Here is a 72,089-nt window from a genome sequence, read left to right as displayed (position 1 = left end):
GGCACACAAAAACATTTATCACTCCTTGTGAGATGGTAAAGAATGGAAATCTGGGGGAGGGGGGGATATTCCTAAATTGGGGGATGGGTGAACAAGTTATGATATATAAATATGATAGAATTATTTTTTGTTAAATTCTTATTAGTGTAATAATGAACTAGATTCCACCAGACTAATACTGAAAATATGCCACCCACCTGCTGATAAAGGATGAAGACTTAAAATATAGATTTTTTTTTTAAAAGCAAAATACTTTTTTGGATATGACCAATATGGAAATGTGTTTTGATTGACTTTACAATGTGCATGGTAGGTTTGGGATATGGTAGAAGAGTGAGAAGGTGAATTTTACCTAATTAAAGCATGTACACATAGATATACACATATGTGTATGTACATAAATATGTGTGTATATATATATGCATGTGCATATATACATATATATGTAATAGCATAATAGCAACAACAGCAATGTACATTTCTATCAGACTTGGAGGATTATAAAATATTTTGCCCCAAAACAACCTCAGGGAATGAATAGTACAAGTATTATCAATCTCAATTTAAAGATAAGGAAACTAAAGCTCAGAACTTTTAAGTGACTTGTCTGTGATCATAGTTAGGAGTTAGAAAGAGGGTTTGAACTTGTCACTCAATTTCAAATCCACTCTTTTTATTAAACTACACTGCCTCACAAGATTAGGAAATGAATATGTGATTAAGAAGTGGCCACATTGGGAATAAATCCACAACTGTCTAGAGAAGGATAGAAGTGAAAGGAAGTAGAAATCTGGAGTAGAAGATAAAGTATGAAATAGAAGATGAAATATATAGAAAGGTAGTAGGAGATTCAATTTGTTCAACAAATTCATTATGTTTATAGAACAGTGTCTGGATCCAAGACCACCTCTCTGTTTTAATCCTCTCTCTTTACTATTGGAGACACTCTCTTGCCCAAAGCTAAGGTCCAGCAAGCAAGCTGTGTCCTGAGCTTGGCAAAATAATAATCCTTTGAACTCACTCCCTGGATGAATTCTGTTACAACTAAATCACAGAACTGATGATCATTGAGCTTGGGCAAGCATCAGCAGGCCCAGAGATGAAGTCCTACAATTAATGGACTTTGTCACTAGACAACCTTGTCTCACTGCCACTATTGTGCTTCCCACTGTTGCTACACTACACTGTTTGATTCTCTCAGAATATTTTGGAGATACCCAGAGCAGCAAGCAAAGTCTAGCAAGCAGGTTATACCCCAAGTTTGGCATAACAATAATCCTTTTCAATCTGGAATGATTTCACTCTTAGCAAAGTGTCACTAAGGAATTTAGCTCCCCTTATTTCCCAGGGCTGTCCATAACATAATTCTCTGCTCACTCCGGCTCCTATCACAGAACTTTGATTCTGTACCCCAAAGGGTGGCCACCACTTGCAACTAAGATTTGGGACTGTTACCAAGGGATCCAAGAACACCAAGAAATGCTAACAATCTCAAAATCTAAGAATGATTGTGTTGTGAGTCAACCCCTTTCATGTATATAAGTGATTCCAGCATCAGCAATGTTAAGCCTTCCTTCTTGGGGATGGATGGATGGAACTTCTGTTTGCTAATGTCATTTTTGTCACTCTGAAATCAATTAAATTTCTGTTTGTATCCTGGTTCTCCAGTCTCTAGCCTGTTTTATATGGCTCCAGCCACTCACAGGCCAATTCCATTCTAATTGAAAATTCTTTATCTAATCACAAATATATAAAATAAAGTTTAGTCCCATTGCTTTGGGTCTCCTATTAGAAGAAGTTCCCCAACATGTGTCCAATTTCTCTTCCCCAGTGGAATAAAAGAAGTTCTTTGCTTTTAAATTGTGTGAACTCTTTGGTATTCTGAGAGTTGATGGTAATTACAAAACTTCTATGACTCTTGGGTCATTTGTTATCAGAGTTGACAAAAGTAATGTGAAAAAAGGTTGGAATCATATTGCAGAGGGCCTTAAATACCTGGCTAAGAAATTTTTAATTTGTCCTAGGAGCAATTGTTGTTGTTGCTGTTTATCCTTCTTTCTAGAAGTGAACCAATGACATTGTGAGAATGATGTCTTGACTTGTGTATGAACTGGATTTAAGTAAGGTAGAGCTACATAATAAAGAACTACTGAATATTTTTGAGCAGGAAAGTCATATCGTCAGCTTTAGAAAATGATTGTGTGGAGGATGCATTGTGAGAAGAAAGATAGGAAATAAAGCAGTAAATGAGGTTATTACAATAGTCTGGGTTGGTAGCAAGGAAAGCTTCAGCTATTTTATGTAGGTGGAGTACAGAGGAGACAGACTCAAATGATAATTGTGGAGGTAGAATCAAAGGGTTGTCCGCTTTATTTAGTATAGGAAAGACCAGAGCATATTTGTAAGGAGAAATAAGCTAGTCTAAAGTGATATTTTATATAACAGTCTATATGAAAACCGCCTAAACTGAGGAAGGACTCTAAATTCTGAGACACTTTTCAATCAATAGTCAATTAATCAGCAAATATTTATTAATTGCCTACTATATGTCAAGCTTTGTGCTAAATACTAGGGATTTAAAAAAGAGGCAAAAACCAGTACTTGCTTTCAAAAAGATTATAATCTTCATTAATAGTATAGTACTCTCACTAGACAGGATTGGATAACAAGGAAAAAATGTCTAAACCTCATTTCTTGCCCTAGTTTTAATAAATATTTCTAGAAAATATCAGAATATGTGAATTTCTTCAGTTAACTGGGAATTCTAAATTTAATCCTGGGAATAGCGGTTAGTGTGTAGTGTAAACTGCCAATTAACCTATGTTGAGAGTTAAGGGTAAGAGTTATTTTATATGATTATATTAATAGTGAAAGTCTGTGTTCTGTAGAAGTTTATTATTAACCTCCTTTTTAGTTCAACTGAAAATATTAAGAAAATAATATTTCTCTGGTCTAAAAGCCTTTTCTAGATTTGGGTGAAGAGGAAGAATTTGACTTAAAAATAAGGGCAGCTTCTTCTTTGTAGTAGCCAAAAACTGGAAACCGAGTGGATGCCTATCAATTGGAGAATGGCTAAATAAACTGTGGTATATGAATATTATGGGATATTATTGTTCAGTAAGAAATGACTGACAGGATGATTTCAGAAAGGCCTGGAGAGACTTACATGAACTGATGCTGAGTGAAATGAGCAGGACCAGGAGATCATTATATACTTCAACAACAATACTATATGATGATCAATTCTGATGGACGTGGCCATCTTCAGCAATGAGATGAATCAAATCAGTTCCAATGGAGTAGTAATGAATTGAACCAGCTACACCCAGTGAAAGAACTCTGGGAGATGACTAAGAACCACTACATAGAATTCCCAATCCCTATATTTTTGTCTGTCTGCATTTTTTATTTCAATCACAGGCTAATTGTACACTATTTCAAACTCTGATTCTTTTTGTACAGCAAAATAACTGTTTGGACATGTATACTTATTTTGTATTTAATTTATACTTTAACATATTTAATATGATCCCCCTGCCATCTGGGGGAGGGGGTAGAGGGAAGGAGGGGAAAAATTGGAACAAAAGGTCTGGCAATTGTCAATGGTGTAAAATTACCCATGCATAAAACTTGTAAATAAAAAGCGATAATAAAAAAATCCCAGAAAAAAATTAAATTAAATTAAAAAAAAATAAGGGCAGCTTAGGTAATCAGGAAGACTCATTTGCCTGAGTTCAAATCTGGAATCAGACACTTATTAGCTATGTGACCCTGAGCAAGTCACTTACTGTTGCTTGTTTCCTTATCTGTAAAATGAGCCACAGAAGGAAATGTCAAACCACTCCAGTTTCATTGCCAAGAAAACCCCAAATGGGATAGTGAAGAATTTGATATGACTAAAAAGTATTGAACAACAACAATAACAGAAACTGAAGCTTTAAAAAAGAAGACCTCTTGATTTCAGATTTTTGCCTTCTCCATACTTTAAACACATTGGGCTATGACTCTTTTTCTTTCAAACAGAATTGTCAAAACAGATCTTAATCCTTATGGAGAATGACCTAGAAAGGCGCCAAATATTGACATCAGGGGTTTTGGAATGTAAACCCCAAACTACATTTTAACATATGTTCTTTTCCTTGTTCAGTATTCCTATAAATGTTACCTCAAATCTTGAGTATAGTAAAACTATGCCAGTTTGGATATCTCTCTAAGTAAGAAAAGGTTTGGACAGATTTAATAATGTTAAAATTAGTTGAATTATTTCTGGAAGAATTGTGCTTAAAATGTAAAGTACATATTAATTTTTTTTCTTAGATAGTGGTTTCCTTTTTTTAGATTTGGATAGTCATGGCTTTTCTCTGCTTTCCTTTTTGTTTAAGAGTTGTGCACAATCAAACTGAGACCCATTAAAGACCTTAGCTTAAAAAGGTCAAAGTCTCCCATTGCATCTAGGGCCATCATCAATCCTCCTAATATGTATCTGGCCACCTTGGACCAAGGTGGCTCTAAAAGGGAAAGTGAGGCAGGTGACCCAGCCCTTCCTCACTTAAATCTAATTCACTTGCATACCATAACATCACCTCCTTCATATCATGGTCCATTTCAAACAGCAATAACAGGACTTGTTCTTTCCATTTTCTTTTTCCATTCCACACTACCTTACAGCAATAACTTTGCCCAAGTAGACACATAGGAGTGCCAAAGTTTTGGTCAATGATCATTCTGGTATTTCCTCTATTTTTCAGTTTTCCAAAAGGTTTTGAAATATGAGGAGATTCCTTCAGCAAGGAGAGTGGCTTACACCCAGTAACCATGGCATTGCAAGAATAAATATCGGTCTGCGAGAAAGAAAGGGCCATCGTGCAGGTGGCACTGCCATGTGTTCTCTTTCGAGTCTCTCTAAGCATTTTGCTTTGTTGCTATGGTAGCTCTGTGGCAGTGCTCTCATTTGCTGACTGAAAAGTGAGCATGCTCTGTATGCTCTGGGTGCAGAGAAAGGCACTTGTTTTTCTGTTAAAAGAATCAGCTAGTATGACAGAAACTTGAGCACTAGCTCTTGAAGTTTTCATAAGAAGGAACAGCTAGCTATCTGTTCTTCTTGCATTTCCCCAGGTTGTTGAAATCCACTGCAGCCCAAGCCATGGAAGATGCCAAGATATTCTGTCCAGACACAGGAATGGAAGTAATTGTCCTATTTAGGATGTTAAATTACCTAAAACACTTTAATTTTAATTAATTATAATAATTATCATTTAATGTTAATTAAAAGATAGTATAAAAACATTGGATATTTAAAGCCTCCAAAGCTATTTTGCTATCTTTACTGGTAAACAGTCCTGTGGCTAACACAGACTTTATAAGGTTCCTGATAGTCAATCATTTCCTATTCCTTGGAAGGTGGGGGATGGGGAAGAAGGTGGTGTAGAATACTGTTCCAAAGAAAGGAAATGGATCTCTGAAAGATGACATGAGAGACATAGGAGGAAAATTCACACTTCAGACTTTGCTTGTCAGCCCTAAACTATCAGTTTTGGGTATCAGTCCAGTATGATGAAATATCCTACATTCTTTTAATAAGAGAATGTTGCCCTTCAGATAATGGCAGACCTCATTTTTGAAGGATAGACTAAGAAGAACAGCTCCCTGAAAAGTCAATTTTCCTTCTGGACTAAAGAATTCCATTTAATACTGTTGCAGTTGAAATGAGGTTAGGTCATTTTTGTATAGAGGATAATGGGGAAGCAGCTAATGGTTTCAATAAGGAGAAACATGGATATCACTTACTTTATAGTCTCTGATCAATAGGAATAGAGCTAAGAAGCACAAAGGAGCTAACAAGCACAAAATGAAGACAACCAAACAGAATTGCTATTCAATTTATGTGGAAAGAAGAGAAAAAATTTTTAAATTTGAATCAAGATAATTCTCCTGTGTTTCTACAATGACTCCAACTATATTCACCTAGGAAGTACATTTAGCACCCAATGAATTGCACAGTAGAAAATATAATGTTTTAAAATTTTTCTGTTTTATATACAAAATGAGCCACATCTTTTCCTTCCCCCTCCCCCTTCCTCTATAAAAACAATGAACAGTAAAGCAACCAGGAAATTGTAACTGAATTCAAGGGCTCAGTTTCCTTGTCCTTTAATGTAATGAAAGCACCTATCAAGTTCAGCAGGATTTTTCCTCTTTATTATAAATTTAGAAGGTGAATCTGAAACACAATATTCTATATCAAATCAATGGAGTTAGCACTTTCTCTAAACTACTGGAAAATATATTCCTGGCTGTTTAGTACAAAAACAGTCTCATTCTTTGTCCCTTTCATGGTAGGGAGGAGGGGAGGAAGGTGGGGGAGAAAGAGACAGAGAGAGAAAGAGAGAGAGAGAGAAAGAGAGAGAGAGAGAAAAAGAGAGAGAGAGAGAGAGAGAGGAGAATGGAGAGGAAGAGGAAGAGAGGAAGGGAGGGAGAGAGAGGTATGTCTTACATGGGGAGAGGGAGTGTGTGAAACAGATCAGATTGGCACAGTGAATGGAGATCTGGTCTTGATGTTAGGAAGACATGGTTTCAAATTCTGTCTCTGATACATCCTGGCTAGGTGACTGTGGACAAGTCACTTAATAATATTTCAATATCCCAAGTAACTTAAATTATAAATTATAGGTGAGTTAGCAAGATCAACATGATATTCTTAGTAGAGAGAGTTCCAAAAAATAAAGTTTCCTACATCAGGGCCATCACAGGTCTATACTAAACTCAACTCATACACACACACACACACACACACACACACACACACACACACAAATACTCAACTACTCCAACACAAACTGACACAATCACATGTACATATACATATTACAATCACATTTATATTCATACACTTAAATATTCCTTCATACACAAAAACATATATTCATTCATAAATACATGCACATCTCTCTCCCATTATATAATTTAATAAAGATTATATGGCTAAACAAAAGAATAGACAGTATTTTATTTTTCTGGAAAAGCATGCTACCTTAATACTTAATTTTCTGCCTCTCTTCCAATGAAGTCTTTCCTGAAATTCAGTACCAAACATGGAGAAACAGAACCTCAGTACTAAATTTTGAAAATTATAGGGAGGAAAAATTAAAATAAAGAAAATCATTGGTGGCATAAAAGAAAAAGCACAGGAAAGAATATTGAGGAGACATTTTCCTTTTCTTTATCAACTTTTATTCAATTAAAGCTGAGGTTCTAGTATGGAATTCATTTTTATCATCTAGCAAAACAGAAAGATAACTTGCCACTAAGGTAGTTTTTTTGGTTTTGATTTGTTTTTGTTTTTGCATTTAATATTTTTAAATTTTTTAAAAAAATAATAGGTTTTTATTTTCAAAATATATGCAAAGATAGTTTTCAGCATTCACCCTTTCAAAACCTTGTATTACAAAATTTTCTCCTTTCCTTCCCTCACCCCTCCCCTAGACAGCAAGTAATCCAAAATATGTTAAACACATGCAATTCTTCTATACATATTTCTACATTTATTATGCTACATAAGAAAAATCAGGTCAACAAGGGAAAAATGAGAAAGAAAACAAAAAGCAAACAACAAAAAATGATGAAAATACTATGTTATGATTCACAATCAGTTCCCACAGTCCTCTTTCTAGTTGCAGATGCTCCATCACAAGTCTATTGGAATTGGCCTGAATCACCTCATTGTTAAAAAGAACCACTTCCATCAGAATTGATCATCACATAATCCTGCTGTTGCTGTGTACAATGTTCTCCTGATTCTACTCACTTCACTTAGCATTAGATCATGAAAATCTCTCCAGGTATCTTTGAAATCATTATGCTGATCTTTTCTTATATATTACATAAAATATATATTATATTACATTCATATACCATAACTTATTCAGCCATTTCCCAACTGACAAGCATTCACTTAATTTTCCATCCCTTTCCACTACACAAAGGGCTGCCACAAACATTTCTGCACACATAGGTCCCTTTCTCTCCTTTGTGATTTCTTTGGGATACAGGGCCAGTAGAGACACTGATGCATCAAAGGGTTTGTGTTAGAATCCTTACAAAGTGATGTCATTTGCCTAATTTAGCATGGTACTTAGCAAATTCTCTAGCTCACTAATGTATTTAAGTACTCATTGGAGTTCACACTTTTGGGAGATTCACAAGTCAGTATTCAATATGAGATTCAGAAGTCAGAAACCCACAATCCCACTCTATCCAAGGAGGAGTCAACCTTTTACAGAGCATAAAAAGAGCTTCAGTGAGTCACTCAGACTTCAGAAGAAGCCCACTCTCGGAGGTGGAACCAGATTCATTCATCCCCTCTCACACCACCGTGATGGCTGGCTCTCTTCCTTTGCTTCTTCACTGAAGATTCAGAGTGGAGGAACGTCAGTTTGAAAGATTGCCAAGAGTTGGAGTTGAGCAAGAGGCAAAAGACTAGCAACGAGATCTCTCTGAACCAAGGAAAGCTGAGGCCTCTGAGAAAGCTACCTGGGCCCAAGGAAGGAGAAAATAAATGCTTGGATTTTATTAGCTGGCTGTATTTGAGGTGATTATTACTTTGAACAGAAACTAAGGCTGCTTCCAGAAAACCTCCCCAAGAAACTTGCTCCGACAGAGAACCATTATATATTAAAGAAGAGAACATCACAGGTATGCACAGTTTGATAGCCCTTTGGGCATAGCCACTAAGTTTTTTGATACTTTCAAAGAACTGTGATGTCTTCAGTGTCACTAGAACTTCTCTGATTGTAACTCCTACAAGTATTCATAACTTACAATTTTTCTCCATGTTAATTTAATCTAATCTTTCCATTAGAAAGTTGTACTAAGTATTATTTCCCCTCCCCTCAATTTAATTATTAGATTTTATTATATAGAAAAAATCTGATATTTATCCTTCATTTTATAGCATTAAAATTCATAATAATTGGAATTTTTCACAAAAGGTAGCTTTATTTATGAAGAACAAGTAACAGAAAAAAATGAAGAGGCAAAATAGACAACAGGGAATGACAAATATGAAATAGATTTGGGAGAGCATATAGTTAGCAAGGAAAGGGACTTTAACAATTAACAATGGAGAAGACAAGTTCCCTAGTGGAACTCACAATTAATAGGGAGAGTGGGAGTATGCCATTGACTGACAGGCTAAATCCATAGAGGAGTCCAAAAATAAAATTTTGGGTTAACAGTCAAAAGAAGAGAATAATTATATATATAGTTTAAATTACAGTTTTGATTTATATTTAAGTAAAGTAGCACTAAAATGCTATTTTCCTGAATTGACAATTAGTGAAGTAGCAGCAAATGAAATCTCCTAATCAAATAATTTACAAAAAAGAGGGAGTTTGAGGAGTCTCCTGGGGAGTGGCCCCCCAAAGGAATCTCCTTCAACTCTTAAGAGTAGTTATACTCCACCTCCACCACCTTTACCATTGGGACAGTTATCCCCAAAATCCAAATAATTTACAAAAAAGAGGGAGTTTGAGGAGTCTCCTGGGGAGTGGCCCCCCAAAGGAATCTCCTTCAACTCTTAAGAGTAGTTATACTCCACCTCCACTACCTTTACCATTGGGACAGTTATCCCCAAAATCCAAATTAGCACTTAATCTAAAGACAGATATGTTGGGCAGTTGGGTGGTATAGCAGATAGATCACTGGGCCTGGAGTCAGGTGTCAGACACTAGCTGTGTCAACCTGGGCAAGACAAATCAATCTGTTTGCCTCAGGTTCTTCATCTGTAAAATGAGCTGGATAAGGAAATGACAAATCACTCCAGTATCGTTGCCAAGAAAATCCCCAAAGGGGTTTAGTCAGGGTGACTTAAAATGACTGAATAGAAACAAAATACAGGTTAAGTTAGGGAGAGTAGTTCATCAGAGATGTTACATATATTCAATTAAATAGAAATTTATTAAGTATCTATAATATACCAAACTCTATGCTAGATACAAGTAAGCAAAAGAAACATTCCCTGATCTTAAAGAGCTTACAATCTAATGGGGGAACAATAACAGGAATCTGAAAAGGGGGATGGAGTGGTTATCATGGAATATGTGGACTAGATGCCAAGTAGAGTTGCTAATGGAAAATAGAGTTATCTGGAAGGTTGTGAGCTCTCTATAAAAGAAGACTTTGGGAGGAGTTTAGTACTCCATCTTCCAATCCTCCAATCAGAGAATAGAGGCAACTAAAGGTGAATTGAAATGTTGAATATTAAAATCAAGTCAATCTGCATGGTGATAAGATTTCAGATGATCAGTTTATATTGGAGTAGGGCATGATTTCTGGAGTAATTCCAAATAGAATTGCTAGTAGAAAATATAATGTTATGATAAAAGAAGAGTTTTAAAAATCATCTCCTAAACTAAAATAGTAGTTAATTTTTATTAATAAATAAAGATGGTATTTACATTTTTTTTCTGAAGTGAATTCCTAAATGTGATATTCTGGAAAGCATTCAGAGGAAGGCAAGTAGTATGGTGAAACCTCTCAAGATAATGCCATACAAGAATCAGAAGAAACAATCAATTAAAAAATAGAAAAACGCAGGTGAGGGGAGCACTAACCTCCCTCCCCAAATCATACATTTAGTAAGCACCTACTATGTGCTTACTGATATATAAACAGTATATATACACATATATCTCCACACATGCATGAATATATACAGATATAAAACTCAGTGGGATTCAAATCATGCTACTTGACCAAGGCTCTGCCTTCTGCAAATTGAGAAACAATATGTTGTTATTGTTACAATTATTATAACAGTATTACAGTTATAAGCAAGGCTTATTTGATCATTGTGTAATCATAGTGTGGTATTTGCTCAAAGTGTAAATAGCAATTGTTTCTACTTTGGTGAGAAATCCTGAGGGTCTTCCCTTCCCAGACTAATTTTTTTTTTAACTAAGTAAAAGAGGTCATTCTCTGTCTCATTCCTTACCTAGCCTTAATCATTGATTGGGTATTTCCTCAGTCAAGCTGAAAAGACAAAAGTATCCCACTGCATCCAGGGCTATCTCCAGCTCTTCTAGTGGTTCTGTAGGAAAGAGGGAGGCTGGTGACTTTGTACACCCCAGCCTCACTTAAATCCAATTCACTTGCAAGTCAAGACATCATCTCCCTGAAGTCATGATCCTCTTCAAGAAAATAGGATAAACAACAACATGTACATGCATATACAAAATAAATGCAAAGTCATTATGGGAACTGGATGGAAGTAACAATTGTAAAGGCTCTGGTAGGGCTGAGCCTTAATGAGAGCCAAGTGTTCCAAGATGTGGACTTTGAAATCAGCTGATTTCCTCCCTTATCAGGAAGGAGCCCATCTGGCTATTATCAGCCATAACCAAGTCCCATATAGGAGTTTGTATACAGTGATGTAAAGAAGGAACTCTTTATCAATCTCCAAACTTTGAGCATCTTTAAACAATCTTTGAGATCTTGAGTAGCATGTCTTTAGACAGATCTGGGAAGTCAGCTAAGTGGATTCCTTCTGGTTCCTTCTTGATCTCTCCCTTTGAGCTACTAAACTCCTCCCTGGTTTCTCTCCTTACTACATAGATCCTGCCTCCACTTCCCTGAGACTTTAAAAACTGTGTACTCTGAAATGTAAACTGCTTGTTCATTTATGACTCTTCATTGTAATAGCTTGAGCCTATGAAGCTATTTTCACATAAATAAAATAGCACCCCTTTGTAATCTGTGATAGATGCCTGGCTTGATTTCTTCAAACTGAACCAAATTTCTAGTGTATTATTTTTATAATTGCTCTCACAAATCTATTACATATCACCAGTCCTTATGTTTATTTTACCTCATAAGAAGTGAGGAGGGAGAACCTTCCTTATGTGAGATTAGCTTGTACAAAGGCATGGAGATGAAATCGAAAGGGCTAGGACATCAGAGTACATGAGATGGAATTATATGTAATCACTCTAGAAATATAAATTGCAGACAAACTGTGAAAAATCCTTAAGAACAAACAAGAACTTTTATTTTATCCTAGAGATACTAAGATCAAAAAGTTTATGAACTGTTTTTAAAGTAAATATCAGTTTGGTGTACAGAGTGGAACAGTATAAGACTAGATACAAAAGGGTAGACTATCAAGGCATTATAGTAGTCCAGACCAGGGATGGTGAGGGTTTGAAACAGAACAATTGTGGTGGAAGAGGAAAGAAAAGAGATTTTTATAGAGTACATATAGTTCTTGCTTTACATAAATTTGCATTACACAAATTCAATTCTTGGTAAAGAATTATGAAAGAAATCTGTATACCAAAAAAAAAAAAAATGCCTATGTTAACTTTATTGTACAGTAGTGTGCTCTCTATCTCTCTGCTCCCGCCTCTGTTTTCCTATCTCTCTACCAAACCTCCCCTTCCCCTCAAAAAATCCTTCAAAATGAAAGCAAAAGAATAGATATTTGCTGCTGGATAGGAACCTGTCTCAAAACCTCTAATGCAGAAAAAGGAGGCTGTTTATATGTACAGCCCTTGTGTCTGTCTTCCCTCCATCAGTGGCTCGTACCTGATGTCTGTCCCCATGATTCATGTGCCCTTCTCCTGTCTGAGGCTGTGTCAAGCTTTCTCTTTGTGACCTCTCTCTTTTTTTTCCCCCACTTTATTTTATTTATTTATTTATTTTTAATAACTTTTTATTGATAGAACGCATGCCAGGGTAATTTTTTACAGCATTATCCCTTGCATTCACTTCTGTTCCGATTTTTCCCCTCCCTCCCTCCACCCCTTCCCCCAGATGGCAAGCAGTCCTTTACATGTTGAATGGGTTATAGTATATCCTAGATACAATATATGTGTGCAGAACTGAACAGTTTTCTGGTTGCACAGGGAGAATTGAATTCAAAAGGTATAAATAACCCGGGAAGAAAAACAAAAATGCAAGCAGTTTATATTCATTTCCCAGTGTTCTTCTGGGTGTAGCTGCTTCTGTCCATCTTTAATCAATTAAAGCTCTCTTTATCGAAGAGATCCACTTCCATCAGAATACGTCCTCAAACAGTATCGTTGAGGTATATAATGACCTCCTGGTTATGCTTTGTGACCTCTCTTGCTCTTCCTCTCCTTTGACTAGCTCCTATATGACTGTCCCTGCACTGGGCCTTCCTCCTTCCCTCCTTCCCTTCAGATGAGGATAAATCTGAATTATATAAATTTGATTTTTAATTATATAAAAACCTAGAATCTACCTAGAAGCCTGTGGAAGGGTCCACTTACACAAATTAAGAATTATCTCTATTGTGTCCATTTCTAGAAGTAACCTAAATGATATAGGAAAGCCAAAAGGAACACAAAGTAAAACTGATGAGGTTAGTGAGTTAGCAGTCAGAAAGTTGTTAAAATCCCCTTTTGGTCAACACAGGTTCTTCATGAAAGAATTCATGAAATCTGAAATATTAATTGGCAAAAATGAAAGTTTATTGTTGAACAGGAAGCCAGTTTTGCTAAGAGACTGACTTTATAAGAGGCAAAGTCCTATTAGGGAAATGGAGGCTGATGCTGAGAAGAGTATGCCTTCTCAGCCAGCAGGGTCCTAGAAAGCTGCTCTGGACCTTCTGCAAAGAAATGAGTTCAGAAACTGCCCGTTAAAAGAGTCTTGAGGCTTCAGATTTCAGATTGAAAGAAAGCCAAAGTTTCCAGGCCTAGATGCTTATTGGTATCTGGCCTAGTGCTCCATTTGGAATTCAAAGAGTCTGGCATCCTCAAAAGATCAATGAGGTGCTTTAACTTATCTGAGGGGATATGTTTTACCTAGGAGGGCTTGAGATCAAAAGGGAACTCTGTTTCTCTCCCCCTTCAAAACCATGGAGATAACTAGAAAGAAATACTAACAGATTTGAGATTAAATGATCTAGAGAAAATCAACATGTGGGAATGATTTCACAAGGAATCTCTAATAAAATTACAGGAATTAGTGGGATTAATCTGAAGTGGGATGAATTTATGTTAAATTTAAAACTGAATTTCAAGATAACACAAAATATTCTATCCAAAATGACTAATTGTCCCTGGAAGGGTTCTTTCATCCAAGAAATCAGAGATATTTAGCCTGGAAAAGGAAAAACTTAGAGGGAACAAAAAACTGTTTCCGAGTATTTAAAGGGCTGTCACTTGAAAAAGGAATTACATTTCTTCACTTTAACCCCAGAGAAGAAGGGCAAAAGTAGCAAAGACTAGTTTAGGTTTGATGGAAGAAAAGGCTTTCAAGCAATCAGATGTATTCAAAACTAGAATGAGTTGCCTTGGAAGACAATAGTTTCTCTTTCATAGAAAGCATTAAAAAAAAAAAAAAAAAAAAAAAAACCTTGGAAGACCATTTGTTGCATATTCATTAGAATGATTCTTTTTAATGCAATGGTCACTAAATTCTTCCAAGTATTTAAATACATTAGATATTGCTTCACTTCTCTCTTGCTAGATAAGCTAGACTTGTTCTCCTCTAGTACAGGATCCTGAGAAAAGCGGGTTTCTGGAATATTTATTTAAATCTTCTAAGTGTCAGTCATTCCTTGTTGCTAAATTATATATTAAGGGAGGCAATTCACTTTTTTCTGCCAGTGAATGGGGATAGAAGTGGCCAATACATTGATTACAATAATATCTAGAAGCCTGAAATAGTACTTTTGCCTTTCTAAACAGCTTGAGGAAACGGAATGTTATCAATAAAAGCTCAATAGTATTTTGCAATTATAGATTCTTATGAGCATCTATCTCTCTTATGAAGCAGTAAGCAGCATCCTTCCTATTTTAAACATGGAATTAATGTGGCAAACACAAGAGTCAGAGGTAATATTAAACAACCAGTAGCAGCTTTTGTATTTTCCTTAGCCATACGTGAACCCATATTAGCCAAGGTTGAAATCCACAATGACATCTGACTAAGGATGAAACCCTGCATACCTGTTCAAGCCATGTGGGTAGATGGCTGAAAGGCTAGATTCTTGTAGATTGTTTTCAGTCCCAGTAAGATTAGCAAAGTAGAAATGGAGGTAGGTGTTGGAAGAGGGTTGTTGACAATGTTACATAGGAACCAGAGGTCCCATGCTCGAGGTTTTCTCCCCAGCCCCACATCGGAATCTCCTTTGGCGCTCTCGTCATTTCTTCAAAATACGTTTTCCCTGGTGTCTCCAAAATAGTACAGGGGTGCTGCGCCGGCAGTCAGTGAATGCCTTCATTCTGTGAATCTGCACGCCACCTTCCCTCTTAGTTTCCTCGTTACCCCACTGCCATCCAACCTGCTTTCTTCTGCATGGTGCCTTCATTTCCCCCAGTCCCAGCCCGCCTCTCACTCAGCTCCCCCGCCCCCTCTCCCTGCGCTCCTCCGGGCGAAGGGGAGGAAGGGGCGGGCAGGAGCTGCTGCTGCATCCACTGCCGCGCCTGGCAAGCAGGCAGGCATTTCTCCTCCCACAGCCAGCGCCGAGAGCGCGGAGCTCGGGCCGTGGCACCTTGGCGGGCTTCATTCTCCTGCACCGAGGGAAGCTAGAACCGAGGCGCCTGGAAGAAGCACGGAGCCCAGGCGGGACGCCCCGGCCCCCACGGTCAGGATAGCCCCCGCCCGCTGCTGCAAGCATCCTCCCGGGGTGCTAGCCACGATGCTGCCCGCGCCTGCGGTGGGAGCAGCCCCAGCCGAGCAGGGCTAACTTGCTTCCCCTGGCCGATCCACCTTATCTCCCTTCCCCTCCAGGGGCCGCCCTGCAGCCCCACTGACCCTAGCCATGGCGAAGCAGTACGATGTGCTTTTCCGACTGCTTCTGATCGGGGATTCCGGGGTCGGCAAGACCTGTCTCCTGTGCCGCTTCACGGACAACGAGTTCCATTCCTCCCACATCTCCACCATCGGTAAGGGGCGGTGGCTGCGGGAGAGCGAGCAAGAGTGGGAGCGTATGGCAAGGGCAGCAGTGCCCCAACTGGGGGAGACGGCCCCCCAGGAGGGGCGATAAGGGGGCTGCTCCCTCTGCCGGGTAGCCCGGGAAGCGCTTCATCCGAATGAATGGATGGAAATCTGGGTAGGCTCTTCCTCTTCTCCCCCCCCCCCTCCCCGTGGTCAGCTGTGATCAAACCCTTCTAAGAGTGGAAGGCTGGAGGTTGGGGAAGTAAAAACCTCAATAATGGAAATTAGGGGCTGGTGAATCTGACTGCCTTCCCTAGCTGGGCTCCTTTTGAGAAGCAAGCGATGATGCAATGAACCCAAGAGAATAGAAGAGAGTCATTATATAGCTTCCCTTTCCCTACAGATGGCCTGCAATTTATAAGGCCGTGAACTTTATATCCCCCGTTGTGGCATTCTCAGTGTAGAGAGCATATTTTTCTGGAGACCGGACCAAGGGAACAAAAGATGCTGCTGCTCGGTTTGAGACTTTGGGTCTTTGGGAGGGGGTGGGATTTTCAGGGCTCTGGCTTTTACTGAGAATCAATCAACAAGCATTACTTAAATGTCTACTGTGTATCAATGCACTTGAAAGGGAGGCCCTAGGTATATAAAGGAAAACAAAACAAAACAAAACAGTTCTGCCCTAAAGGAATTCTTATTCCATCACAGGGAAACAACCTGTACACATACAAAATATATGGAAAATAAATGCAAAGTAGTGGAGGGAATGTTAACTGTTGGGGTGAGTTTTGAAGAAAACCAGGGATTCTAGGAGGTGAGGAAGAGTGCATTTCAGGCATTGAGGATAGCCTATGCAGAGCAGGAAAACGAGAAATGGAGTATTGTTTATGAGGAATAGCAAGTAGGCCAGTTTGGTTGGAACAGACCTTAGATGAATGGGGGAGTAATGAGTAATAAGTCTGGAGCCAGATTGTTTAGGGCTCTAAATGCCAAACCGAGGCATTTATATTTTAGCCTAGAGGCAATAGGGAACTACAGAAGCTTGTCTGAACTGGAGAATGACTTGGTCAGACCTGTGCCTTCAGAATATCACTTTGGCAGCTTTGTGGAGGATGAATTGAAGAAGGAAGGAATGAAACACCCATTAATTAAGCACCTACTATGTCATAGGTGCCTTTATAAATATTATTTCATTTGATCTTTAAAACAACCCTAGGATTTAGGTGATATTATTGCTCCCACTTTACAGGTGAGGAACTGAGGCAGACCAAGACTAAATCTCTTGCCCAAGGGTCCATTAGTATATGAGGCTGGATTTGAATTCATGTCTTCCTAACTCCAGACCCACTAGATCTAGAAGCTTGAAACAGAGACACCATTAGTATGGGCAAAAGGTGATAATGACTTGAAGTAGAATATAGGCATTTGAGAAGGGGTTAAATTTAAGATATATTGTAGAGATAAAATTGATATTTTACAAGTATTTGAAGGTTGAACAGAGTGAAGGAATGTGAAAAAGCAAAAATACCATGACTTTCAAATCTGGCGGCTTGAAGGACTGTGGTACTCTCAACAGAAACAATAAAGTTAGAAAGAGGTGTGTGTTTGGGGAAAACATGAGTTGTTTTGCACATGTTCAGTTTGAGATATTTCCAGGACATTTTATACCATCTAATTGATGTAGGATTGGAGAGCAAGAGAAAGATTAGTGTTAAATATACAAATCTGGGAGTCATCTGCATAGAGATGATTTCTAAATCCTTAGGAGCTGATGAAATCACTGAGAAAGTATCTAAGAAGAAAAGAGTCCCAAATAGAACTTTGGGAGACATTCACAGTTATGAAATGAGATACTGTTGATACAACCAGCAAAGAAGACTGAACATGAGCCGCCAAATAGGCAAGAGATGAACCAAGAGAGAATAATGTTATGACAATGCAGAAAAGAGAATATTCAATAAGTAATGGTAATCAATTGAGTCAGATAAAGTGGAATAAGGACTGAAAAATGGTGGCATTTAAGAAAGATATCATTGGTAATTTGGGAGAGCCCATTGATCTGGAACAAGAAGTTGAGGAACAATTGGGAAGAAAAGTAAAGACAATGAGTGGTAGATGGCTTTTTCCAATCTGCTGGCTATTTGAGGAAAAGGAGAGATTTATTTTATAGCACAATCGCTTGAGGGAATGGTAGAGTCAACTCAAGGATTGAATTGGAAGATTTGGAAAGTAGTGATGGAAGGTAGAGCTAGGAAGAAACAAGGAAGAGGGTTTGAATTCCCAGGGCGTACATGTTATAAAATCTTTTTTATTTTTCTTTATTTTTAACTTGACAAACACCAATGTTTACGTTGAAGAACAGAAAGAGGACTGTCTATGAAACCTCAAATCTCTAAATAGTTTTAAAGGGAAAGAAAGAATATTAAACAACTCAATATATAGAGACAAAGTTATCTCTTTGTCTTTCCTGAACTACCTTCTCTTCTCTTCTGTGAAGTTCTTTAAAAATATGTTTCATTGCTCTTTTTTCTCTCCCTCTCCTTCTCTCTCTCTCTCTCTCTCTCTCTCTCTCTCTCTCTCTCTCTCTCTCTCTTTCTCTCTCTCTATTTCTTCTCTCTCTTCTCTCTCTCTCTCTCTCTCTCTCTCTCTCTCTCTCTCTCTCTCTCTCTCTCTCTATTTCTTCTCTCTCTTCTCTCTCTTCTCTCTCTCTCTCTCTCTCTCTCTCTCTCTCTCTCTCCCTTTCTCTCTCTCTCTCTCTCTCTCTCTCTCTCTCTCTCTTCCTCTCTCTCTCTCTTCTCTCTCTCTCCCTCTCTCTCTCTCTCTTCCTCTCTCTCTCTCTTCTCTCTCTCTCTCTCTCCTTCTCTCTCTTCTCTCTCTCTCTCTCTCTCTTCTCTCTCTCTCTCTTTCTTCTCTCTCTCTCTCTCTCTCTCTCTCTCTCTCTCTCTCTCTCTCTCTCTCTCTCTCTCCTTTCTCTGCCCCCTCTTTTCTTTTACATTCAGATGAAGCATGGTATTTGAATACTGGATAGAGAGCAGGCCAAGAAGTTAGGAAACCCAAGTTTAAGTTCTGTCTCTCACATATTGACTCCCTAGGCAAGTCACTTAAAGCTCATAGTAATAATCTAAGTATCTTTCTAAGGCAGCTTCAGGGAAGCTACTGGCCTGCATTGGTATAAGGAGTTTCCTCAATTAGGAGTTCCCTAAATGAAATCACAGGTTTCTAGGCTTACCCTCCTCTCACCTCAGTTCTTTGACTCATTCCCTCTGATATTTTCTTACAGCACCATAATATGCCCATTACATTCATATGCTATAATCTATTCAACCATTCCCCAGTTAATGGACATCTTCAAGGTTTTTTTTAATAACAAAAATTGTTGCTATAAACAGTTTTGTACATGAATCCTTTGCCTCTGACATTGATTTGTTGGGAGGGTATATGCCTAGTAGTGATAGGGCTGAGTCAAAGTTTAGGGATAGTTTATTGACTTTTTGGATATAGTTCTGAATTACTTTCCAGAATGACTGGATCAATTCACAGCTCCATCAATAGTGCATCAGTGTGCCTGTCCTCCCACACCCTTTCCAACAATTGACATTTTCTTTTTTTTGTTGTCTTTGCCAATCTGGTGGGTGGGAGGTAGAATCCTCAGAGCTGTTTTAAATTTGCATTTCATTTATTGGTGATTCAGAACATTTTTCATATGGCTGTCAATAGCTTGGATTTCTTCTTTTGATAAGTTAACAAGCATTTATTAAGCTCCTACTATTTATCAAGGAAAATTTAAGTACTAGGGATGTAAAGAAAGTTAAAAAAAATTTCTAAAAAAACAGCCCCTTGATTTCAGAGTTCACAGCCTATTGGTGGAGAGAACTTGCAAAGACTTGCAAGATATATACAGAATAGTAATTCTATAGTAATACAGAATTGTAAATTCATCTGATTCTAGGTTTTTTCCCTTGACAGTTCATTTATTTCTTATTCAGTTTCTTATTTTTTAAATATTTTTAATTTTAATTTTTAATTATTTTTTAAATTTAATTTTAATATTTATTCTCTATTTGTCCTAATAATCTGAGTTGTTTGCTTTTTTGTTTTCTTTTTTATAATAATTATCCATTTCATTTAAATTGTCAGTTTTGTTGGCATAACATTCAGCAAAATAGCTGGGCACAGTGTTCCATGCCTATAATCTCTGCTGCTGGAGAGACTGAGGCTGGTGAATTGGTTGAACTTTGGGGTTCTGAGCTTCATTAAACTAAAACTAGTCAGGTGTCTATACCATATGGTTTGCTGCTGGCAAACTATTCCTGCTCAAAAATAGCAGGCCTATGAGTGGTCTTTACAATTTCATCTTGGGCAAGATAGAGATACCCAAAATACCTCCCCCCCTTCCTCCCATCCCTCCAAATTCAGCAAAATAATTCTTAATAATATTCTTTATTCCTTCTTTTGTTTTGAATCTTTTTTTGAAACTGACATTACGATTTTACTCTTTTAAAATCAGAGGACCTATTCATTTAACTCTTCTATTCCATTTTTTCCCCTCTAAAAATCAGCTTCTCATTTTACTTATAAGTTCAGTGGGACTTTTTGCTTTTGGTTTTGTTCATTTCACATTTATTTTTCAGAATTTCTATTTTGCTATTTTAAAAGTTGTTGGTTTTATGGTTTTTAAAATTTTCATATCTAATTCATTGATTTGTGTTCTGTCTCTCCCTCCTTTTCTCCTCATGTGTGCATATATATATATACGTGCATATACATATAGACACACAAAAACATACTTATATGCATATATATGTCCTTGATGAAAGTGTGTAAGTGTATAAATTTTCTCCTCAGAATTATTTTGGCTTCATGCTAGAAGTTTTGGTATGTTGTCTCATAGTTGTCATTTGATGATATTTTCTATTTCTATATTCTCTTTCTTCCTTGATCCATGAATTCTTTAAGATCACATTATTTAATGTCCAGTAATTTTAATTCATTTTTAAAAGCCCATTATTGAATATAATTTTTATAATATAGTGGTTAGTAAATTTAATATTTCTGCTTTTCTGTATTTCTTTGTGAGACTTTTTTATATCCACACACACACACACACACACACACACACACACACACACACATTCCTTTTTCAGTAATTGCCAGAGATTCATCATATTTAACTTCAAAAATTCCATTCAAAGTCCATAGATTTTTTTTCCTGTTTATCTTTTTGTATAGATTTGTCTAAATTGGAAAAAAAAGATATAATGAAGTTCACATCTATCATAGCTTTCTTGTCCATTTCTCCCTAAGTCTTTTTCCTTTAAGCTTTTAATTTATAAAATTTCACTTACATAATCTTTTTGTAGTTTGAATGATATGATATTGAACAAGTAAATTAATCTGTGTAACATTGTCATTTTATATATATATATATAAAACATGTATATATATATATATATATATATATATATATATATACACCAAACCATGAATCTCTTCAACATTGTGTTCATAATTTACCAAAGCACATCTGAAACATAAAGATTCACTGAGTGTTAAAATTATGTCCTGGCGAAGTATTTATTATATTTCAAGTGAATTTTTAAAAGCAGAGATAATAATTATGATCCCAGATAAGGTAACAATATTAACAGATATGATTAAAACAAATAAAGAAGCTATATTTTTCTTAAAAATCTAATGAAATTAAAAATAAATTATCTTGTCTGAGATTGAGATTGGTACCCCTGCTTTTTTAAATGTGTGGGGTTTTTGTTTTGTTTTGTTTTGTTTTGTTTTTGTAAATAACATAACGTTGGATTATTCACAGTTTGGCTAGACCAATATAAGATGATAATACTATATTAGATTAATTTACTTATTCAATGCCATTCTAAACTACTAAAAAATTACTTTAGAGAGTTAGAAAATAAACAAAATGCATCTGGAGAAACAAAGGATCAATTTTGTGTGTGTGTGTGTGTGTGTGTGAAGATAATGAAAAAGTTAGGAAGGATAGAGGCCTAGAAGTACCAGATCTCAAACTATATTACAAAGTAGTAATCATTAAAATTGATACTGGACAAAAAAATCTGAAAAGTCAATCAGTAGAATAGAATGGATACCAAATTAACAAAATAACAGTGGATTAAATAAATCCCCAAAACCTAATTACTAGTATAAGCATTAAATTTTTGATAAAAACTGCTGGGAAACCTGGAAATCATAAGCTAGATAGAAAAGATCTTCTTGTAAACAAATTTTGGGAGCAAGGAGGAATATTAGCTTTCATTATTATAGCTAGGGAAAAAATTTAGACTGATAATAGAGAGGAATGTAGAAAATAAAATGGAAAATTAAAATTACATGAAATTGAAAAGATTTTCCATGTATGAAAATCAATGTTTACCTGAGTTTGTGATAACTTTTCTGTCAGGATTGCTTTTCTAATGCCCATAGGATTCTGGCTATCCTCTTGTCCATTCCTGGGCTGAATGAAGATGCTTATGATTTGTTTCCCTCTTTTTAAAAAATCATTATTTGATCTGGTTGGTAACCATTGTAGGTTCTTGATGGACTATGTATGGGAGTGCAGAGAAAAATCGGAAAGGGCGCCTTTATTACCCATAGTGGAACCATTTTGGCTGAAAATCCTCAGGGCACATAATAATATTAGCTAACATTTAGCTAATAACATTAAGTAATTATGGTGCTTTAAGTTTTGCAGAGCACATTATATTTAATATCACATTTGATCCTCAAAAAAGTCCTAAACGGTCTGTGAGATAACTGAGACTGACAGAGGTTAAAGTGATTTGCTAGTAAATGCCTGAGGAAGGATTCTGGTCTTTTTCATTCCAAATCCAAGACCTGTATCTCCTATGCTGCCTAGCTGCTTACAAATACCCAAAGATATGCCATGAGTAGGGAGATAGGCAGCAAAACACAAACACACAGGGTGAGACTCTAAAAGAGAGTTATGAATGTGAAGGTGAAAGTGACACAGTAATAGCTTGCCTTAGTATTTGGCAAAAGACTGAAGCAAGTTATTTTGAAGGAGGATAAGGAGAATGGAAGAGTCTCAAGAATATTTATTTGATTCCGACAATGTAGATAAGAAAGATCCATTCCTGAGAATTCATTTAAGGAAAAAAAAATCATTGTTGAGACATACTTCTTGGGCAGAATCAAGATGGGAAAGTAAAGATAGAAACTTGCCCAATCTCTCCCCAAATCGCTACAGATTCCTTTAAGTAAGAAAGCTAAATAAAATTTTAAAGCATCAGAATACCTCAAAGATACCCCAATAGTGGAACACTTTCTAGCTGAAGACCACTTAGAAGATCAACAAGGTGATAGTCCAGTGTCACAAGCTCCAGCCCCAGCCCAAATATCACTAAAGTAGGAACGGGTCTAGGGACCTCTGAATCAGTGTCAGTCCTAACAGTTTCTAGATCTGTCAGCCAGAGACACCAAAGATGATTTGAAAGGTCTACTCATCAAAAAAAAAAAAAAAAAAAAAAAAAAAGAACCTGCACATCATCTTTTAAGAAATTATCAGTGAAAACTAATATTCTAGAACCAGAGGATAAAATAGAAATTGAAGGAATCTACTGATCACCTTCTGAAAGAGATCCCAAAATGAAAACTCCCAGGAATATTATAATCAAATTCTGGAACTTCTAGGTCAAGGAGAAAATATTGCAAGCATTCAAAAAGAAACAATTCTAGTGGAGCCACAGTCAGGATAATACAAGATTTAGGAGCTTTTACTTAAAGGCCAAGAGGGATTGGAATATGATGTTCTGTAGAACAATAGAGTAGGATTACTACCAGGAATCGCCTGTCCAACAAAACTGAGTATAATTCTTCAGGGAAAAGGGTGGTAATTCAACGAAATAAAAGATTTTTCAAGCATTCATGAAGAAAAAACCAAAACTGAATGGAATATTTGATTTTCAAATACAGGACTCAGAAGTATTGGGAAGTAATCAGGAAAGGGATATCACAAGGGACTGAATAAGATATATTTTCACATTCTTACATGGGAGGATGATCCTACATGAGAGGAGGAGAACTCACTAGAACTTTCTCATTATTATGGCAGTTAGAAGGAGTACATATAGACAGAGAACACAGAAAGTTGAATGTGAAGGGATAATATCTTTACAAAGATTATGAAATTAAAGGATGAGAGAGGGATATACTAGGAGAAAGGGAAAGGGAGAAGTAGAATGGTGTAAATCATCTGCCATTAAAAAAAGGGGCAAGAAAAAACTTATAGTGGAAGGGAAGAGGAGGAAAAGATGAAATTTCTCCTCAGAATTGACTAAGATGAAAATAACATACACACACACTCAATATGGGTCTAGAAATCTATCTTACCCTGTAGGAAAATAGGAGGGGAATGAATTCAAGAAGCGGGGGAGGATGATAAAAATCAAGTGCTTATTAGGGAAGGGAGTGATCAGCAGCAAAAAAAGTGAGTGATCAGCAGGAGAGACAGGATGAAAGGAGACAGAGAATAGAATAGGGGGAAATAGTTTACAATAGTAATTGTAAAAATAATTCTGAAGCAAGTTTCTCTGGTAAGGCCTCATTTCTCAAACAGAAAAGGAAATGAATCAAATTTATATAAAATAAGAGCCAAGCCCTAATTGATATATAATCAAAAGATATGACCTAAAGAGTTATAAATTCATGTATAATCTTTGACCTAACAATATCACTACTAGCCATGAATACCAAAAGAGATTTTTTTTTTAAAGGAAAAGGACTTATGTGTACAAAAAGTATTTATAGCAGCTCTCTTCTCAGGACAAAAAGTTGGAAATTGAGGGGATACCCAGCAATTGAGGAATGACTGAATAAATTGTAGTATGTGATTGTGATGGAATATTACTGTTTTATGAGAAATGACAAGAGATATTATCTAAGACAAAAATACCTGGAAAGTGGAATGTACTGTATACAAGGTAATAGCAATGTTTTAGGATGACCAGCTGTAAATGACTTTGCTATTCTCAGCAGTACAATGACTCACGACTACGCTGAAAAATTTATGATGAAAAATTCTGTCTATACCCAGAGAAAGAACTGATTGTATCTGAATACAGATTGAAAAATTCTCTTTCTCTCTCTCTTTTTAACTTTATTTTTCTTGAGGTTTTTTTTTTTTTATTATGGTGGGACATCTATATTTTCTTTCACAACACGACTTTTATGGAAATTTTTACATAAATTCACATATGGTTTCTTAATGGGGGCTGGGAGTGGGGATAAGAGAGAATCTGGAACTAAAAAGTTTCTTTAAAATTTCTAAAAATTGTTTTAAATATAACTGGGAAAAATATTAAATATATATATATATATAGATAGATATAGATTATTAAATATATATATATAGAGAGAGACATAGCTCTCTAAATAGACCATAGAAAGGGGGGATAAACTGCTTGGTAGTAATAATAGAATAGGGCTATTCTATCATTACTGTAGTAAGGGTAGAACATTTTCTTCTGTCTCTGTCCTCACAACTCCCCCCATAAAAGTCCTTTGGTCTCTCTCTCTTAAATCCTGTGGATATAGAAGGTGAAGAATATTCCTACTGTTCTTGAGTCTATAGTTTTGCCTACTGCCTTCTTTCTCTCAAATCTTAACATGCATGGCACATAGTAAGTGCTTCATAAATGTTTATCATTGTTAAATTATATATCAGTTTATTGAATAAGCTTATCTTCTGGCTTTGGAAAATAGAACGATTTTCTCACATCGCCCTTATTCAGAATACTTATTTGCATCCTCCCCCTTTGCTTGGCTTGGTGTTGAGGAGAAGAAATTTGTCAGACTTTTCTTTGGCTAGAAGGAAATCTCCTTGAATATAATGAGCCAAACAATGTTGGAGTAGGTCATTGCTTAGGTGATGATATATTGCCTTAAAGACTTTAAGATGCAATCTGGAGTCAGAGGTATTTTTAGGCCATAATTGCTATTCTTCTTTTTTAAAAAATATTTTTATTTTGTCAAATTTTTTCTAATTACATTAAAAATTTTAATTAATCTTTTGAAATTTTGAGTTCCAAATTTTCTTCCTTTCTTCTGCCCCTCCACCATCTGTTGTGAAAGGTAAGCAATATGACATCTATTATATACGTGAAGTCATGCAAAACATTTCTATACTAGATATGTTACCAAAAAAAAAAAATAAACATACCCACGAAACAAGAAAAATAAGGTGAAAAAAGAATTTATCAGTTTTTTCTCTGAAAGTATATAATATTTTTCATCATGGGTCCTTTGGACTTGTTCTGAGCTAAAGTGGTTAAGTCATCACAAGACTGCTGTTACTATGTACAGTGTTGTTCTAGCTCACTTCAGTTTGCACCAGTTCAAATGATTTCTCAGGTTTTTCTGAAAGTATTACCTTCTCCATTTTTAAGACTGCCATTTCTCTTGGGGCTATGCTCAAGGAACAAAATAAGGGTCTGGAAAAGGATCTCATGGTTTCCTAGGCCCACTTTCTCTCTTGGAAGGTAGAGTGTAAAGGACAGGACACAGACTTGCAACAATGTACTAAAACTTAGGACTTAAGTAATCTTGAAGCTACTGTTCTCTTAGGCCTGACCTTTATGCATCAGCCTCATGTCAAATGCGTGAGCCATTTACTTTCTAGGGAAAACTAAGTCCTGCTAAAGATAGAATTTGAATTGTCTTGGAAAAAGACAGAGAAGGCAGAAGAGGGAGGTAAAGAGGGAAAGAATCCCAAGCATGGCTGGCAGCCCACAGAGGCACTGGCTCAGGAGATGGAGTCATTTATGAAGAGCATTCGGTACTCAAATGCAGAAGGATCATAAAGTGTGTGAATGAGAGTAAAACATAAGAAAAGATAGGGAGGGAGGGATCAAGTGCAAAAGTTTTAAATGTCAAATAGAGGGTTTTTACATTGGATCCTAAAGGGAAGGGAGAGACATTAGAATTTAGTGAGTAGAGAACGACATGGTCAGATCTCTGCTTTAAGAAAATCAGTTTGGCAGCTGAGTGAAGGATGGAGTAGAGGGGAAAGGCCTTGAGACAGGGGATCCAGCCAGAAGGTTATTAAGAAGAATTCCAGAGTGAGATGATAAGAGCTTTTATCATAGTGGTGGCTGTATGAGTAGAGAGAAGGGGTCAAGCGATGTTTTTAAGGTAGAAACAATGAGATTTGTTATTATCGGGGTGGATGCAAGAAAGAAGTTAAAGTTTATACTAAGTTTATGAGCTGGGAAAGTTGGGGAAAGGAAAAATGTATTGATGGAGAAGATAATGAGTTCTATTTTGGATGCACTGAGTTTGATTTGCCAAAGGACATTCAGTTTGAGACTTCCAAAAGGCAGTTGACAGTGTGGAACTTAGCTCAGGAGAAAGATTAGGGTTTAGGAGATTTAACTTTGTCATTTATATTTTTGTATAATTAGTCATTTTAGTCATATCTGACTCTTCATAATCCCATTGGGGATTTTCTTGGCAAAGATAGTAGAGTGGTTTGCCATTTCCTTTTCTTGCTCATTTTACAGATGAAATAATTGAGGCAAACAGGGTTAAGTGAATTGCCTGGAAATCACTCATCTAAGTAAATATCTGAGGCTGAATTTGAACTCAGGAAGATGAGTCTTCCTGACTTCAAGCCAGGTACTCCATCTACCTACCTACTCTATCTTTCTACCCCACTCTCTCACATCACTAGGCTTCTTTCTACTCATACTATTACCACTCTAATTCAAATCCTCATCACTTCTCACTTGGACTATCGCAATAGCTTCCTAATTTACACTCCATTCTCCACATAGTTGCCAGATGCACAAATTTGACCATATCACTAAATCTTCAGGTCCCAAATAGTGTGACTAATGAATCCCCTAAAGTGTCAACCAACTAATCAATCAGTAAACATTTATTTAGAACCTACTATGTGCAAGCCATTGTGCTAAATGTTGGGGATACCAAAAAAGAGGATAAATATAGTTCCTGCCCTCAAGGAGCATACAACCTAATGGGGGAAACAACATATCTGCAGGATAAATAGGAAATAACTAATAGAAGGAAGATGCTAGCATTAAGAAGGATTAAGGAAAGCTTTCTGAAGAAAGTGAGATTTTAGTTGGGATTTAAAGGAAGCCAGGAAAGTCAGTAGTAAGAATGAAAAATGGAGTATTCCAGGCATGGAATACAGCCAGAGAAAATGCCTGGAAAGGAGACAAGATATGGAGTGTCTTGTTTGTGGAACAGCAAGGAGGCTTGTGTCACTGGCTTGAAATGTATATGTGGAGGAGGAATGTATAAGAAGGCTTGGAAGGTATGAGGGGGTGAGATTATAAGGGACTTTGAATGTTAAATAGTGCTTTGTATTTGATCTTGCAAGCAATAGGGAGCCAGAGGAGTTTAATCAGTGGGAGAGGTGAGGGGTGCATGATCAGAATATACTTTAGGAATATCACTTTAATGACTGAAAAGAGGAAAAATTAAAGTAGGGGGAGACTGGAGACAATTTATTGCAGTAATCCAGATGTAAGGTGAGGTGAGCAGTGTCAGAAGAGGGAAAGAGGCTCACAACAGAGTTAATATGGAGAGTCTAAGATGTCTCCTTTGTTGCAAGCATGTGGGATCGGGAAGACAGTGTTATCCCTTACAATAAGTGTATGAGTGTGTGATGGTAGAAAGATAATGAGCTCTGTTTTTGACATATTTAATTTAAGATGCCATCTAATTTGGGATGTCTGCAAGGCAATTGGAGATCTGAGATTGGAAGCCAGCAGAGAATTTGGAGCAAATCAGATAGATCTGAGAATCATCAGCATTGAGATGGTAATTAAATCCTTGGGAGCTAATGAGGTCACTAAGTGAAATAGTATAGAAGGAGAAGAGAAGAGGGTCCAGGACAGAACCCTAAAGGATGCCTCTGGTTACAGGGTAAGATCTGGAAGATCTAGCAAAAGATAAAGAGAGGAATAGTTAGGTGAGAGGAGAACCAGGGTAGAATGATCAAACATGTTCAAGAGACCAAAGGAAAAAAAAGTAGAGACAGCAATTATAGACAGCCATTGCAAGGAATTTAGCTACAAGGGGCAGAAAAGACATAGGATAATGGCCACCTATCAGTTTAAGAAATATAGGGTATAGGGGCAGCTAGGTGGAACAGCACAGTGCTGACTGTGGAGTCAGGAGGACCTGAATTCAAATCCAGTCTCAGACATAACATTTACTAGCTGTGTGACCATGGGCAAGTCACTTAAGCCCAACTGCCTCACCCCCCTCATAAAAAAAAAAAGAAAGAAATATAAGATGTAGTCACATGATTTTGAATGTGCACTATTTGAAATTATAACTTTATTATTGGAATGGAAACATGTAATGCAAATTTGAATAATGCAAAATTGAATAATTCAATAAATTTGAATAATAAAAAATACTATATAATAATAATATAATCAAAGTGGTTGTTGTTTGTCCTTCATTCTTGAAGGGATTGACCAGTTGGACAACACAGCTCTTCTTTCCTTCCTTTCCTTCTTCCTTTTGTCCACATGGGTTACCTGCAGGTATTCTACCCAAAGTAATATAAATTTTTATCTCTGAAACCTCAAAAGATATCTTGGGATTTATAGACTAGATTTCTTTCTTGGGACCATATCCTAAACTTAAATCACTCTAGCTCTCATTCACCAACAAACAGGTCTCATGCCAACCTCTACTTGGTCCTTATTTATGTTTTGACCAGAAGTCCTATGGTCTTTCTCTCCCAAATAAATTTTTTTTGACTAGGGTTTCTTTGCCTCATTTCATACTTAGCCTTCATACTTAGTCATTGCCTCTCAGTCAAACTGTTAAAAACCTTAGCTTAACGAGGTCACAGTTCCCCACTACAACTAGGACTCCAGTCCTCCTGATCCATATCTTGCCACTGGACCCAGATGGCACTGAAGGAAAAATGAGGCTGGTGACTTTGCACAGTCACCCTCACTTAAATCTAATTCATTTACAGGTCATGACTTCACTTCCAGATGTCATGGTCCTCTTCTAGAATGAAGGACAAACAATATAGCAGTATAAAGAGGAATTCATAATTTGTACTAATTAAATCTGGCTGTTCAGACTCATATTGGCTTCTAAAACCTGTCACAATCTGCTCCAGTATATCTTTCCAGATTATTGCACATACCCCATATATTCTACATTCTAACCTAAAATGAAGTGTTTGCTAGTCAACTTAAATGATGCCATTTGTACAGGTCTGACTCAGATCAGTCTCTGGGTAGTTTCAGTATGAAATTGGAAGGGAATGAGACATTCATAATCCATCTAGGAGTTAACAAAAGGTTGACTTAGCTATAGCAGAGGAAGGACATTCAGGGCAGCAAAAGGATGACTATCCAGGATATAGTTTTGATTCAGCTAAATGTGCTCTTTTATGTAGATGTTGGTCATTTTACTATTATGTGATTAAAATTCTGAGGAAGAACTCTTATCTGCTCAAGTCCTGGCTGTTTTGTGCCCAAGTGACCAGGAAGCGCTATCAATAGCCCCAGCTTTAGTCCTCTGAGTCAATTATGTACTGAGGATAATGTCATACCTTTTTTTTCTGATTTTTAAAAATACATGTAGACTCTTGTAAAACCTTTCCATATTAGTCATTTTGTACAAGAAGATTTGAAGAAAAGAATGAAAGAGAGAAAGTAAAAAATAGCTTATTTCAATCTGTATCCAAACAATATCAGATCTTTCTCTGGAGGTGGGATAATATGCTTTGTCATTTGTCCTTTGGGATTGTCTTGGTTCATTGTATTGCTGAGAATAGCTAAGCCATTTACAATTCTTCACTGAACAGTATTGCTGTTACCATTTACAATATTCTCCTGGTTCTGTGCACTTTACTTTACATGAGTTCATATATATGTTTTTCCAGGTTTCTCTGATATCATCCTGCTTGTCATTCCATATAGCACAATAATATTCCATTATAATCATATACCACAGCTTGTTTAGCTATTCCCTTATTGATGGGCATCTCTTCGATTTCTAATTCTTAGCCACAACTATCAATATCTTTTAAGGAAAAACTAGTTTAACTTAGGGGGAGAGGAGCTTAGGATATTGTTCTTACCATACTATATCTTTTGGTGGTAAGGGACAATCCTGGCATCAAAGATTTAGGTAGCAGGGAATGAAAAACAAAAGACACCAAAACCATAAAAGAATGGAAGAGCTTCCAGTAAAAGCAATTGAAAATGAGAGAAAGAAGACCAGTATTTCTGAATTTCATCTCCTTTCTTCTAAAAAAAAAAAATCAAAACTACTGTGTGTGTGTGTGTGTGTGTGTATCTGTGTGTATGTTTCATATAAAAAGTTACTCATAAGCTGGAATAAACAGCAACAGGAATATCAGGATTTCTGAGAGGATTATGCTACTTCCTGCAATCATAGATTTTCATCATATGTTGGAGGGTGTACATCTATAGAAGAGTAAATAAAAGGTCATATTCCAGGGCCAGGGTTGACACTGACAATTACCTTCCTGATCCCCCTTGATGTTAGTACCTTCTTTTTATTGATTATTTCCAATATTCACTCTTATCTGTACATAGTTATTTTCATATTGTTTCCTCACATTAAATTGTTAAAGTCCTTCTGCTTTTCTTTCTTTTCTCAGCAGTTTCCAGCAGTTTTTCTTTATATAGTGTTTAATAAATGTTTATTGACTGATTGAATGACTTAGCGTTTCCTAACCCACCATCCAGAGCCTTCTGCTTTTTAAGAATCCCATGGGAGATTGAATGGGATACCAAATCTTTGTCCTATTAGAGGCCTCTGAGGGTTCTTCTCCTTATTTTGCAAAGACTGGGTATATATTTTCACCTCCCCGTTTTTTCCAGAAAGCAACATTCTACTCCTTCATCCCCACTCCCACCCCATCATTCTGACCCTTGGTTCTTTAAGTCTTCCCTGGGGAAATGTAGTCCAGGGACCAGTATATATTGTGATGGCAGCAATTTGGATGGACTAGTCAGTTCCAGATTACAATAAAGGAAAGGGCTATCATAGGCCTGCCTTTTATTATTACCCATTTCATTGCTAGCTTTTCTATGGCCTGTATAATTGCCTGCTACCACATCCACTGTCTTCAGCCAATTATTCTCATGGGTTCCTCCACCCATACTGTGATCTCAGTGCTAGTGTCTGAACATTACCCTAACTCACTTCACAGGTTTCCTCATTGATCCCACCCAGTTATGGAGGGGTACCCTTTATATCAGGGCTGTGCTCCTTTCTGATGCTGCCATGAACTTGACATGAATACTCCTGTTTGAGCCATTGCTTTGGTAAGTGCAGAAATGGCCCTAGAGTTTGGTGTTTTTCTGTCATTGGTCATCCTCTTGAACTTCCTTCTGCTGCCATTCACCTCCTATCAAGAGACCCAAGAGCTCCTGGTTTCTTAAATTCACAAGTGAGGGGAGGGAGAGAGAAAGGGGGAGAAGAAGAAGAAGAAGAAAAAGAAGAAGAAGAAGAAGAAGAAGAAGAAAAAGAAGAAGAAGAAGAAGAAGAAGAAAAAGAAGAAGAAGAAGAAGAAGAAGAAGAAGAAGAAGAAAGAGAGAGAAAGAGAGAGGGGGAAGGGAAGGAGGGGAAGGGAAGGAGGGGAAGGGAAAATTCGCAATTCCAGAGCAACAATAGGAACTGTCTGATGATAAACTATGACAGACTTAGTTCTTCTCAGCAATTCAGTGATCCAAGGCAATCCCAAAAAACTGGATGGAAAACACCATCCACATACAGAGAAAGAACTATGGAGACTGAATGTAAATCAACATATGCTATGTTCACTTTTTTTTTCTTTTTCTTCTATTTTCTTTTTCTCTTGTGTTTTTTCCCATTTGTTCTGATTTTTCTCTCCCAACATGATTCATAAGGAAATATGGGAAAAAAATGAATTTACATGTATAACCCCCCAAAAAGTTATTTTCATGTGTAAAAAAAGAATAGAAACTATGTTTCATAATTTTGTATAATGGTATAGTTCCACCCTTGTCTGACAAACATTTTTCATATCACTAATTCTGGAAAGGTCTAAGAGCTCTGTATATCTTATTCAAACAAAACAAAATAAAACAAAATACCTTCAAACAGTTTCTTGAGCAATTTTTAAACAATCTGAAAATTTCAGGGCCATAGTTAGGGACCACTCCTCCACAGGCTGGATATGCTCATGTAAGCTATAGGACAACTTGAGCTATCCATATACAGCTGGTGGGGAGAGGTTTCCCATCATATCATGTAGATTCAGAGTAGCAGCCAAGCAATAAATGTTTATTAAATGCTAGGTGTTGGGAAAACAAAGATACAGTCATTGTTCTCCAGGAGCTAACAGTCTAATGTTGTTCAGCTATTCAGTTGTGAATTCATGATCCTGTGGACCATAGCATGAAGGCCCTTCTATCCTTTATTATCTCAGACTCTTAGTCTGGCCCAGTTCATGTTCATTGTTTCTATACTGGAAGGCAGTACATAAAAGGAAGGTAATGTGTAGATGTGTGTATGTTTTGGGAGTGGGGTAGGAGTGTGTGTAGGTGGAAAGACACATGGTGGTGGTGATGAATTCTGGAGAGTCAGAAGTATAGCAAGAGGGGAAAGGAAGATGGCAAGCCTTGGCTCCTTCCCAGTATGGAGGCTCTGAAAAAAGTGACCAATAAAAGCAAGGGCATCAAAGTAGTCCCCAGTTTTTTCTGGGGTGAAAAAGTATTGAGGGAAGTTCCCTTCTGAGTAAGCAGCTGAGTCAGTATGGCTTATGATGATGGGTGAAAGAAGTATGAGGGGAAGAACAACCAATAAAAGTTTAAACATTTTTCAAAAGGTCATTTACCTTCCTGGGAGGAAAGAGGCTGATGTTAAATCTAATAGCAGATCACTATTCAGATTTATCACTCAAAGATACTATTCAGGAGTATTCAGCAAAACAGCCTGTTGGAAACTACAGATTGTTGAGTCATTCAGTTAGCAACCTTTTTATCTAAAGTGTAAAATCTAATGTTGGTACCTTGATTAAAATAGGACCAAAGGAAACTCAGTCTTTATTAATATTCCCACTAGTGGACAGCAACAGATGAATCATCCCTAGTATAAAGATTTTCAAACAAGGGAGGAAAGAACATTAGAACATATAATTGGGGCAGCTAGGTGGCACAGAGGATAAAGCACCAGTCCTGAAGTCAGGAGAACCTGAATTTAAATCTGGCCTCTGACACTTAGCACTTACCAGCTGTGTGACCCTGGGCCAGTCACTTAACCCCAACTGCCTCAGCAAAAAACAACAATAATAGTTGATGTTGGAATAACAGTTTCTATAGCACTTTCCAAAATTTCAGAACACCAAAGGCTTGAAAAACTCTCCTTATCTCAAAAATATTTCAACTTTCTAATGCTGTTTATAGGTTCCCAGAAAAGCCTTAAAAAAAAAAAAAATCAAGCTTCTTGATGCAGCTAGATGGTGAAGTGGATAGAGCATCAGCTCTGAAGTCAGGAGGATCTGAGTTCAAATATGACCTCAGACACTTAACATTTCCTAGCTATGTGACCCTGGGCAAGTCACTTAATCCCAATTGCTTCAGGAAAAAAAATCAAACTTCTTTCCCTATTCACAAATAAATCTTTTTGTAACTCTTTAGACTTCTAAATGAAAAGCCATTCCTCTTAACTATTGAGATACCAAGTATCAAATTTACATTACAGATAATACCTTTAATAACTTGTAGTTTCCTTATCCTGTAGCTACTTTGGCATGGCTATTGTTACTACTGGGTTGGGCCTAGCTAGATCTCTTTTACCATACTTTGTCTTTTTTAATTAGTGGAAAAGAAACTTCAAATTTCCTATTCCCAAATTCAGTCCTTCTCAGTTGTTACAAGTATAAGCTGAATTCTAACTAGAAATCCCAGCTAGTAGTCCTGGAGATTATTAATTTCTAAATAAAATTTATTAAAAGTTCATCCAAAAACTATTTACAAAAGCTGCCTTCCAGATACAATTTTCTTTTTTCTTATAATAGCTTTTTATTTTTCAAAATAGATGCAAAGATAGTTTCAACATTCACCTTTGCAAAACCTTGTGTTCCAATTTTTTTCCCTCCTCCTCTCTCTTCTAATATGTGCAATTCTTCTAAACACATTTCCATACTTATGCTGTGCAAGAAAAATCAGATCAAAAGGAGAAAAAAAGAAATAAAAAAACTAAGCCAATAAACAATAATAACAAAGGCGAAAATACTATGCTTTGATTCACATTCAGTCTTCTATGGAAAGTCTTCTCTGAATGGGAATGGCTCTCTCCATTCTGTGTCTATTAGGATTGGCCTTAATCACTTCATTGATGAAAAGAACCATGTCCATCAGAATTGATCATCACATAATCTTGTTGTTGCTGTGTACAATGTTCTCTTGATTCTACTCACTTCACTTAGCATCAGTTCATGTAAGTCTTTCCTACCTTTTTTGAAATCAGGTTGCTCATCATTTCATATAGAATAATACATTCATATCCCATAACTTATTTAGCCATTCCCCCACTGATGGGGACCCAGTTTCTAGTCGAGATACAATTTTCAAGGACACAGCCTGTTCATATGAGTGACTAGTAACTGAATTGCCACAGTTTAGTCAGTATTTTACAAGGTGGGAGTGGGATGAGGTGAATTTTTCCAGAGGTTGTTGTGATCAGGAACACCATTAAGTTGTATATAAGCAAGGCACAACTTTGAAAAATTGTCATCCTCTCCCTCTCCTCCAGAGATGGCTCAAGGTGCAGTGTATGACTTGGGCCTTTTTAAAATGAGTTCTTTCCCAGGTTTCATACTTGAAGTGCCAACAGAAGACGAAGGCCACTTGGGGCTCATTTTCCTTAAATTTGTTCATCCTCCATCTATAGATACCTTGGCCTGGGCTGAATTCTGGTCAGTCCCTTGGTATTTTGGGTCTGAAATTGAAATGAAAAATGGCCTCTAACAATAAGCAGAAGATTTACATAAACCTTGGAGGAAAGCAATGCTCTTCTGGTTTCACTGGCTCTAGCTATCCTTATGTAGATGTTATTTACATTGCTCCTTTGTATCAAGGCTGTTTTATACCAAAGAAATCAGAAAGTAGGTCAATAGTCGGAATTAATTAAATCTTGAAGATAGGAGTGTTTTTTTTTTTAATTTTTAAAATTAAAAAAAATATTTTTGAGCACAGAGTTTCAATTTAAAAAAATAATTAATTACTTAAAGATAAAACAAATCTAGCTTCCATAGGTAAGGGAGAAAGCATTGTACATTAATCTACCATATATGAAATTTCAGCTTCTGCCCTCTGGATGCACTCCTCACTTCTGCCTATTAGAATTTTTAGGTTTTTTATTTTTGCTTTTTAAAAATTCAGCCTATTCTATCTCCCATACTTGCTAACTCCCTCCAAGAAGTTACTTGATATATATTTTGTATTTAATTTGCTATGTGTATATTGCTTCCTTTCAGTGAAATATAGTTTTTTAGGGAACAAATTATACAATCTTATTTTTCTTTTTATCTTTAGCACCTAACATAGATATTTTGGTAGGCAGAGTCAGCATTTAATCTTGGCCATTCACGCTTTGTATTAGTGTAACCCATAGGGCATGCTACCAGTATAACTAATATGGTGTCTTTTCTCTCTATAGGCTCTCTATAGGCTCTATATTCTTTTAGGTCTTGGTGAGGAAGGGCAGAAAGTAAATTTATGGGTTGGGACCTTGTGGAATGGACATTTAAGAAGGCTTGCTCTCTGCAACTTTGCTTTTATTCTCTCAATAAGGAGTCTTGGTCTGAAAGCAGTTGTTCTCAAAATCACCCTTTGTTTCATGCTTTTAGTCTCCATTCTTGAGGAACGGGGAAGAAGTTTTCTTAAAGTTGTGCTGTCATTCACCTCATAAAGTTGCCCAAACAATGATATCTCAGAGTAAATCATTACTAATTTTATGACCAGAGTTTCTAGACTATCCAGCTTTTGCTCTTCTCAGCTTAGTCTGGCCCAGAACTATACCTTTTACTGACCTTGAGCCTTGAATCAGTCCCCATGACTCTCTTCAGCCACCATTCCTGCCTTTACTTAGCACTAATATTCCCTAACTCAGACCCATATCCTTTTCCAGGCCTCTCTTTTCCTGGGACCTAGACCTAGACAGCCTTCAACTTTCCCTTCAAGTGTCTGTGAGAATTATGAGGGACTTCCTTGATCCAGGAATATATTTTGCATTTATAAACTTAAGCCTTTGGTACCCATTGCCCTTTATAGTGTTCTTTTAACTAAAGAGTTCTTAGAAAATCATTGTTAGGTGACATATGCCTCTATTTTATCCATCCTCCCTTTGACTTTCATGGGTTTACATTTGGAAAGACAAGAAAAAAAGTATTTTTCTTTATATTGGTTTTTGTCTTCTCTTTTTGAATTCACAAGAGCTTAAAGTAAGAAATTTTATAATTCTCATTCTTTTGGTGTGGTTTACTAAATTTAAATAAGACCTAGGAGGAAAAGGGCTGGAAATTTGAGCCCAAAATTTACTCTCTAGTGCAAGAGAAGACGAATCTATAGACATTGTAAAGTAACTTCATAGTGAGGAGACAGCAGTCGTGGGTTTAAAGAAATTAAGGAGCCAGGACAATGAATAATGGCTAGTTATATTCTGTTAAAAAAAAAAAAAAGGGAATGTGGTGTAGTGGATGAAGTCTTGGATTTGGGATTAGGAGCCTTGGATTATACTTTTGATTCTGTTTGTGTGTGACCTCAGGCAAGTTATTGCTCTGAATCTTCATTTTCTTATCTCATCTGTAAATTGGGATGATTTTTCACCATGTTACCCTCACAAGATTATTGTAGGAATTAAATGAATTAGCATATATAAAAATGAAAACCCACATTTTGAAAACAAAAATGCAATGTATACAATTAGTTCTTCTAACTGTCATGTACGGATATAATCACTTTTTTCCAAGTAAACTTTTAGCAGATTGGGAAACTGAGATAAAGAGAACAGCCTTGTCCTGGAATTGGAACTCTGAATCTAGACATAAATAAAACCTCTTTTTCTCTTCCAATTTTGGTGTCCTGTGACAAAAATTCCCCCAACACAAGAAAAATCCATTGGAAAATCAAGCCAAGTCATGAAATTTTGCAGATAGCTTTTTCGTGCTAACATCTTCATTCTTTTCTATCTATTATAACCACTTCAGAAACTTGAGACATTGTCCAGGTCCAGCATAATCAGGGCAAGTCACGGCCAGAGATCAGATGATGAGATAGCTCTAGAGTACATATGGTATTCTTTTTTTTGTACACTCTTCTCCCCATTTTGTTCCAGACAGACAGCCAGTGTGTCTGTGCAGCCATGGAAGTGTCCATTGATTGTTTTCCTGGGGTAACTGCATTAACCAGGTGGGGGAAGGAGTCCCTAGCAGGGGCAAAGATAATGTCCTTGTGATGAGTTCAGAGTAGCAATTCCTCTTTCAAAATATGAAGCACAAAACCCGTGTGATGAATTCACAAGGGCTTCCTTTTTGCCAAAAGGTACTTTTATTTAAGAGAAGAGGTTACAGACAAAATGAAGAGGTAAAATAGGCACCAGCTATTTGTTGAATACCTATTGTATACAAAGAGGTATTTACTAATATGATACTAGGTATATACTAATATGATACATCACACTTTTACCTTCAGTGAGTTTACCATCTAGTTGGGGAAACGTGACTCAGGAAAAATTGAACAACACAAGAATTAATAAAGCCAAAGAACTATCATAGGAGTGCTAGAGGACAAAGTACTGAATAAATATTATAGATAGTGTAATAGGAATTCAGACCAGAAAGGTTATTGACCTAGTCTGGTTAGTGAAACTTTCATGGAGAAGGAGGGACTTGTACTTGACTCTGAAGGACAGATAAATCTGGGGAAGGGGATGAGTGTTACAGAGTGGGAAAAAGAATGAACAGAGGCAAAGATCTAGAGATTCATGTGGCATGTTCAGGAAACAAAATAGGGACTATGTGTTTTAATTTTTTTCTATCCCAATGCCTAACATAAATGTTTGAAATGAATTTTCTACTTCCCACCCCATCCCATGGCACTTACATAAAACGAGACTACTTCCCTTTATACACAAAGAGCTTTTACCTTTCTGCAATTTTATCCCTAGAGAGGGAGCATCCTGGATTGCAGTTTCTCCAGCAGCAGGAAGGTAAATCACTTCTATCATGTAGTAAATGGAGAAAGAGGTTTTCAGCCTTGCTTAGTGTAGGCTCTTCTTTTAATGCAGGTGCCTGCACCAGCATGAGCTAATTCCTCATCTCTCCCTGTCCCTTTAGAGAGCTCTAAAAATTCTCAGAGAAGCCCTGGGGTGATTTATATAATCTTAGCCCAGCTACCAAAGATAAGAAATGGAAAATGAGGGCAAATGCTATTTTGAGTCATCATTGTCCCCCTTACTCCCAGTTCAATAGAGAGGGCTGATTAAAAGGGGATAGAGGGCCAGGTCTGGAGTTAGGATAATTTATCATCATAAGTTTCAATCTGGCCTCAGACATTTACAAGATGTATGACCCTGAGCAAATCACTTAACTCTATTTGAATCAGTTTTCTCATCTGCAAAATGAGCTGGAGAAGGAAATGGCAAATCACTCCAGTATCTTTGCCAAAAAAACCCTAAAGTAAGGAAGAATCAAATATGACTGATATGACTGAACAACAAGCTGACCAGGTAACTGAGGAAGAAGGAACCTAAGATAGACTGTGTGAACTTATTTAGAATAGAAAAACATAGATACTTTGGAGCAACCAAAGGAAAAGTAGGTTTTACCACTGCTGCCTGAGAAGATTTTTTTTTTTTTTTTTTTTTTTTTTTTGTGGTTAGGAAAATGTGAGTCTTAGAACAAAGAACCAAAAGTCTTAAATGACCTAAAGGTATTCTGACCCTGGATTTACCTGAAAGAGCTAGAAAGACTTATACAGTTTGCAGGGATTATGGCTCTGGCTATTTCATTCTAAAAGAGCTGTAACACTTTTCTGAAAAACAGAGACTTTCAGAGAACTGGAAGAGCAACAGAGTGAAGCATGGGACTGTCAGTTGGAAAGGCAGTCTGTGAAAAGATACATGAAAGATACTACTGGAACAAGAAAGTGGAAGTCTGAAGTGCTGGAGGGAGTATAACAACTAAGGAGACTATAATTCTATAAGTCAGAGGGCTGGGATGCATAAGAAGAACTTGGAATCAGCATAGGACTGAGTTCTCGATTTTTTCTTTGCTAGGGTCCTTTCAGGGAAATATGTGAGGGGTACTATACAGGATCTTGGGGAGGGAGGAACATCAGATAGGGAAAATTGTCCTGACTTTTGCTAAGTTCATATATAAGTCCTTTCTGTGTTCTTTATTAGGTACATAAAACCTGTTCTATTTGATGCTATGTAAGTTTGAATGCTTGTAAAGGGAGCCAATGAATCACCCTTTAAAAGACTTCCATGTGCTTATCTCTTATTGGGAGAAGAAGAATATATTAATGAAAAAGCATTTATTATACACACACTGTGCTAAGCTAAGGAATGTGAATATAAAAGTGAAGGCAGTTTCTGCCCAAAAGAAGCTTCCATTCTAATGGGAGAGATATCAAATATAGTAAAGTGGTGATCAGAAAGGATTATTTTGTATTGGATAGTTAAGAGATGCTACTACACAGGGTAGTAGATTGCCCCACATTTTCTAGTAGCAATGGAGATATGGATTTGATTTTAGTTCCAGAACTGTAAAGTTGTGGGGGTGGAGAGAAGAGGCTGCTGGCAAGAATATACCTGAGGAGTAAAGTGAAGTACGACTGAGGCCATTCCAGGCACACATCCATCAATCAGATCACATGGGATGTAGTTTTAGAACTGAGAGGTTAAGTTCACAAGGTATTGTCAATGCTTCAAAGGGGGTACCAAATCTGACCCAGGAAGCTCTTTGGGAGCTCCCATGTACACAGATTCCACCTGGATGTGAGAGGATGTCCAGCTCTTCTTCCCATGTCCCTCTTCTCCCCTGTCAAGAGGGAGCCTTTAACATTTGGTTACTATCTAAGCAGGAGCCTCAGATTGGTGGAAGCTAAAAAAAGGAAGGAGGATATGTGAAGACTTATTTATTTTGTTGCCATCAAAAGGAAGGAGGATCCTTTGTGCCTTTTAACTTGAGTCCTCAGAATGTAAACTTCCGCTACTAAATTCAGCGAATGGACATAAGTCCTTTATTAGAGTAACTAAAGTAATAGAACAGTTTTTAAATCTGCCAAGTAGTTTTCATTTTTCCTACAGCATACTCCTGGATATTCATACCATTTGCTTCTTGCTAATCTTCCAGAGGTCTCCTTGGGGGCTGGAAATACAGGACTGGCCTAATAGCACTTGTTGGTAATACTGGCAGTAATGGGCAGCTCCAGGGGAATGAATGAAAGCCCCTTTAAGTTTCCTGTCAGACAGGTTTAACTACTAGCTTTGGGGTTCTGTTCTCCTGCCAAGTGTACACTGCTACAGTATCACCTTTCATCAACTTCCTTCCATTAGGGTAAGGAAGAGAATGCGAGGTTGGTAGAGAAAGCTTTCTTTCTCTGTTCCTCTGAATCTCCTTTGACATCAACATAATAGACCCAAACTTCCATGCTTCTCTTTCCCAGAGATGTCATCAGCAAGAATGAGATAATACCTGTGAACATGCTTTGAGGTCCTTGGAGAGAAGAGAAGCACAAAGTGTTATTAAGATAACAGAGTTATTAATCAGTCCATATCTCTGAGTACTCTATATTGGTAACTCTAGGGACAAGTATTTCCTGCATTCACTTCTTCAAGAGAAGATTTCTACCTCCTTTCCCCCCTCCATTTCCAATACATTATCCTCTGGTCTCTGCTTCTTCCTCCATTTTCTATTCCCCTCCTGACCTCACTTGATAGAACAGTGATGGATTTTACAATGTAAAAGTCAATATTTGCCCATTACACCCACTCACGTCTCCAGTTGATCTGCTTTTATTTGGAAACTCTTATGTGATCTAATATTTTGTCTGTTTTTCTGTGAGATTCACTTAACCTGTTTGCCTCAGTTTCCTCCATTGTAGAAAAGAAATAATAATAGCACCTGCTTCCCAGGGTTATGAGAATAAGTGGTATAAGCTTTTAGTATAATGCTTCATACATAGTAGGTGCTATGTATTATATAAACACTCTTCTCCTTCCCACTAGGATTCTCACAGCATGTTTGAATCTTGCAGATACAAAGCCTTCTCTTTCCTGCAAGTTCCAAACTGACTCTATGCATGTGCTACTATTATCCTGTTAAATCTTATTCATGACTTATTAAGTCATGTGTAAGTAGGGAAGACCTAGAAAATAAATAAATAAATGTGTGTGTGTGTGTGTGTATGTGTGTGTATATACATACACATATGTGTATGTATATATTGTGTGTATACACACATATGCATGAATATATATGTGTATATAAGTTGGCGAGCAAGTAACTGTATGACAATAGAAAAGGATTGCTGATAGTTGCTTCCCTTTCTTTTTGAGTAGTTCTCTGAGGGTCCCCATAATATGACAGACTCAATTTGGTGTATATTACTACCACTTCTCTCTTCTTCTGTTTTATCATACATTGGGAAACATCATAGTCTAATGGAAAAGAATTTAAAGTCAGGAGTGACTTTGTTTGGATTAGATTAACTCTAAGGTCCTTTCCAGCTCTGGATCTATGATCATATGAATCCAGGCACTGGCACTTGGTTTCATAATCTTTAGAAAAATCACTAACCTCCTTGAACCTCAGTTTCCCCATCTGTAAAATGGAGTAATCATACTTGTTGCATTTAGTTAGGAGGCTTGTGGTGAACATAGTGATTTGTAAATTCTAAAGTAATAGATAAATGTTAGGTCTTCCAAGAGCAGTTCAAGACAAATAATTATATTCTATGGTAGGAAATATGAGATCTTGCTAGTTTTTGCTTCAGAATGATTCCCCTTCTCTAGTTTGTCTTTGATGTTTGAAACATCTTTTGGGCATGTTTCCTGGCCTGAATGCACAAATTAATTCATTTAAATTCACTGACACTTAGTATGATGAGAGTAGATTTATCATATGTCAAAATGGGCAAAATTGTGCTCAACAAATGATTAACCATTATATCTGGGTTTTAGATTTTTAATGATTAATAGTTTGAAGCAGACAGATCATCTAGGCCATCAGTCTATATTATTAGAGACCAAAACATCAACTTTTACTGGATCTTCAGATTTGCTCATTTAGCTTAGTCACTAGTCATTCCATGCTTTCACCCCTTTCCAAGAACAGGATTCACAGCAGAAGGAGTTGCTGGGTTTTTAAGCATATTCAGCTGGAGCAATCTTGGGCTATCGTCTTGCTAAGTGTGACTGCAGTAATGATGTCCAGCCTAGCCCACTGCCAGCAGAAACTGCTATACTAGAAGAATCACAAGATTGGAATAGTCCTCAGAAACCTGTCCTTTCTGGACCTTGCACAAGAAACTCCTCTAAAGTAATATGCTTGACAAGTTGTCATCTAGCCTTTGTTGGAGACCTTCAGTGAGGGGGAATCTACAATTTTCCAAGGAAACCTTTTCCACTTTTGGACAGCTGTGATGTTTAAAAAGTTCAAGAGACATTTTCTGGGCAATTACTTATTTTATTAATAATGCCGGAATTTTTAATTAAAAAAAGAGCTCTGTGATATTCTTGAAAGCCAATGACAGTCATGGTGGCAGGCTCACAGTTTAGATGTCCTCGGAAGAGGGATGTTCCTGAGGGTAGCAATCAATTCGGGTTAGTTAACAATTAATGAAAGAATGAACATTGCAATGGATGCTGGGCCTATTCTAATGAATTTTGGTTATGTTATTTATTTCTAATAGCCTTGGGCATTTTATTCAAATAATTTATTCTCATCCAAATCTGAGTATAGTACAATAGCTTCCCCACCTGGATGGGGTCTGAAAAATATTCTTAAGAAAGTTTATCCAATCTCATTATCAGTAATGCCCTTCAAGAGACTGAATTTTGAGATGAGGACTTTAGGAAAAAAACAAGAATTCTGGATCTCCCCAAATCATTGGCTATTAATAGCCATTTCTCTCACAGCTCTCATTGTGGGGAAGTTTGTTACCTTAAATTGAAATGTTCTTTGAAGCTTTGATCTGTTACTCCTAGTTTTATTCTCTGTTGGTCTTCCTTTATTGGGTTTTTTTTTCATTTCTTTGTTCCCTCAGTATTAGCAGAGTGCCCAGTACATATTACAACCTTACTTGTTGACTTATAGATGGATTTGGACAACCTCACAGGGACTTTACTATAGAGAATGCTTTAACTCTTGGAGTTCTGTGAACCCAATACATATTTTTCTCAATTTTCTTTCCTTGCTTCCAGTGGACTGACCCACTGGACAGTAGGCCTCTGGCTTAGAGTTTGTGTGAGTAAACTTGAGTCAGCCATACATGAATGAGGATTGAATTTAAGGAAAATTGGATTTTTGGAGGGATCCCATTGCCAAGTCTTTGGATCACTCCTTTCTTCTTTCTTTGTGCTGCTTTGCTTATGTTCTAGCTCCCCAAGAGAGCTCCATTTCCAATGAAATGTGTCAGTGTTTTGGCAGTAGGAACCCAATATTGGATGTTAATCAGCGGGGTACTGACTGAGACTTGAGAAAGGGAGTGGAGTTTGCTCAATAATTGGTGAAGACAGGCATGGTAAGAGCATATCTGAATTTCTGTTCCTCTTCCATCCAGACTTCAGGTATTTTCTGCTCTTTAGTCAAATGCACTTACTCAGCACTGTCCCCTTATCTCTACCACAGTCTGTCGTCTCCCACCTACCTCACTGATTTTCTGTCATGCTTCTAAGAGCTATTTCTAGTCTCCTCTGGGGAGGAAGGGAAAGAATAAGCGTTTACATAATGCCTGGTATATGCCAGATATTGTATAAGTGCTTTAAAAAAAATTATCTCATTTGATCCTCACAACAACTTTAGGAGGTGGATGCTATTATTATCCCTATTTTACAGATGAGGTAACTGAGGCAAACAGAGGTTAACTGTCTTGCTACACAGCTAGGACATTGGATTTGAACAATTTCAAGGTCCCTACAATATAGCAGACTTGATCTGGATTCCTGACTCCAGGTTCAGCATTCTATCCACACCTACAGGAAGCACCCATATTATTTTCTGTGATAATGGCACAGTATCACTTTCAGTATCACTGCTTCTCCCTTGCCCGTGATCTCTGCCCTCTGATCTTCAGCTCTTTAATCATGACAGTCATTTGATCTTTTGAGTCAGATTGTGCTGGAAAGGGGCAGCTAGATGATTCAGTGGGTAGAGTATTTGTCCTGGAGTCAGTAAGATCTGAATTTAAATCAAACCTTGGACACTTACTAGAGGTATGATCTTGGGCAAAGGAAATGGCAAACCACTCCAATATCCCTTCTACAGACAGTAGAGTCCCTGAAATCATGAAGAATAAGACATTACTGAACAACAAATGAGTGATGAAGTGTCAGTTTTCCAGGAAATGCCTTTCTCTCTTTTCAGTAAGTCCTCCCAATTTTTCCTTTACATGGTATTCTCTTTTGGTCTCAGGTTGTTAAAAATGGAGCAATGTTCGGCCTCATCCTGTCTGCATCTGCTCTAGCCCTAGAGCTCCTTGGGATTTTTCTGTTCTGGTAGGAAGCAGCTGGCAGCACTCTGATATTCCCTGCTGTGACACTGATAGCAGTTGGCAGTTAATAATGGAGGAATGTGGCTCTGAGGAGGAGAGATTGTGGGGAAGGGGTGGCAATGATAATGGAAGGGAGGCATTCTGCCAGGTCAGGGGTACAGCTCCTGCCCATATAATGTTTTGCTAAGACAGGTTAAATTTTCAAACTGGGGACAGTACCTCTTACAGAGATATATACATATGTATAGTATGTATATCTATATATATGTATGAACTTCTAGTATTTGTCTGTAACTAAAGAGTTTTGGTTTTTCCTGAAGTTTTCAGTCCTTATGATAAATATTTATTTATATGATAATATATATACAATAAATATAAGAGAAAAATGAAGAAAATGTGAGGGCAGAAAATAACTACTTTGCCTTGACCATATTATATAACCTTCAGAACCTTCCTTTGGACGTGTATGTGTGAGGAATTCATTCATTCATACATGAATCTGCTGAATACCTACTATGTGTCTAGCACCAGGCATAGAGGAGCTTTCAAAAAAATATGAAACATGGTTTCTGTCTTTGCATCTAGACCAGGAGCTAAGCCATATACACATTTAACAGTTTAAATAACAAATGTCACTGCCTTAGGGGCCTACCTCAAGTCCAACAAATGCCAACCAATTGTGTTTATGAATGTTATGACTATCATTTCCCAAATGTGCTAGGACAGTTCCAATTTCAGGAAAATAAATTATACTTCCAATTAAGCTTTGCAAAAGCATTATCCTCTGCTAGACCAGGTGTCCTGATTTTTTGTTTTAAAAAATATGGTCACAAAACAAAACAAAAATGTAGGTCACAGTACTTAGCAAGTACCAATTTGAGTTGGAGCTTTGTTTCCCTCCCATTGGGTTCTCAGACAAGCCTCCAAAAAAGATTTCATGGGGTCACAGAGTAAATGTTATTCCCAGACATAGAGTAAATATGACTATTCCCAACTAGGTTATTTTTCTTCCTTTGCGTTTTTCTCTGACCTTGAGAGTGGAACTATATGTAGACAGGTAGCATCATTCTAGTGCCATGATAGTATATAATCCATGACATCTTTTAGGACTGTTATCCCTCCTGTGCTACTAAATAGCTATGTAAAGTTAAGCACCTTGTTCAACATTAGTTTCTTCATTTGTAAAATTAGGGAATTGCATTAAATATTCTCTAAGTGTCTTTCCAAATCTTAAATGTTTTGATTCTTGGAAGACCAGTCACTGAGAGGTGGAAGGAGACTGGGATGGGAATCAAGACCTGTCTAATGATTTGGCTTCTCCACTGACTGTGTAACTGGGGCAAGCTGCTCTGTATTTCCAGATAATAATACAACCTCTGACCTGTTTCAAAGAATGTTATAAGGACTGATGCAATGATGTCTGAAAGTTTTCTGAATTAAAGATGCTTCATAAATATAAGGTATCATTATATTTCTTGCCTGGAAACAAGAGACAGGCAGGTAACTTTTAAACTCAAGAATTCATGTTTTCATGTCTGTTTTCCAGAGTTTTCCTGACTGCTTTTTCTTCAGCAAATGAATGTACCTAGTCTCCAGGTGCAAACCATTAATCCCAACAGGATACGAATTTGATATTTGAGGGGATAATGATAGAAAGATGACAGTGTCTCTTTTCTCAGAAAAAACTATGGTTCTGGGCAAGATAAGAGTTTGAAAGATTATTTCTTTGGGGAAAGATTAAGCAGAAATGTGGAAAAGGTAGTGATGACAAGTAGATTACATGTATGATGATTCGTGTTTATTCTCTTTTCTTCCCACACCTGAAACACAAAAGCATAAGCTGCTAAATATGAATAGCATTCTCCTTGCACCATAGTGCTGTGTTCCTTGGAACCACAAGGCCATTATATCCTGCTACATTTTTACCCTTCCTTAGCTTGAGGGTACTTCATTCCCAATGAAGAAGGAAGCCCATTTATCTTTGTCCATTCAAGTCTGAAACAGGGAGTGCTGGAAATGAAGGGTTGAAGGTATTCATTCATGCATTTATACATTCAACAAATATCTGTTGAGCTCCACTTAGGTACGAGACATTGTGCTAGATCCTGCAGGGCATATGAGGATAATAATGCATGGAAGGTAAGACATGTGCACAAATACAAAAATAACAAAACAGTTTAGAATAATAGAGATTCAGAAGAAATATAGTAAGCATGGAGGAGAGGAAGAGATCATTCCAAGATGGAATAATTAGGGAATTGAAGAGGTGTCTTGGGGAACAGTGAAGATTCCAGTTTTGTAGAAGCCAGGTAAAGGAAATCAAACCATAGATCACATACTTAGTGTGTGTCTGTGTGTGTGTATATATATACATATATATATATATACATATATATACATACATACATATATATATATATGCCAGCCACTGTGGAAATACAAATACAAGCAGAAAGAAAAATCCCTGACTTCCAAGAGCTTACATTCCAAGATAACACAAAAAAGGAAGGAAGCTGAAAAGGAATGGGGGTTGGATTGAGGAAGAGTTCCATGGGCATGGTAGAGAAAGTTCAGACATCAGGAGTGAAGCCCTAAGAGGAACAAATTTATTCCTGGCTTAATTGATCAGAGAAAAGGGGCAAAAAAAAAAAAAAAATACCAAGCAAGCAAGAAGGAAAGGAAAGGAAATGGAAGGAATACCTTCTTTGAACCTTTGAATTATTTAGCTGTTATCAATAATAACTCCTATTTACAGAATACTTTAAGATAAATTCCTTAAAATAGCCTTGTAAAGTACAGTTTATTATTCTTGTTCAGAAGGACTATGAGAATACTTAGGAATGATCCTGGCCTAAGGGGCCCACAAGGGAGTCAGAAGATCTGAGCCCTGTCTGAGTTGCTGACCAGTGCACTTATCTATTCATTTTCTTAAGAGCCACTAACCTTACTCTCTTTCTGCTCCCTCCTCTTATGACAAATTGAGGAAAGTAGAGCTGGTAAGGGTTTTAATTTGAGCAGGGTTGAGGGGAGGATAGGAGAACATCTTTATTCAGACCTGAAGTATCTTTCTCACCTGAGATCTATACCTTTGTCAAATGACTCCCTGGAGATCAAGTGTCTACATGGAAATAACAGAGTTAATACCACCTCAGCCTGTGAAGTATATAGCTTCTTTATCTTGTTCATGAGATACAGCTTGACTTTACGTGACCTTGCCATGCACAAGGCATTCAATCTTTCTGTGTCTCAGTTATTATTCATGTAAATTCTTGTCCACACCACTGTTTCACATAGTCTTTATGAAGATTATTTTTTAAATTATGAAAGCCTTTAATATATTATGAATATATTGTTATAATCCACTGTTTTATAGATATTTTGTATGTATATATAATGTATATACATACAACACTACATCTATGTTTCCCTCTCTGTCTATATCTATATATCTAGCTATAGGCAGGTATACTCTATATATAGCTATATATCTAGCAGCTAGGTGGTATAGTGGATACAGTGTTGGGCCTTGAATCAGAAAGAATTGTTTTTCTGAGTTGAACTCTGGCTTCTGCCACTATCCATGTGAACCTGCCACATGATTTACGGCATCACTTGATGCCATTTGTCTCAGTTTCCTCATCTGTTAAATAAACTGGAGAAATTAATAAATGGTCAAAGGATATGAACAGACAATTTTCAGATGATGAAGTTAAAGCCATCTATAGTTCTATGAAAAATGCTCTATCTCACTATTGATTAGTGAAATGAAAATTAAAACAACTCTGAGGAACTACTTCACACCTCTCTGATTGGCTAAGATGACTAGATAAGATAAAAATAAATATTGGAGGAGATGTGGGAAAACTGGGATACTGATGCTTTCTTTGTTGGTGGAGTTGTGAAATGATCCAACCATTCTGGAAAACAATTTGGAACTATGGCCAAAGGGCTATGAAACTGTGCATACCCTTTCACCCAGCAGTATCATTACTAGGTCTGTATCCCAAGGAAATCTTAAAGAAGAGAAAAGGACCCACATGTGCAAAAATGTTCATAGCAACACTTTCTATGGTAGCAAAGAATTGGAAAATGAGTAGATGCCCTTCAGTTGGGGAATGGCTGAACAAGTTATGGTATGTGAAGATAATGGAATATTATTGTTCTATAAAAATGATGAACAAGCTGTTTATAGAAGGGCCTGGAAGGATTTACATGAACTGATGCTGAGTGAAACAAGCAGAACCAGGAATACATTGTACATAATAATAGCAAGAATGTGCGATGATCAACTATGAAAGACTTGATTCTTTTCAGTGGTTCAGTGATCCAAAGCAATCCCAATTGACTTTTTCTGCATCCAGAAAAAAACTAAGGAGACTAAATGTAAATCAACACATGCTATATTCACTTCTTTTTTTTGTTTTTTTTAATGTCGCCCATGTTTTTCCCTTTTGCTTTGATTTTTCTCTCCCAACATGATCCATAAAGCAATATGTATTAAAAATAAATTTACTGAAAAAAATATAAAATATAAAACAAACAAATAAATAAACTGGAGAAAGAATGGCAGACCACTCCATTATCTTTACCAAGACTCTGTGATTTGAAATGACCAAACAGCCAACAATATCATCTATATTCTTGATGTCTCCTCCATTGGGATATAAACTCTTTGGAAATTGGGATTGTTTCATTTCTTATATCCATCTCTAAGGGCTAGCACAGTGGTAATGCTTAGGCGGTACTTAATAAATGCTCGTTGAATAACGGCAATTTTTGAGTAATTATCATGGTGCTGATCCTACAAGGTACAGTGTTCAGGTATGTGAATTTACCCATAGTAACTATTGTTTTAGGGAAATCAAGCCTGAACATTACAGCCTGGCCTACATCCAGTATCACTCTTGAAAGTGTTTGCTCTTGCTCTTCTAGGCTGCCAGGCATTGACTACTTGGAAAAGTACAGCTCAATAGATGTGAGTCAGCTCCGGCTACTGAAAAATGAATCATGTCTGACCAATTTGATTTGGTTCGGGTTTTTTGGTTTTTTTTCCTAATTAAATAATTATTGGTCTGGATTGCTAGAGGGCGAGAAAATTGATTTAATCTGTCTAGCTTTTTGGAAAGCTTGTATCACATTCCAATGATGGACAAATGCTGTCATTTGGGGTTCAAGTAAGGAATTCATTGAAAAAGCTGGTGGCATTCTAAAGGCAGAAGACTTGGTTGCTGGGAATCCCTGGTGCTTTGGGTGTGTGCAGAGGTGTTCTGTGTTATGATGAGGTACTTGTTTTCTGTTCAAACATTATAGTCTCAGTGTTTGATCTTAGGAAAATCGCTTCCTGCCTCTATTCTTTAGGTGTACAATAAATGTAAAGTAATAGTTTTCCAGAGTGAGGAAATGGGAGTGTCAGAAGATAAGGGAAGGTCAAGCTAACAGAAGGAGAATAAATAAATTCCTACAAGGGAACACTAAAAGTTAGACAATAGGGATAATACCTGAAGAAGAGTTTAACAGGAAAATGCTGATAATAGTGGTGTATAAATAGAAAATATAATTACTTAACTCCACTGTTATGGGTCAGACTATCATAGTTATGCAAGCGCTGGATTTAGAATGAAAAATGGATGGAAGAATCTTTTTATATCAGTGAATTTACTAGGTAGATAGGCTCAGAGAAAGGGAGAATCATGCAAGAATCATAAATTTAGAGCTGAATTAGAAGTTCTCTAGTCTAAGATTCTCATTTTACTGATGAGAAAACAGCCCCTAAAAGATTGCCCAAAGACACAGTGGTAATAAGTGGCAAAGCCTCCAGTTTGATAGCTCTTCTGACTCCATATACAGAATTGTTTCCTTTGTACCATTGCTTCTTCAACAATTAGCTATGAAGTGAAGTCTAGAAATTGAAGACTCTCTATTCAAAATATATTCTCAGAGGAAGAGTTCAAGTTAGTGGGGAGCGTGAAAAAGACTAGCTTCCCATATTGATTTCAAAAGTTTCATTCATTACTAAATCACATTAGCCTGTGATTGTTGGCCCTTGAGAAGGCCACTAAGGTGGGTGAAAGGAGGCTTTGATTTGGGGATGTTGAAGTTTGAACTTTAAATAGTCCTGGGCTATGGCAAATAAATGCAATAAAGGTAGACTGAGGTACATATTCAGAGCAAAATCATTTTATTTTTTTTATTTTTTTTTTTAAATTTTATTTTATTTAATAATAACTTTGTATTGACAGAATCCATGCCAGGATAATTTTTACACGACATTATCCCTTGCAATCACTTATGTTTCGTTTTTTCCCCTCCCTCCCTCCTCCCCCCCCCAGGATGGCAAGCAGTCCTATATATGTTAAATATGTTGCAGTATATCCTAGATACAATACATATTTGCAGAACCGAACAGTTCTCTTGTTGCACAGGGAGAATTGGATTCAGAAGGTAAAAATAACTCGGGAAGAAAATCAAAAATGCAAATAGTTCACATTCATTTCCCAGTATTCCTTCTTTGGGTGTAGATGTTTCTGTCCATCATTTCTCCAATGAAACTCAGTTAAGTCTCTTTGTCAGAGAAATCCACTTCATCAGAATACATCCTCATACAATATCGTTGTCGAAGTGTATAATGATCTCCTGGTTCTGCTCATCTCACTTAGCATCAGTCCATGTAGGTCTCTCCAAGCCTCTCTGTATTCATCTGCTGGTCATTCCTTACAGAGCAATAATATTCCATAACATTCATATACCACAATTTACCCAGCCATTCTCCAATTGATGGGCATCCATTCATTTTCCAGTTTCTAGCCACTACAAACAGGGCTGCTACAAACATTTTGGCACATACAGGTCCCCTTCCCTTTTTTAGTATCTCTTTGGGGTATAAGCCCAATAGAAACACTGCTGGATCAAAGGGTATGCACAGTTTGATAACTTTTTGGGCATAATTCCAGATCGCTCTCCAGAATGGCTGGATTCGTTCACAACTCCACCAACAATGCATCAGTGTCCCCGTTTTCCCGCATCCCCTCCAACATCATTATTTTTTTTATTTTTTTTTTTTAAATTTTATTTTATTTAATAATAACTTTGTATTGACAGAATCCATGCCAGGATAATTTTTACACGACATTATCCCTTGCAATCACTTATGTTTCGTTTTTTCCCCTCCCTCCCTCCTCCCCCCCCCAGGATGGCAAGCAGTCCTATATATGTTAAATATGTTGCAGTATATCCTAGATACAATACATATTTGCAGAACCGAACAGTTCTCTTGTTGCACAGGGAGAATTGGATTCAGAAGGTAAAAATAACTCGGGAAGAAAATCAAAAATGCAAATAGTTCACATTCATTTCCCAGTATTCCTTCTTTGGGTGTAGATGTTTCTGTCCATCATTTCTCCAATGAAACTCAGTTAAGTCTCTTTGTCAGAGAAATCCACTTCCATCAGAATACATCCTCATACAATATCGTTGTCGAAGTGTATAATGATCTCCTGGTTCTGCTCATCTCACTTAGCATCAGTCCATGTAGGTCTCTCCAAGCCTCTCTGTATTCATCCTGCTGGTCATTCCTTACAGAGCAATAATATTCCATAACATTCATATACCACAATTTACCCAGCCATTCTCCAATTGATGGGCATCCATTCATTTTCCAGTTTCTAGCCACTACAAACAGGGCTGCTACAAACATTTTGGCACATACAGGTCCCCTTCCCTTTTTTAGTATCTCTTTGGGGTATAAGCCCAATAGAAACACTGCTGGATCAAAGGGTATGCACAGTTTGATAACTTTTTGGGTATAAATAGAAAATATAATTACTTAACTCCACTGTTATGGGTCAGACTATCATAGTTATGCAAGCGCTGGATTTAGAATGAAAAATGGATGGAAGAATCTTTTTATATCAGTGAATTTACTAGGTAGATAGGCTCAGAGAAAGGGAGAATCATGCAAGAATCATAAATTTAGAGCTGAATTAGAAGTTCTCTAGTCTAAGATTCTCATTTTACTGATGAGAAAACAGCCCCTAAAAGATTGCCCAAAGACACAGTGGTAATAAGTGGCAAAGCCTCCAGTTTGATAGCTCTTCTGACTCCATATACAGAATTGTTTCCTTTGTACCATTGCTTCTTCAACAATTAGCTATGAAGTGAAGTCTAGAAATTGAAGACTCTCTATTCAAAATATATTCTCAGAGGAAGAGTTCAAGTTAGTGGGGAGCGTGAAAAAGACTAGCTTCCCATATTTGATTTCAAAAGTTTCATTCATTACTAAATCACATTAGCCTGTGATTGTTGGCCCTTGAGAAGGCCACTAAGGTGGGTGAAAGGAGGCTTTGATTTGGGGATGTTGAAGTTTGAACTTTAAATAGTCCTGGGCTATGGCAAATAAATGCAATAAAGGTAGACTGAGGTACATATTCAGAGCAAAATCATTTTATTTTTTTTTTTTAAAGTGGACAGGACAAAAAAGAGAAAAAAAGACCAGAGAGAACTAGATTGATTGAAGGTCCTGAGTTCAAATTTGGCCTCAAACACTTGCTAGCAGCATGAAATTATCTTATTTTATGTTTACAGCAACCTTGGTAGTCAGGTATTATTTTTATAGATGAGGAAATTGAGGTAGGTAGGGAATAGGTGATTTTGTCCAGGGTTACATAGCTAGAAGGTGACCTCATTTGAACTCAAATCTTTGTGAATCCAGGGCCAGTGTCCTATCCATTGTGTCACCATTGTGAATACCTATTTTAAATGTAATAGAGACAATTTCATATAATTAGCCTTCTTTTCTGTTCTTTAATGTACATGTAAATGCCTATGTTATTTGGAGTATATTAAATTCAGAGTAAAACTAATTTCTTTCTTTAAAAAAAAAAAAGAAAGAGATTATATGACTTAGTATTCATCAGAGAGAGGACTTGAACCCTTCTTTTCTTGATTCTAAGGACAGTTCCCTAGATTCATTATGCCATGCTGCCTCTCTGGAGTACAACTTACCTGGTAATAACTTCCCCTTAAATGAAAATAGAAAAAAGTTAGCAATAGCCATCCTTTAGTCTTCTTCCTACAAGGGAACACTAAAAGTTAGACAATAGGGATAATACCTGAAGAAGAGTTTAACAGGAAAATGCTGATAATAGTGGTGTATAAATAGAAAATATAATTACTTAACTCCACTGTTATGGGTCAGACTATCATAGTTATGCAAGCGCTGGATTTAGAATGAAAAATGGATGGAAGAATCTTTTTATATCAGTGAATTTACTAGGTAGATAGGCTCAGAGAAAGGGAGAATCATGCAAGAATCATAAATTTAGAGCTGAATTAGAAGTTCTCTAGTCTAAGATTCTCATTTTACTGATGAGAAAACAGCCCCTAAAAGATTGCCCAAAGACACAGTGGTAATAAGTGGCAAAGCCTCCAGTTTGATAGCTCTTCTGACTCCATATACAGAATTGTTTCCTTTGTACCATTGCCTCTTCAACAATTAGCTATGAAGTGAAGTCTAGAAATTGAAGACTCTCTATTCAAAATATATTCTCAGAGGAAGAGTTCAAGTTAGTGGGGAGCGTGAAAAAGACTAGCTTCCCATATTTGATTTCAAAAGTTTCATTCATTACTAAATCACATTAGCCTGTGATTGTTGGCCCTTGAGAAGACCACTAAGGTGGGTGAAAGGAGGCTTTGATTTGGGGATGTTGAAGTTTGAACTTTAAATAGTCCTGGGCTATGGCAAATAAATGCAATAAAGGTAGACTGAGGTACATATTCAGAGCAAAATCATTTTATTAACAATGATTCATAGAACTTAACAAAGTGAGTCAGACTGGCTACCTCAGTAAGACCTGTGACTCCAGTACGAAGGCAGGGGACCTTCTTTATATATGTATTGTAAAGGGGAGATAGTCTGGGCAGTTTTAGAATCTTCCACCAGGTTACACTGGGAAAAGTGAGTTGGCTTTCAGCTATGGCTAATCATACCCTCCCTGGCAATTAAGGAATGTCAGTTCCTCTATCTCTTGTAATCTTGGCTAGGAAATCAGAACCACCAGTTTTGCTGTCCCCTTGGAAGAGATTAAACCTCCCCTAATTGCAGAAAGACAAACAAAGACAGAAATCTTGTCTTTTGAGGAGAATGGCACAAGGTTAATTGATTTAGGCTTCCATACAGCAAGCAGATGTCTCAGGGGTTAACCACATGAGTGATAACATCATCCTTTTGAGCTATCTGATCAAAAACTGCATTTCTGATCAAGGTAAGTTTAGGCAAATATAACAATTATAAAAATCAATATAGCATAAAATAAATTGCATTGTAAAATCAATATAGTAAAAATCAGGGGTAACATTCTTTATCTTTTCACAGTACCAAACATTGGAGGCTGGCACTTTTGGGGCAGTGAGAGAAGCTAGGATCATTAACATGATAGACATATAACATAACTGTCCTATGTTAATGATCCTAGCTTCTATAGATAGAGGTCAGGGTGGAAGAAAAATTCATTTCACATATAAAAGGTTCAAGTCCTGAAGAAGACAATCTAGATGGATATATTCGGGGAAAGGGTTTTGAAAGGGGGTGGAAGGAAGAAGAGTAATTGGGTGTGAGAAAACAAAGGGGAGTAGTTGCTCAAGCCCTAAATGATGAAAAACAAGGAAGGGAGTTAAGTCAACATCGAGGGAACAAGCAGTTTATTAACTGCCTTCTATGAACCACCTGCTATTTCCACAAACTGGATGGCATATCCACTTTCTTACCATGAGCTGTTTCCCATAAATAATTAGGACTTCTAAGAAATCCAGAGATATATCTGTTTATATACCTGAACACACTAGTGTGCCTATTTGGGTATCCCCTTTTCTAGGTATGAAGCTAAGTGAGGACACAAACAATCCATCTAATACAATACAAGCCTGTCCTAGCTGATGAAAAGTCCCGAGATACTACACAAATGAAATGTGAAATAGAGCCCAAATTGTTCTGTTTAAACTAACTTGTTTTTAGATTGCTTCAGCTAACATAGTGTTATGGTTTTCCTGGACACATTTAGAAATGGAAAATATGGCACTTATTCATTGTCTCTCCTTGATTGTCTCCCCCTGATGCAATGTGGGCAGATACTTCTGTTTTGGACTAGTTTTAGCAGTAGATTGGGTTTGCCTATATCATGCACCTTGGACATATGTACATATACAATTCTAAGGATCCTGATATTCTATTAATTGTTTTTTTTTCTCACTCAAATGCATGGGAGCCTCTTCAGCCAACCCTAGTTTTCACTTAGGTAATACAATGGTCCAAGATAAGAGTTAAGCTAAGGTTGTCCTTTCCCCACTCCAAGCTCTATAAATATTCCTTTGATACCTGATAGCATTCTACAGAGTGTCATGACCCTGCTTCAAGATTAATGTGATAGGAAAAAATAAGGTGTATATAGTTGGTTTGGTTGCTATTTCTAGGGATTAAAACTCAAGGCTGGGGTAAATGTAAGTTGTTCCCAAATGTATAAATAGACTTCACACGTGAATACAGTAAGACAGATTTTAGATGTTTTTAAACTGTTAATTGAGGCAGCTATGAAAAACTGCCTTATGTTACATCTATCTCTTCCTGCCTCCTCAACATTCCTCTGCTTCACATGATTCTCAGTCTTCTGGACAGAGTGAGAGAAGGGAGTCCTCCAGTCAGGTATCTTATTCCTTTCTAAATGTTTTGTTTTCCTTTAAGCTCAATTCTATGGAGGCATCTCCTCACCTGTTCTTTCTCCTTTCTCTCCCCTCAGGAGTTGACTTTAAGATGAAGACTATAGAAGTAGATGGCATCAAAGTTCGGATACAGATTTGGTGAGTTATGGGAGAACAAGGAAGCTGTGGCCACGTGGGATTGCTCACTGGGAGAACAGGAAGAGGGGAACAGAGTTGCAGCCCAATTTTAATGTTAGGCCTTAAATTGTCACCAGGCCTGGAGCCAGGAAGCTCTGAGTTCAAATCCAAACTCAGACATTTACTAGATGTATGACTCTGGGCTTAACCCCTGTTTGTTTCGGTGTTTCATCTTAAAATGACAGGAGGTAATGACAATTCCAATATTTTTACTAAGAAAACCCCATAGACACTTATCCATGGGGTCACATAGGATCTTAGAAATAACTGAATGACTGAGTAGCAAAAATCCTTCAATTGGCCTTGCTTTGTATATGTCCTAGGTTCCTCAGAGAATCCTGAAACATCCCTTGGGAAGGGAAACAGAAGAGTCATAGAATAGAGAGAATTGAAACTAAATTTTCTTATGTACTGTATTTCACAGTTCAGGGGTATGGTGGGAGGAAAAAGGAAAGGAGAGAGAGAAATTATTGTGGGAAGGCAAGTTTGATAATTTTGGGGATCTGCCAGAGAACCATGGTGCAGTTTCCATATGTCACCACAAGAAGTCACTGTGACTCTCTGGTCCAAAACTCCATGCAATATTGCTTTAGGGAAACTGTAGGAATTGGAACAGTGTAGGAGGGGTTTTCAGAGAGATCCCTAGAGAACTGAGGGTGGCAAGGTAGGATCCTCTCACATCATCTAGCCACATATTTTGACTTTTCCAGAGATGCCCAGTTTCATTGCCTTTTATGGCCCAGATGCATGCCACAAGAGCAATGCCTTTTCCCCATGCAAGTTCATAATCAGATCTAACATCTCATCTTCATAATAAGGTCCCTATTTCCTGCCAGGTTCTGGGGCTTAAAGCTCTATTGGTTTACACATTCAACTCTCTAGTTCTGTCCTCTTTCAGGATAAGATTCTCTTCCCTTTCCTTCTCTCCTCTTCCCTCCCCATCTTTGCTGTATCATAGCCTTATTCTGGAGAACCTTTCTATTTCAGGGATACTGCAGGACAGGAGAGATATCAGACCATCACCAAGCAGTACTACAGACGGGCCCAGGTAAGCCCCTTGCCCGGGAAGTTGAAGGTAAAGAGACTTGCTTCTGTTGCTCTCTGTGCAAAGGATGCTGAGAGAAGGATCCTTAATTTGTATTGGGGAGAAGAGTATGTGGGTTTCCTTATTTCAGCAAGCTCAGCAAATATTTATTAAATGCCTACTCTAATATTTCTGTGACATCCTCCTCCAGTACAGATCATACAGTTTTATGTTGATCTGTCTATCTCCTGAAGGCAAGCTAGGAAATGGACAGTATGGGGATGAGTAGCTTCAGGGGATTAATGTAAACTGAGTGGCTTAAGTCAAGATCATTTCAATCTTCCACTAGGAAAGGGGACATTTAAGAAGCCCTTTGTGCTTTATGGTCAGGATACTAGAGGTGCTGGAAGTCATAAACTGTGAACTTGAAGCCTATGAGTGTTCAGGATGTAGTTGCTCTTTCCATTCCACTGGAATATGTTGCTAAAGGAGATTCAAAATTTAACTAAGACACAGCCTCTAACATTTATCTGCAACATTTGGCATGGATTCACCCAGAGTGAGTCTCTCTATTCATGAAGCTTACATTTTACTAAGGGGATTATGATACATTATATACCCATAGTCTGATTTTATCATTGTGGTAGTGTTACAGGCTTGCAGTCCCTCTGTGACTTAAATGGTCTTAGAAAGTATCAGTCAGTCAATAAACATTTATTAAGCAATTACTATGTGTCAGGTACTCTACTAAACTTTGAAATATATACATACACAGATGACTATAGCAACAAAATTACATACAAATGCAAAATGGAAAAATGTGAATGAGGTTCTAGGGGAAAAGATCATGAAAGATATGGTGGAGTCAAACAAGCTAGCAATGATTTACTATATTCCAGACAGTAGAATACAAAGATAAAAATGAAATGGTCGCTGAAGAAGGTGGAGGATCCCTGTAGCAATGTCCAGTTCAACAAACATTTTTTTTTTTTTTATCTCCTACCATGTGAAAAACTGTGTGAAGAAAAGAACCTTTTCTCTCATGAAACTTGAGCCGTGGGGGGCTAAGGGAGGGAGGAGCAGTAATGGTATACACACAAAGAGATATAAATAAGTAGATAAGTTAAACAGAGAATCTCCCAAAGACCAGAGGAAATTTTATTAGAAGCCAAAGTGGTTTGGAACCATCTCTAAGAGGTGGAGTTGATGGTAAGAGGGAATAAATAGTAAAGGGGTAAGGGTGAGCATAGTATACATACCCTGAAACAAAGAAAGGAGGTTGGACCCCAGCAGTTATGGTCCTGAGGTGCCCTCTTTTGACTTCTAAGTTCTCAGGGTATTTGTGTGTGTGTGTGTGTGTGTGTGTGTGTGTGTGTGTGTGTGTGTGTATGTGTCTATGTGTATCTCTCATTCTTTCTCTATAGGGAATATTTTTAGTCTATGACATCAGCAGTGAGCGATCTTACCAGCACATCATGAAGTGGGTCAGTGATGTGGATGAGGTAAGACAAACCACATTTCCCCTTTAAGTGAAGGCAGGAGATCTCAAAGGGCAGAGATGAGATGGGAGGGCTCAGAACTCTGAGGCTGAAGAGTAAATTCTTAGTCCTGGTTCCCATGGATTGAGGATAAAACAAGACTTTAAGGAAGGGTTCAAAGTTATCACATTCTATATCTCTTCCATTGACTTAGTTTGGTTCAACATTTGCCTCTATTCTCACCCTGACCTATGAACTACTTCTTTCATAGGCTTCCAGGGTAGAAATAGGATAGACTCCACTGGGAATCTGGACCTGGGTTCTCATTGAGGCTCTCTTCATCTCACTTCTCTGACCTCTATTTTTCTCATTGTGAAATGTGGAAGTTGGATATATGACCTATAATGGGGTTCTTGCCCTTGGAATGATTTCAGGGGATCAATGAACATGGATGGAGGAAAAATTTCATTTTATTTTCACTAACCTTTAGTTTCCTTTTTAATTCTATGTAATTTATTATGTACATTAATAAAATTATTCTGAGGAGAGATCCACAGGCTTTACCAAAGTGCCAAAGAGGTCCGTGAGATAATAATAGTAAAGAGCCTGACTGAAAGGAATCTTTCAAGTGAAATCTGAAAAGTGGCAAGATATAGCTCAAGATGACTGGAGATGGTTCTGGAATGGGTGCAGCCTATATATGGCTTGCTTTGTATGTATTAGTTTGCATTTCCTTTATTACTTGTAAGACTTGAAAATCTTAAAGTATCTGTAAAATGAGTTTACTTCTGAGATCATTTTGATTCCAACATTCTGAAGTTTTAAATGCCCAAAACACCAATTCCAGGTAAATAATTGTGTACCCAAAGCTGTCAACGTGGCAATCCTTTTGAGATACCCTGGGCAATTGCTAGAGGAACTGGATGTGCCTCAGTGAATCTTGATCTTAGAGATGGTTTTGTGGCGGAACTCTGAGGATAATAGTATTATATACAGTAATGGGGATGAGATGGAAAGGAGGCAGTAGGCAATAGTTAGTTCTGTCTTCTTTGTTCCTAGTATGCACCAGAGGGAGTCCAGAAAATCCTTATTGGGAATAAGGCTGATGAAGAACAGAAAAGGCAAGTGGGAAGAGAACAAGGTCAGCAGGTAAGAGAGTGGGAAAATTGTGGTAGAGTGGACAGAGTACCTGACCTGGGGTCAGGAAGGTTTAGGTTCTAATTGCAGCCTTGGTCACTTACTAGCTTTCTGACCCTGAGTAATAACTTGATTACTACCTGATTCCATTTTTTCATCTGTGTAATGGGTATAATAATAGCATTTACTCCCTGGGTTGTTGTGAGATAATATTTGTAAAGTGCTTTGCAAACTTTAAACCAAAATGCTATTTTAGTGCTAGTTATTATTATTATTATCATTGTTTTAATTCTCCCCTCCCCCCCAATCCTTATTGATGTCACTGGGGTAAATGGGCTAATCTAGGAGCTTTGATTAACAAACTCAGTTTTTGAACTGCTGCTTCTTAAAGAATTTTATTGTCATTATCAAACACATTAATATAAGCAGCACAGACCCTGCTGGAGAGAGTTACAACAAAAAATAAGAACTACTCCCATTTAGTGGACATTGTTATTTTCATTTATGCATTTATTTTTAATTAGTTGACATTGCAAGGTTGGCAAAGGACTTTATGAATTCTCACCTCCTCTCCAACTGCTGACCTCTTTGGCTTCCTCTAAGTCTTAATTAAAAATCCCATCTTCTACAGGATATCTTTCCTGTGCCTTCTGTTTGCTAATTACTTTCTATTTATCCTGTTTATTGTTATTGTTGTTGGTGATGGTTGTCCTTTGTTCTCAAAGAGGACCATGACATTTAATGAGGTTATACGTGACATGCAAGTGAATTGGATTTAAGTGAGGGAGAACTGTGCAAGGTCACCTGCCTCACCTTCCCCTGCAGAGCCAGTGTCCAGATGGCCCTGGAATGTGGACAGCCTGTAAAGAGCTTGCTTGGTATATATTGGTTTGCATTTCCGTCATTACTTGTGAGCTCCTTCAGGGCAAGTCTTTTGCTTCTTTTGGTCTTTAGGACTTGCTTAGCACAGTGTTTGGCACTTAGTAGGCACTTAACAAATGTTTATTTATTGATAGTATGACATGGGAGACACTGGCACAGGACCGCCCAATCTGGCTGGCCCTCATTGGAAAAGGTTCTCTGCTCTGTGAGCAAAGCAGAATTGAATTAACTCAGGAGAAATGCAAAGATGTGCAAAGATAGAGCAGCCACCCCAAATGTTCATAGGGACTATTTGTGTCTGACCTGTGGCAGAGCATTGATCAGCCACAGTTGGACCCACTGTAACTCAACTCTAAAATAGTGATATCATTTTGGTCAGCTTCAAGAATGAAGGACAACAACCAACCAATCAATGAACCAACCATTTGTTGATTGATTTTTCATTTGATCCTCACAAGATAGGTATATATGATAAGGAAACTGAGGATCTCTGTGGTTAAATGACTTGTTCAGTCACATAGCTATTAAGTGCCTGAGGCAAGACATCCTTAGCCCAGAGCCTTTAATCTAATTCCTTCAGGGAATTCCCTTCTGAATTCTTCAGGAATTTGTGCTTTTAATTGTCTCTTCTTTCTACATAATTTTTAGTCTTTCTTTATACACTTACTCTTTCCCCACTGCCTACAAATCTCTCCAGATATCTCTCATTCTTTTTTTTTTCCTTTTGCTGAAGCAATTGAGATTAAGTGACTTGCCCAGGGTCACATAGCTAGGAAGTGTCTCAGGCCAGATTTGAACTCAGGTCTGACTCAGGGCTGGTGCTCTATCCACTGTACCACCTAGTTGCCCCATCCCTCATTCTTTAAAAAAAAAAAAAAAAGATGACACCACAAAAACAACTTTACTTGCTCCTACCAGCCTCTGAACATGCTGTGTTTTTCCTGTTTTACAAATGAAATTCCTAGAAAAGACTATCTTTCCTTATTGACTCTTTCAATTCTTAACTCATTCTAACCTTTGCCATGTACTTTCATCCCTTTGCTTCCCTTTCAGTTGAAATTGTTCTGCCAGAATTCACCAACAGTCTCTTTACTGCTAAATTTAATGGCTTTTCTCTCAGTCTACTTCCTGCTATGGGTCAGTTTGGTTGTTCTCTAGAGAGATATTGCTCCTGTCAGCTGTAGGTCCAGGTTATACCCAGGAACGTGCTTTTAGCTCACCCTAAGAACCCAGCAATTGGCCTATTTTTCTATGCCTTCTAATTAATTTGAGATTCACTAAAATACTCATCAACTAGGTAGCATAGTGGATAGAGTACTGGTCCTAGAATCAAGAAGACCTGAGTCCAAATTTGACCTCAGACACTACTAGCTGTTTTACTCTGGGCTTATGTTAACCCTGTTTGCCTCAGTTTCCTCCTTGGTAAAATGAGCTGGAGAAAAACTTGGCAAACTACTTTAGTATCTTTGCCAAAAAAAACCCCGCAAAGTGGGCCATGAAGAGTCAAATAACTCAACAGCACCAATATATCAAATTAACTTTTGCCAGACTTGCCATCTCTTCACCCATCTTCTCTCCTGGGCTTCTAGATATCCAGTTGCTGGTTTAAAATCTCCACCTGGATGTTCCACAGGCCTGTCAAACTCACCGTGTTTGCCACCTAAAATACTCTACCTTCCCTTCCCACTTTCCTATTCCATCTATAGATGGGCACTATCATTTCTCCCATTACCTGGCTTAGAAATGTAGGAATTACCCTTGACTCTTTCATATTCTATCTCACCCCTACTATTTATTCAGTTGCCTAAGTCAACAAGTATGCTAAGTATCAACTATACACACCAGATTCTGTGGTAGTTTCCAGGGCTACACATACAAAAAAATAAAACCCTTCCTTGCTTACAAAGAGTTTATATTCTTTTTGAAAAACCAATTTTATTTTATTTTCATCTCTGAATTCTTTCCATCTATCCTCCCACCAAGAAAGCAAGAAAAATAAACCCTATTACAAACATGTATAATTAATAATCACATTAACCATGTCCTCCCCAAATATGTTTCAATTTGTACTTTGAGTCTACCTCTTTCTCTTTAAATGAATGAAGTTTTATTCTAACAGAGCAGAACAACTCCCTAATAAGGGAGTGGTGTTTCAGGAAGGGACTTTGGGCCTTTACAATTGAAAAAGTTGAATGAAGTCATAGAATAAGAGATGGGAAGGAAATAGGGTGGGGTACAAAGGTATGCTGGGAGTGTAGGGGCAGGTCAGATGAATATTATGGTAGGTTAAGTAAATTCTCTTTAATTCTACCAATCTGGACAGATCAATGCCAGGGCATGGTTCTAAAAATGAGTGCATTAGTGAAGTGAAGGAGCATTTGAAAGGAGGGTTCTGTGGCCTCTGGAACTGAGAATCTGGTGACAAAAGTGCCCATTCTTGAGGTAGGCTGTAGTGACTGATGAGTAACTTTATGGGATTTTTTAAAATAATATTTTATTTTTCCAAATACATGTAACTATACTTTTCAACATTCATTTTTGTAAGACTTTGCCATCCACATTTTTCTTTCTTCCTCTCTTATTTTCCTTTCCTCAAGGCAGCAAGCAATCTGATATAGATTGAAGATATGCAATGATTTTAAATGTATTTCCATATTTCTCATGTTGTGCAAGAAAAATCAGACCAAAAGGGAAAAAACACAAGAAACAAACAAACAAACAAAAAAGGTGGAAATACTATGTTTATATCCACATTCATCTTTCTCTCTGTGGATGAGAATAGCCTTTCAATCCTAAGTCTATTGAAATTGTCTTGAATTACTGAATTGTTGAGAAGAGCCAAGTCCATTACAGTTGATCTCACATAACCTTCTTGTTACTATGGACAATGTTCTCTTGGTTCTGCTCACTTCACTTAGCATCAATTCATGTAAGTCTTTCCAAGCTTTTCTGAAGTCAGCCTGTTCATCATTTCTTATAAAGCAATAATATTCCTTTACATACATCCAAAACTTACTTAGCCATTCCCCAGCTGATGAGCATTCACTCAATTTCCAGTTCCTTACCACTACAAAAAGAGTAACTACAAATATTTTGACTACATGGGATATTAAAGAAGATTTTAAATTTTGTCAATTCAGTTCTTCTTATAGCACAATCACTGTAGTCCAGGTCCTCATCATCCATCTTGACTGGACTGTTGCTATAAAGAAACTCCTAATTTAATCAGTTTTCCTGCCTCATTTCTCCCCTTTTCAATCCATCTTTCATACAGCTACTACATTGGTGCTCCAAAAGAACCAATAGTCTCGCTATATCCCTGAATTGTTCAGGTACTTCCATCAGCTCCCCAGTACCTCTAAAATAAAATACAAATCCCTCTACTTGAAATTTAAAATCCTCCACAATGTAACTTCAGCCTATTTTTCCAAACTAATTATACATTACTTCCCTGTCTTAAGGAAGTAGAAGAGATGGATATTTCCAATGTAAGTATGCTTCTCCTTTCAGATACCAACTATTTTTCATTCTCTCTTTGGATACCTAATGATGGAAACTAAATAGTGGCATCTAGGTGGTTAAGTGCTATAGAGGACAGAACCTGGGATCAAGACTCATTTTCTCCAGTTCAAATCCAGTCTCAGACATTTACTTGCTGTGTGACCCTAAGCAAGCCATTTAATCCAGGTTGCCGCAGTTTCATCTATCAAATGAGCTGTAAAATGAAATGGCAAACCACTGCAGTATTTTTGCCAAGAAAACCCTAGATGGGTCAAGAAGTAAGACATGACTGAAAAAATGACAGACATACACCAAAATACCCAATAAATGCTTGATGAATTGAACTGAATTGAATCTCTCCTTACACAAAGCAGGTGATGCTATAGCCAAACTCACCTGCTGTTTTTCACACATGTTCTTCTTGCATTTCCCCTCTATACTTTTGTATACAATCTGTATCCCTAGCCTAGAAATGCTCTGCCTCTTCACCACCTGGAACTTCTAGCTTTCTTCACTTGATTCAGAGCTTGAACTAAAGGCAGGAAATTTCAGTCAAAAAATATTGTCTCTGATTATGTCAATTTGTCTAGAGGCTTGGAGGACCTCTTCCTTCTTCATATCATTTTACGTGCTCATCATCATCCGTATTCTCACGTCAGAAAATGGAACAAAGAAAGGATAAAGAATGAAAAACTCATCTCCTGGGAATGGAGCTAGAAAGAGTCATAGAAAAGTTGGGAGTTGGGTGGTCAGGGGATAGAGCTAAAATCTAGGGGACAAAAAGGGAATATCCCCAAGAAATAGAAGATAAGAGTAATTCCAAGGAAGACTGCTTTTTCCGCCAGCTTCCAGGGACCTCAAGGGCAACTTTCCTTTCTTCCTCTCTTGCCAACCCCCTCTCAGGGGTTTTCTTCTCCTTGCAGCTGGCTAAGGAGTATGGCATGGACTTCTTTGAAACTAGTGCCTGCACCAACCTCAACATAAAGGAGGTGAGTGGCTTGGAGTATGGTGGTGGTGGTAGGGTGGGGTTATGGCAAATGTTTTGCCTGGGGAGAGAGTCAGTCATGGTGGGGAATTGGGAGAAAGGGAAGAAAAAAGGAAAATATTCATGGAGCCAAAAGCTCTGGTGGCCACGAGAAGGGAAAGGGTCAAGAAGAGCATGGGAAAATCAAGGCTAATGTGTCTTTTTGTCCCCCAGTCCTTCACTCGACTGACGGAATTGGTTCTGCAGGCACACAAGAAAGAGCTTGATGGTCTCCGAGCACATGCCAAGGAGGAACTGGCACTGGCTGAGTTGGAAGAGAAAGACAGCAAAACTGAAGGCACAGGAAATTCTTCAAAAAATTGCTGGTGTTGAGAATCCCATGCAGGGCATCCCCCTGCTCTCTGTCACATTTTCCCCTTCACAGACCAGGGGACAGTAAAGGGCTCTGGGTTTCACTCCCCTACTGCTCTTCCCTTACCCAGAAAAATTCATTGAATGTCAGTAGGTATCATTGTCCAGCCCCTGGAGCAGGATCCCCAGCCTGTGTTAGTGACCCTTTCTTTCCCTCTAGGAACTAGTATCCTTAAATATCTTCCCTGAGCCTCAGGCTTCCTGTATTCCCAAGATGTGTAGTGATGAGCATCTACAACCTCTATCCCTTTACTCTCCCACCTGCCTTCATTGGGTCCCTCCCTCCCTAGAGTGCCTGAGACCATAGCCACATCCACTCTTTTGACTCTGTCACACACACACACACACACACACACACACACACACACACACACACACCACACCACTCACACTTATGCACATCATAATTCTACTTCTCTTTGTTCCCATCAGGGCTGTCAATTCCTACTCTGTTTCCTTCCACCTGAAATGGGGGCTAGTTTAAGGAGTTGGAGCCAAATTCATGAGTCTTTTTTATTTCTATGCTCTCCAGAACAGGGAGCACCGCAACCTATGGAAATTCATTCTCATGCCCCATTTATTTATTTATTTATTTTGCATCAATGTTGTGAGGAAACCAAGAGGGAGCAGGGGCAGAAAGAGAGAGCACGCCACTGGACAGTACCTTAGCATGTGGAAGGACATTTCTACCTACCCCACCACTTTCCCATGCTGGTGTCTGATCCTACCTGACTACTTCAGACATTTTGGGAGAAGGTTCAGTGCTTCCCAACTTTTAGTGAAGACCCTTTCCTACTATATGGAAGCAGGAAAAAAATAGCTACAGGAGATTGGGTAAAGGAGAAAAGTAGCTCAGGAAAAGGAATCTGGGCAGTGGAACGGACACTTTCTTGTTTGGGAGGAAACTGACTTCTTTGACAAATTGGTCTCATTTCCCTCACTTCTATCTTCTCCCTACTTATAAGCACATGCATTTTTCCTGTTTCTGAACTCCTATATTTGGAGCAAGTAGAACAGGGAAATGAGATTCTACTGTGGAGAAGATTTGGGGACTGATAGATGTTACCAATATAAGCAAACTCTTCAAAGATTTGTTGGGGGCTAGGCATGAAATCCATGGAAGAGCAGGGTACTTTGTGAGATGAAAGTAGCCGTTCTCTCTTGGATTGTATCCTCAAGGAAAGATGGAATTCGTTTTCTGCCTTCACTTTCTGAGAAAAGCATTTCCCCATGATCCCTTGGGATTGGGGCAGGAAGCCACAACTTTTCAGTAACTTTTTCTTGAATCCAACTCTTTTCAAATGCAATCCATCAATTTGCTTGACAAAGAATTAATGAGAGAAGTCACAGACTTTTTATATCCTACCTTTGAGGAATGAGAATAAGGAGTGGGAGAAGTGCCAAATCTTAGGTGAGAAACTTTCAAAGACATTTTGGGTACCCTTAAGAATAAAGTATGCACATCTTGCTTCTCCACTGGGCTGAGGGAAATATTTCAGCTGAAAATTCATTGCGATTTTTATTCAGAGCCTTTAATTTGGAGAGTTACCTCCTTCCCCTACATTCCTAGACTGGGCCCAACTTACCTTCAAGTCCAAAGAGACTGAAAGTATGCTTATCCCTTGGGAGATTAAGATAATAAGACCCCCTTTGGGGTCATCCCACTCTAACATCCCAAAAAAGGAATAGCCTGGAGGAGAGGTTAATGATCCATCTGCCTTTTGATACCTCAGATAAGGGACCTAACAAAACCATTGTGGATTCAACAACTTGGAAGTAAAATTCATTGAGTACCATGGCAAAAATAAAGGGTGTATGTGACCCTGCATCCTCTTCCAACACACCATCTAAATAGTTCAATCCAGTCTCTTCTTCATAACACAGGTTATAGGAAGACCAGGGAAATTAAGAATGAGGCTAATAGGAAAAAATAAGAACATATGGGACTTCTGACTAATGGGAGAGTTAAGTTAAGGTAGAGGAGACAAAGATGGGACTCCAATTAAATCAGCTAAATTTATTAAGCCTCTATTAGGTGCTTAATTGATAGTCAATAAGTATTAAGTGCCTATTATGTGCCAGGCACTGTGCTAAACGCTGGAGATAGGCAAAGAAAGATTAAAAGCTATCCTGGCTCTCAAGTATCTCACATTCTAATAGGGGAAACAACAAGCAAACAAATATGTATAAATAAAGTACATACAGGATAAATGGAAATAATCAACAGAGGGAAGGCACGAGAATTAGAGTTTGAGGGGTTCCTATAGAAGGTGAATTTTAATTAGAACTTGAAGGAAACCCCAGAAGCTAGGAGGCAGAGATAAGGAAGGAGAACATTCCATGGGAGATAATCAGGGGAAATGTCCAGAGTTGAAAGATGGAGGAACTTATTCATAGAATAGCAAGCAAAAAGGCCAGTATCATGGGATCTGAGAATGTGAGGAAGTGATGCAAGTAATAAGTCTGAAAAGGTAGGAGAGAGGGGCTAGGTTGTAAAGGGCTTTGAATGCCAAACAGAATTTTGCATTGATCCTAGAGGTGATAGGGAGTCACTGGAGTTTATTGAATATGAGGATGACATGTTTCCTTTTGGAAAATCCTTTGGGTGGTTGAACAGAGAATGGACTAAAGTGGTGGGCAGACCAACCAACAGCCTTATTGCAACAGTCCAACTGTGCAATAATGAGGGCCTGCAATATGTTAGTTGCTTGAAGCCAATACAGAGTTTACATAAAACACTGGGATCCTGCCCTCATGAAGTGTATAGTCTAGTAGAAAGCTAAGACACAAGCAGAGATGACTATATACTATGTAATGGTACACAAGTGCATTATAGAAATACAAAATAAATTCCATAGCAGGGGAAAAGTCGTCACCAGCAGGAAGAATCTCAACATCTCAGTGCAGGTAAAGCCAGACTGCCCCATGGGTTAGATTAGAGCAAGGCAGTGTTATCTTGGGCATAGGATGCTTTTTCTAACATAGGCGTCAAAGTGGCCTCCAATTCATTCCACAAGCATTACTAAGCCCACCCTGTATTCACAACAGTGTGATGGGCACCAGTTACTTGCAAATGGGGCAGAGATCCATATTTTCAGGAGAATGGGGCCAGGTTCTATACTGAGGCAAGGGTCCGGCATATTAGGGGAAGTGGCTGCTGGTGGAAGACAGAGCTTTGTTTTAAAGAAGCCTGGTTTGGGGGGGACATTACAGTATTGGTGTCTCATAACCCTTCCATAAGCCCAGGAATGGCATGAAGCATTTTAGGGCTCCCTTTGCCCGTTAGTCCATCTCTGCCATTCCTGCCCCTGCTGTGTTGGCACATAGCCAAGCTCCAGAAATGACACTGGTTTCTGAACCCTGCCTGTCTTTGTGACTTGTGAACATTGCTGAACTGTTTCTGGAGTTCATTGTATGAACTGTGAGCAGGGGCTCATCAATTTTAAACACAGGTGTTTACAGAATAAAGGAAGTTTAAAATCACCGTTGGGATGTAACACAGCTGGGATAGAAAGTCTCAGTAAAACGGGAATGGGGATTTGGGGCTGTTGGTATAAAGGAGGGGTCTTGGTGCCCTAAATCACAGCATTGTAATTCCTGCTGTTTTTTAATCTGATGTCACCTCTAAGGAAGTCTACTTTGGAGGCTGAAACATTTCTTCTTTATCTTCCTGAGAAATGTACTTACAACTATAAGATTTGAGTGAGACACAAGGAAGAATTTCCCAACATCGATTTACTAAAAGACGTTCTTATGGAAGTTTAATTATCATCATCTCTGGAAGGTCTTTTAAAAACCAACATTTGTTTTTAATTGTTTGGGAGCAGAACTATATCTATCTGCATGAAATGCAGAGAAGAAATTAAATGATCTTTCAAATTCATTTCAACCTTGGATACTTCAGGAAAACAGAAGCAAAAATCATGTATTCTCCCCCCACTTCCATTCTTGCAATCCCTCTTCCATCCCTTCACACCTCTCCCCCCCTCCAAAAAAAAGAAAGAACCTTTTATCATATAACCAAGCAAGACATTTCCACATTGGTCATATCCAAAAATGCATTTCTTCTTTTGCATATTTGTCCATCATCTCCCAGTCAAATTGGCAAGATTCTTTCTTACTGGTCCTTTGGAAAATGATTGATCAGTTAGTTGAACTGTCCTCATGCCTTTCAAAATTGTTTGTTTCTATAATAATGATGCTATAATATACACTGTTCTTTGGGCTTTGCTCACTTCTTTCTACATTAGTTCATATAAGTTCATATCGTTTAAAAAAAAAGTCTTTTATCTCATTTCTTATAGCACATTAGTATTTCATTATTTGGCATCCTCTTTGTTTTCAGAGGCTTTTTTTGTCCTCACAAAAAAAAGAGCTGTTAAAAATACTTTAAAAAGCTAAAAAGACTAGGGATGTTTGGGATTGAGATGGAGGAAATGGGCAGAAATAAAATGATATAGTTGTGTCTGAGTTGGAGATCATAAGATCTGAACTTGAATGCTAGCTTTCTGTCTGTATCCCATCACCTGTAAATGAGGGATTGAGACTCCATTATTCCTAAGTCTTTCATATGTCTGAACACAGATAATCTAATACCTTACATGTTTATAGTACTATATAGGGCAGAAGTTTTTAACATCAATTTTTCCACAAAAGTCCTTTAAGGTGGACATGGAATATTCTGTCTTACCTTGACAGAAGAGAAATCTAAAACTAAGGAAGATTAAGTTATTCATCATCTGATATATTCCATCCGATGCTTTTTCTGCTAAACCAAAAAGGAGTTTCCTATGAATTATCTTGTCCTGTAAGTTTATTGGCACCTGCAATTATAGGTTGCTCTAGAAAAACTGCTCTCTTACAGCACTCAGAGGAGAGATAAGGAAACCTAAGGAGAGATAGCAACACTGAAAACTCTCGCTGTGCTGGGGCAGAGGGATTACAAAGGGATAGTCAATGAAAGGTTCAAGAAGATCTTAGGAATACTGGGGAAACATGAAAACAAGTTCAGGATATGTTGTCACTAGCCCATTGTCGATGGCAAATAGTAATTACTTGGTTGCCTGGTAAAGAGATTTATTAATGGGGCAGCTAGGTGGTGCAGTGGATACAGCACTATC

General features: G+C 37.6%; 1 protein-coding gene across 3 annotated transcripts; it reads left to right on the top strand.

Annotated features, from left to right (window-relative positions):
- The first annotated feature begins 14,971 nt into the window (after positions 1 to 14,971).
- On the top strand, positions 14,972 to 67,049 carry RAB15 (RAB15, member RAS oncogene family). Of its 3 annotated transcripts, XM_051977828.1 has the most exons (8): positions 15,847 to 15,908; positions 57,319 to 57,357; positions 57,452 to 57,512; positions 58,539 to 58,599; positions 60,000 to 60,077; positions 61,113 to 61,202; positions 66,497 to 66,562; positions 66,772 to 67,049. In XM_051977828.1, exons 3-8 carry the CDS (start codon positions 57,466 to 57,468, stop codon positions 66,928 to 66,930), a joined length of 501 nt encoding a protein of 166 aa, XP_051833788.1. In that variant the 5' UTR covers positions 15,847 to 15,908; positions 57,319 to 57,357; positions 57,452 to 57,465; the 3' UTR covers positions 66,931 to 67,049. The 3 variants fall into 3 exon arrangements, with proteins under 3 accessions (XP_051833787.1, XP_051833786.1, XP_051833788.1); XM_051977827.1 differs by lacking the exon at positions 57,319 to 57,357 and having other exon boundaries at positions 14,972 to 15,908; positions 66,805 to 67,049; XM_051977826.1 differs by lacking the exon at positions 57,319 to 57,357 and having other exon boundaries at positions 14,974 to 15,908.
- Positions 67,050 to 72,089: the final 5,040 nt, after the last annotated feature.

Source organism: Antechinus flavipes, chromosome 2 (assembly GCF_016432865.1).
Source record: "Antechinus flavipes isolate AdamAnt ecotype Samford, QLD, Australia chromosome 2, AdamAnt_v2, whole genome shotgun sequence".
Taxonomy (NCBI): Eukaryota; Metazoa; Chordata; class Mammalia; order Dasyuromorphia; family Dasyuridae; genus Antechinus; species Antechinus flavipes.
This window is presented reverse-complemented; position numbering and strand designations above follow the sequence as displayed.

Coding starts and splice junctions, on each gene's coding strand:
- RAB15 (XM_051977826.1), top strand. CDS start 15,785: ATGGCGAAGCAGTACGATGTGCTTTTCCGACTGCTTCTGATCGGGGAT. Junction 57,513..58,538: donor AAAGTTCGGATACAGATTTG/GTGAGTTATGGG, acceptor TTTCTATTTCAG/GGATACTGCAGGACAGGAGA. Junction 58,600..59,999: donor AGTACTACAGACGGGCCCAG/GTAAGCCCCTTG, acceptor CTTTCTCTATAG/GGAATATTTTTAGTCTATGA.